The 60948-nt window shown below is 46.9% G+C and overlaps 1 protein-coding gene across 1 annotated transcript; it reads right to left on the bottom strand.

Annotated features, from left to right (window-relative positions):
- Positions 1-253: 253 nt before the first annotated feature.
- CCND2 (cyclin D2) lies at positions 254-30559 on the bottom strand. The gene is made up of 5 exons (XM_047865420.1): positions 30069-30559; positions 28042-28257; positions 25227-25386; positions 15852-16000; positions 254-5778 (listed from the first exon to the last, which is right to left on the bottom strand). Exons 1-5 carry the CDS (start codon positions 30261-30263, stop codon positions 5629-5631), a joined length of 870 nt encoding a protein of 289 aa, XP_047721376.1. The 5' UTR covers positions 30264-30559; the 3' UTR covers positions 254-5628.
- Between the last annotated feature and the right edge of the window lie 30389 nt (positions 30560-60948).

The following is a 60948-nucleotide window of genomic DNA, read 5'->3' as shown; positions in this document are numbered from 1 at the left end:
TAAGCCCAGTCGTGATAGCAGGGACCTACCCACCTTAGGAGAGAAAGGTGGGCTGAGGCTTCTAGTGCGTAAGATGGCTTACACGGGGGCTCCAAAAGGGAAAAAAAGATTACTTGTCTTGTGATAACACAGACACATGTAGATTTGTGTTTTATGCCACTACCAATTGTTGCCAACAGAGTTCTGACATGAGAAAAGATAAGTTCTATTCCGAGGACTGCTGGTCTAGAAATAAGTCGAAGTGGCCAGAGAATTTAGGTCAAGGTGAGTTTATTGTCCAAATAGCATAACCTAATTGCATCCAAAACCATTTGCAAATCCATCTTTAAGCTAGTCAAAATAACAGGCCATTATTTTTAAAAATCACTTAACACTGAACAGACAGGACCTCTTAAAAGGCAGCTGACTATACCATGTCACCATCATAACCAAGAAAACACTTTTGCCACACTTCCTAAAAAACCTTTTGTTTATACTGATCATGCTACTTTAGCACTTGCTAGCATCCTGACCAAATAAGCACCCACACCTCTTATAGAGTACATTGTGAGAGAATAACATTGACTCGATATGGCATCACACTCATTTTAAAGCAAAAAAAAAAAAAATTATAATAATAATAAAAGAAGTCCAAGACGAGAAACTGTAACTGAGAGAGAAAGAGATCTGAGGTACATGGTACAAGGGTAATGAACATAATGGAAAAAATCCAATGGCCCAGTGATTTGCTGGGGATTTAAGAGTTGGCCAACGGTAAGAACAAAACCCAATTAAAAGAAACAAAAACAAAACAAAACAAAACAAAACTTTTTTTTTTTAAAGGACAGGCACCTGTCAAAATACATTGGATGCTGTAATGTCTACAGTCAGTAAGGCACTTTTTTCCCCAAAGTAGGCTGCAGGCAGAGGAAGGCATGCTGCAGCTACAGTGTGCACGGATACAGTTGCTGATGGCTTCTTGAAACCTGAGCCAAGAATCGGGTCTGATAGTCCAGCCAAGTCTAAAAGCAGAGACACACAAATGTCTGGCTGAAAGGACTGTTCTGGGCTGTTTAGAATCCAGAACCATGAAAAGCCACGTGGTATGAGAAAGTCATAAACCTCCTCCTGAATCTTCCTGCCCTATTTTGTACGAACGGACGACAGCACGAGTAGCTCTTAAAAACTGCTCCGAGCCCACACCACTAGAAGCCTGCGCTCACTCGTTCTATAGCTACAGTTTGTTGGCTTAAGGGGACTTTACCGTCTCAGCACTAATTTCCCTTTTAAAGCTATACTCAGGGTTGGACTGTCTCAAAGATAAACAAAGAGGAATCCTTTTGGCTTAGAAGCCAACTGGCTTACTCAGACTTCCTCCCCATTCCTCCCTCCCATTCCCACACTACCAATATTATCTTCTTGAACTAGAAAATCATTATTTACATGATATAAGGTGCAAGTCTATTTCTTCTCCCAGCCCTGCCCCCTATGGCCCATGGAGAGAAAATTCCCCCCACCTTCTTTGAGAAAGTCATCCAATCCTGCCTAATGCTCTTTAACCTCATCCCCAGAGCCCCTCGGGTAGTGTAGAAGGCCCCAAGGGTGCCAGACCGCAGGAAAGCGACAGTTCCCCATGAAGAGGAGCCCATCCTGCTGGCGAAGGGACGACAGCATGAGGGTTGCTTTACCTGACCCACCTCTTGTACAGAGCACATAGACCAAAGGGGATCTGGCTTTAAGACATGGTGAACTCTTCAGTGGGGTCCTGGGGCAGTTCCAGAATAAAGCCTCCCCTAAGATAAGCTCCTTGCTCTGAGGAGCCCTCCTCTCAACACGGGAAGACATTCTACTGAGGGACCTGTCCCCAGCTTCCACCCTGCAGGGCTTCTTGGCTGTTACAAACCTGCATGGAATTGAATTATGCTTAGCATATATTTTTGGCATACTAGGATTTCTCCCCCGCCCCCGGGATTTGGCCAAACTAGGGGAGGGAATAAAATTTGGCAGGCTAGGGGAACAACTTAGCCCCCACTGATGGAGAAAAACAGTAATAGCAATGACCAAAAAAAAACAAAAAAACAAAAAAAAAAAAAACAAAAAAAACCCAAAAAAAACCCAAAAACTGAAACAGAGAGGAGGAAGAACAGATAGAAAGACAACAAAGTAGAAAAAGACCAATAGGTTTGGAACCCCATTTGTGGGAGGTGAGAAAGAGGAAAAAAAAATCTGTGGGGGAGAGCTGAACTCCGTCACATAAAAACTCCTACCAAGGAAACCAAGATCTAAGGAGAGGGCATCAGCTACTTTAACAAATCCAGGCTTCCTTCTTTTATTTAAGGGGGGAGCAGGCAGAAAAGCCAAACAAACTAGCACCTTCCCCATCAGCCACACCACACCTCCCATCACACCAGGCCCCGAGGGCAAGAAGGAGAAAAAGATCACCCCAGTGGCACCCAGGAAGTTACAGACTGCAGGGAGAGTCTGCAGGCCTGTTCCCTTCCTTATTCATCAGGTTCTCTCATTTGCTGCTTCTGTTTGAGCCAGGGACAGTCACTGTTAAGTGACTTCATACCTCGCTTTCTTTAGGCTCCAATACTCCCAAGGACTTTAGGGACCACGTATCCTTCCATCCCGTGTTACTCCTCACGGCCCCAAAGAGTATCCTGTGCAAAGTGAGTTCTTGACAAAACACTGGCTGCTCAGCTTTCCTCTCCAAAACTTCAGAATTCACAACCCACCGCCCTACCAGAAACTCCCTAGAATTTTAGGGTCATGCTAACTCACCAAATCCTGAACCCTTCCAAACATACTTCAAGAGAGACTGACTCCTCTGGAATGGCATCTCTGTAGAGACACAGCCTCTCCACCTCCCTTCCACTACCAATCCAATACTTATCTGACCTATTTTCCCAATCTTGCCAACTCAATGCAATTTAAAACCTGAAGTCCATGTAGTGCCACCCAGCAGAGGGGCTGGCTGTGCATAGTGCCAGCCTGCTGCAGTCAGACAGGTAGGGGAGAAGGAACCCCCAAAATACCACATGCTGCAGATTTACATGCCCACAGATTCAGATCTAGAAGAGCCTCTGAGATTATCCTACACTGGGGATGCCCATGTCAGGGAAGGGGAAAGCTAGAGGGGAAGCTTTCAAGATGAAAGGACCCTAAGCAGATGAAAGCCCTGTTTTATGAAAGGGCCACAAGATGAGGGTCTCCAAATAGCCTGCTGGAATTCTTTTCAATCTGTCTCCAGATACCTGGTACCTAAGTGCAAATTATGACTTCCTAGTTCACTGCATAAAGGTTTTGCTGAATGTCTGCCTTGGGGGGGAAGGGGAAAGGGAAATCCCTTGGTTCAATTGTATTTTTTCCATCATGATGAGGATACCGGAGTCAAAATGGAAGCCTGATGACCTTCATGACTGAAAAGGTCCCTGGGTGTGAGACCCAGGACCCAAAACCACCCTACCCTCCACTGAGAGGGGCTTGAAGCCTCCTCCCCGACTTCTTTCCCCACACTAATGGCTCCCAAGCAGAAACTATGCGGCTGTGAGGTATTATGAAAACAAAAATGTGAATCATTTTCTTTTGTAGCTATTGATTTTGTCCAGTAAACCTGAGGTAAAGAATGTTCTGTCTTTGAAGAATGTGATCAGAGAGAGAGAGAGGGAAAAAAAAAAAAAAACCCAAATGGAAAAAAAAAAAAACAAACCAACAACAACAAAAAAAACCAACCATGAATACGCTACCAGAAGAAAATAAACTATGGAAGGGCTTTTCCAGTACGAAGAACTCCTATCTCAACCATCTACTTCAGGACTTGGGATTTAAGCAGTAAAATAATATATTATAAAAATGTTTATAAAATAGCAGCACACTCTGTGAAACATTACAGCTAGGTACTGTTAATGTGAATAAGGATGAATGATCTTAGCTTCTTAGCAGCGCAAAAAAAAAAAATAATAATAAAAAACTGAACACAATAAAATGAAAAATAAGAGACCCTTAGATTTTTCTCCATCTTCAACCCTCATACTACGAAACAAGGCAGAATCTGTGTATAAAATAATTCTTCAAAGCAGCCCTGTTCTGATTTTTCTTTTTTACTCAAAAAGGCAAATATTTTAATAGCTTCATTACCTGTCAATTATAATTGTGCAAAAAAAAAAAAAAAAAAGTTGTTGCTCCAACCTCTTTGCTAACTGAATGCCTCCAAGAAGTGGAGAGGAAAAAAAAATTCAAGTACGCTGAATACAACTTTGCAATGAAATTAACAAAAAACGGAAAAGGGAACACAATGCCACACTCTGATATTCATATTCAGCTGTCTATCTGCACCAGCAATAACTTTTCTTTCCATGTCCAAAGGAGAAGTATATAGGTGGGAATTCAGATCCTTCTGTGCCATCAAAATGTAACAGCTTTTTGTTTGTAGGCTTTATGGAGGAATGTTGTGACAGGGATGTTGGTGGAAAGGGGTGTCTCTTGAGTCCTGGTAGGGATACCAGAACTGTGTACCAAAGAATGTCAGATACCAGAAGTGAATAGTCACCTGACTGAGGGCTGGAGGGGGAGGGGCACAGGACAAGGGAGGAGTCTATCCAGCATGATTTGCATAAACCATCCCATCTATTCCTCAGGAACAATTTTTCAAAGTGCTTTTCGAATGGAATGGTTTATAACAATGCTAAACTGTGGACCAGACATGCCAATCAGCACCAAAAATCAGTTGTTTTTTTTTTAATAAAGGATGCCAAGGTCACATTACCCTCTTCAATACATTAAGAGAAAAGATTCCATTCCAGATCCCACCCTCGGTCTCCATCTGCCTCCATTTCATAGGAGTTTTGGTTATGGCCCAAAGCGAAATTGCCCCTTTTGATAAAAACACGGTGGTGTCTGCCACGAACCATGTTTGGAAGAAGAAGCATGATGTCAAAAAGACACATGAAACCCAGGACCCCATCACCTGCGTCCGACTGGCAAAATAAAACCTTTCTTTTAGGTAGCAGCTACTGTAGACAGCAAGAGTTCGCAACTAGAGATTCAGCTATGCTCCTGACTTAGTGACAAACAGGTGGTCGAGAGCAAAGGTGCTTCCACGTCCAAAATGGTTCGACCGCGTTAACAGATTGTTTTGTCCTCCCTCCCTCCATCATGTCCCTTATTTCTAATTCCTTCTTGAGTTCATTGCTTCGCAATCTAATGACGCCATAAATGGCACACGCAGTTCCTTGAAATTATCCTAAAAGGGGTGTGTACGTGCTAGTTCATAACATGAAAAAAAAAAAAAAGCCTCCTCTAATTTGTTCCCATATTTGCAGGCGTACATTTTTCTCTAGCTACTCTGCAGGGTCTCCTGTAAGCATTTTACTATTACTTTTAACATAATCAAACAATAACTGTTCGCATATACAAGGGATTCCCTTCTGTTGTACTTCAAATAGGCACCAAATGCTTTTAGTTATTCCATTTATATAGGACCTTTTTCTCTCACTTCTAAAAGATCTTTCAATATGATCTAGGTGGGGGCAGAATTTTTTTTTTTTTTTTTTAAGTTTCATCCTAAAACATAAAGAACAAAACACAACCAGAGAGAAGGAGAGAGCAGATGTGAACGCGTCTCTCCCATTCGGCCCGACTGCATCCTCACAGGTCAATATCCCGCACGTCTGTAGGGGTGCTGGCCTGGTCCAGTTCATCCTCCGACTTGGACCCATCCCCCTGGTCCTGACGGAACTGCTGCAGGCTGTTGAGCAGCACCACCTCAATCTGCTCCTGGCAGGCTTTGAGGCAGTCCTAAAAGGAGAACGGGTCAGACCAGAGCTGTTAGCAAGATCAACAACGTGCAGAGCGTTTCTGAAGAAAATGTACACAATGTAAGCCTTGCATATTGCATGCTAGTTTCCCAGTGGTAAGAAACTTGAAGTAAAGGAGATGTGTCCCTGTGGTGCCCTGGGACCACACTGACTCATGGGGCGTCCCCAGCCGGCCACGTCAGTACCACCTGGGAGCTTGTTGCAAATGCAGAATCGCAGCCCACTCCTGATCAACCTATAACAGAATCCATATTTTAGCAGAAGGCCAGGAGAGTTGAATGCACATGAGAACCTGGCTAAGGTGACGAGCCACTTATGGACACGCAGCACCTGGTAATCAAGGTGCCAACTGGATGCTTTCTGCTTGTGGACACTGGGAGGTGATGGAGAGAGAGGAAAGGCCACCACCACAGACAGCTACAGAACTAGGCAAGGGTAGCACTGGAAGAATGGATACAAAGAGAATGGATTGAACTGTACTCACACAAACCAGGTCTAAGTTCTTAAAAAAAACATTTTTCTGCTTACTTACCACCCTCAATTCTCATAAAAATGCAACACAGAAAGAATGTTTACAAAACTCCGGACACTTGAACCGTCCAATTTGGAAATAAGTAAGAATTTGCAGCATTGTTTGATATTATAGTCTATATTTGGTAGGGAAAACTCAGAGTGGGTTTGCCCCAGGCAGATGCTTCTGTTAGCCGGGTGCCTTGGAAGGCCAAGGCGACTCCTGGCTGTCACTAGGGAGGGGCTGGTTCCTCCAGCAAGTGGGGTGGGTGTGAGCTAAAGAAATCATTCTTACCAGACATCTTCCCCCCTTCCTTTGCAAGGCTGCTTTTCTGCACTCAAGCAGCATATACATATGGAAAATACGTTAACTGGATTCTGCTTGGGTCTTTCCACAGCTTAATCTATGCTTCCCTTCTGTTTGTTTCACTGAGCAAGTTTCACTGCCCAGAAGTTACTGTTTGCCAAGCACAAAAGCATTATCTTTATTTTCCGAAGATCTAAAATAGAGTTGGAACTAACTACTCAGGGACACGGTTTCCATACCCCCCAAATTTTCCATTCGTATCTTGTCCATCCCACATTTCAAACTACAGCTTTTTACGAAAATGAAGGTTAGGAACAACAGCTATCACCCAGAATGTAATAAAAATGAAAAGAGGGACGGTAATATTTGTGACCACACACCGCACTTGTAGGCAGCGGCTACGTTTTGTCCGCTTGTAAAGTAAGGATCAAAAATGCTCACAGGGTAAAGGTCAACTGAGATCACATATATAAGTTGTTAAATTCAGTAAATGATGACAATTTATTATGGAATGAAGATAATTCCAGGCCTGGAGTCGGGAAGAATTCTTTAGATTTCTTTAAGATGTGGTACAGAGAAGCATGTGCTTCAGACTGGTAAAGGGAGCACCATGCGTCTGCCACAGGAGGTGGACCGTGCCACAAGACACACAGAACCTGGCCGCAGAGGTCTGCGTGCCACCCCAAACAAGCTGAGGACTCAGGGACTGGCAACCAAGCGCCCAGCAACCTCTCTCAAACTTCTGTGGCATGGTCACATCCCCCACTCTGTCTGACCCTCTCTACCTTCCCTTTGTTCCTCCTCCAAGACCCAGCCTCCAGGGACTGTGCTCCCAGGTCACCTACCACTTGTCCAACATGCTTGGGGGTGAAGGCCAAAGGCATAATGTTTCTTAATTTTTTTTAATGTTTATTTATTTTTGTGAGAGAGAAAAAGAGAGAGAGAGAGAGAGAGAGAGAGAGAGAGAGAGACAGAGACAGAGCGTGAGTGGAGGAAGGGCAGAGGGAGAGGGAGATACAGAATCCGAAGCAGGCTCCTGGCTCTGAGCTGTCAGCACAGAGCCCAATGAGGGGGCTCCAACACACGAACTGTGAGATCATGACCTGAGCCAAAGTCAGATGCTTAACCGACCGAGCCACCCAGGTGCCCCTAAAGGCATAATGTTTCTAAAGGCACTTATGTTTCAGTGAGGGTTTCTGAACACTGTAAAGGCACACAATCTAAAGAAAACTGATCATAAATAAAGTCAAAGCTAGTGTGGGGATAAACACGGCAAACAAGTGACCATCAGCAAACCATGGTCGACTGTCCCTTGGGAAGGTTCTGTGTCAGAGATGGAGAGCAGGGCCCACTCTGCCAGTCTTCCTTCCGAAGTTGGAATTAGGTTGCTCTGTTCTCCATTTGAGCACCATCTGAGGGAGACGACTTGTTCTTAAAGGCCGTGTTGGCATAACACCATCTTCACACACCCCGTCTCACATCTCCCGCTCCGTCAGCCCCCTCCTCATTCAGAAATGCGGGGCGGCAGAATTTAAATGAATATTAATTTCCTCTTTCTTTTTCCTTGCAGAGAATAAGAAGTTGAATCTAGCCAGTTCTTATGGGACGCCCCTCCACTACAGAGGTCCTTCAGGAGCTGTTGAAGGTTATGTACAAAAGTTTCTTTTCTGGGTGGCTCAGTTGGCTGAATGTCCAACTTTTGATTTCGGCTCAGGTCATGATCCCAGGGCCATGGGATCAAGACCTACATCGGGCTCCACACTGAGCATGGAGCCTGCTTGGGGTTCTCTCTCCCCCTGACCCTCTCCTCCACTCATGCTCTTTCTCTCTCTCTAAATAAAAAAAAAATAAACAAGTTTTTTTCTAGGAGGCAGGGAGAATGAGTCAGAACCCCTCCACACCATAAGGATGGTAACCATATGTTTGCCTCCATGGAAGACAAATTCCATCCAAAGCATATGTCATAAAGAGCTTTTTTTTTTTTTAATCTGAAGTATAATTAACATACCGTGTCATATTAGTTGCAGGTATAGTGTAAAACAGCCTTTGTTATCCTCACTTCTCAGCCTTTCGGCTAAGATCAAGTGAAGAGCTTTTGTTATCTAAGGAGGATGGCAGGATTCTCAGCTGATTGAGAAGGGGGAAGGGGCAGACAATAGCTCTGAGCCATTAAATTAAAAAAGAAATGCCTGTCAGGTGTCAGGAATGAGGCCTCTTTAAAAAGAGGGCTTCCCATGGCACAGCCATTTGCTGAAGATTTCCTGATGTCAAGTTTGTGTAGAAAACCTTGCCCACACCACCACCCCCTCTTCCCCTCCCCAGGAAACCTCATGCCCCCTGGCCAATCCTGTCCAGCATTCCTTCCTCAGAAGCTGTATTTGGGTGCCATGGGGAGGTAATCAGGGTCAGCACACCTTCCACCCCCAAGATACGACCATCTCAGGATTCCATGATCATCACTGCATTGGCCACACCAAGCATCCCTGAGAAAGATCGTCCTCCAAATGAGACAGAGCTCAGGAAAGCTAAAGAACCTGATTTCAGGCCGTACAGAGTCTTCCCTTGTGGGTCACCAATGTTTCTACTGTTTCTGGTATTTAGTCTTCCCCTCCAGCGGCCTGAAACCGGAAAGAAAGTTCTGGAAAAATCCTACAGGGAAGGCTGGGACATTTGGCAGTCACTTCTACTGGACAACAGAGCCAAGGGACTTCAAGATATGAAGTGTCACATTTATAGAAGTTCCAGCCAAAAACACGTGTATAGGCTTTCCCGAATAAACTGAAGGAAGTTTTCGTATAAAACACTTCTTCAACCCTGTTTTAATTTTAATCTATACTGTTACTGATGATGGCCAGCTCTTGACCTTTGATATCTCTTACTTGAAGAGTTAAGTAATGACTACAGCAGTTATCCCAGAAATGAGGGACCCTGAACCCCATTCCCTGTTCTCTTCTAGATGCACCCGGGACAGAGCAGGAAGTTAAATCTCTCTGGGGCCACTCATGTCCCCGTTCCTGGAAAGCTTTCTGGGGCCTCTGCCTAACCCTGCTCCAGGTTCCCCTTCTTCACAACTTGGCTGTTACCAGCTTGACTGTTAACTGCGGATCCTACCACCCTTATCTAGATGAAAAACTTCAGGGCAAGAGCCTCTCATAGGAACAGTGTCGAACAGTCTGTGATGGTGGGAACAGAGAAATCAGCACCCTCCTGCCCAGACACAGAACTCACTCTCTGTATTTTTAATGTTTGCCTTTAGCATATTGTTAGGAGCCCTTCTTGGGCCTGCAAAGAGCATGAGGACTTCCTGTGAGCTGATGAAGAGGAAAATGTGTGGTGGCACCACTACCTGCGCCAGACATGCCTACTTCACACATTCCTGCCCAAGGAGCCCCTGCTCTCCCGAGCAGAAGGACAGGACAGTGCATGGGCCTGGGGTGGGGGAAGTGGTGACCTGAAGGGAGGGGGTACCCTGCCACAAATCCAGCGGGGCCTGGGAAGAAAAAGGAGGCAGAGCCGGAGAGGAGCAGAACTAAGGTCATTTCCAAAGGGCAGAACTGTGGGACAACACACACAGGCGACTACGGAATCGGGGAATTTGGGGGTGTGAAGGGCTTTTGGAGCTCAGACAGCCACATGCCCTCATCTTGCGGCTAGAGAACAGAACTAAAGCCTGCTTGTCCCCCAGTTACATCTAGTTAAAAGCTAAGCCTGGCTTTAAATGGGCAAGCCTCCAGCTTCAGAACTGCTTCCCCTGACACCCTGTGCTTCTTCCCAGCTCTAAGTAAAGACATATAGGGCAGAGAATCTCCAAGAGAGGGAGTCATAGCCCAAGTGGCTGAGGCAGAGGGGGGCACGAGTGGGGGGGAACCAACAGAGCTTCCAGTGAAAAGATGCTACGTGCATGCAAAGTGCAGCGGCTCCGGGACCTCTGCTTTCCGGCAGCCTCCGAAAGCACCAGTCATTGTGTTAAGATGCCCCAAATTAAGCTGATTAAAAGGAAAGCCATAATGCTCGTCTGTCAGCCCGGACAGGTGGCACTCCACAGTGCTGGAGGTCGGGCAAACCTCCAACTTCGATGATGATAGGCCCCCTCCCTTGGCCCTGCATGCCCCCCTCCCCCCCCAGCCCCGGAGCCCTGACAGCAGTGTTTGTGATCTCCAGCTCGTTACACGGGCCTCCGACTTCCTCTGCTTGCTGGCTCGGGCTCCGCGCCCTGCACCCTCCTCGGCCTCCATGAATGGGCTGACGGAACTCCTACCATTAGCCCTCAGTGTAACTGCATCACTCCATTGTCACCACACACGCACTGCACTCAACAGGGGGACAAAGGGCTGAATGAACCCCAGACCCGCGGCCAACTCAGGCAGAGACAACTTAGGAAACTATCTCATTCTTCCTTTCTTCACAGGCTGTTTGGCTATTTCCTTGCATACCAAATGAGGCCCGCAGAAAAAATAAGGCAGGAGAGGGAAGCATCAGCCTCCACTTCTATCCCGTCCCCCTCCCCACCCCCAGCCTCCCTTCCAGCCACTCTTCACAGGGTTCCTGACCACAGGCCCTGTGGAGTCTGCAGAGCCCCAGTCCTACAGGGGTCTTTAGGAGAAGGTGCTGTGAAGGTGTCAGTGCCTCTCACTAAGCAGGACAAAGACATGATGCTGGGGACCCTGTGAAGAGCATGTAGCCAAAATCGAGACTTCTTCCACAGCAGAGCTGATGGGTTTTTAATAGCTCTCGGACAACCAAGATTCTAGTATGCCAGGATGACCCTAAGGAAGGGATGTTCTAGAATCTTCTCTGGGTGATATTTAAGAATGCGACAGAGTTTGGCTGTAACCCAGGCAGAAAAGGATGACCTTAACGATCAGGTGACTAGCGTCTAGATCTTCTTCTGTTAAAGATCTCTGGGTAGCTTCACAGCATCGTCATGGCCCGGGAGCCCAAGTTCTGCTTTTTATTAGGCGACTTGTAAAACCGTGTCACGTGAAGGTGATGTGATTTGCTCAGGACCCTGACATGTAATTAGTGCTAAGAAATCTCAGGCTTTCCAAAAGACCTGGGGGAGACCAAAGAATTAGAAACCCACTCGAAGCCCATCTGCCTGGCCTTTGTCTGCCGTTCCTTCCTTCCTGCTTCCCTCCCTCTCTTCAGCATCATTCCCAAGGCTCTGCCAGGGGCTCTGGATAAAGAGCGCAGTAAAAGTTGGGTCCTGTTCAAGAGGCTCTATAGACAAGCGAACAGAGAGATAAACGCTGGCACAAAGCAGGAGCCGAGCGCGGAGGGGACGGAAGAGGAGCCCCAAGTCTGCCTGGCGAAGCCGGGAAAGGTCCACTGGGGAACCGGGACGCTCGGTCCCTCCTCTCAAACTCACCCCTGGCAACGGAAGGCCCGGTAAAGTTTCCCCCAAAGCCAGCACTGCCTCGCTGGCTGGCGTCTGTTTTTAGCAACACTTATGACTGGAAGGAAAAAGTACTTAAAATATACCACCCTCTGAGACTTTTATTCCCTGTAAAACTGTCAGGCTTCTCACTCAGCTTTCTCTTTGGAATGAAGCGTTCCGGTTTATTTTGGCAACCAGAGGGAGCAACAAAGACCAACCTTCTCAGAGCTGCATGGGTCCCTCCTGTCAAAGCTATCTGCCTCCAGCCAGTGAGCCAGAGGAATCAGGGGGGACTGGCTGTCTCAGAGGAATCGGGGTTGTGGGGGGGATGTGCTCTCAGCAGTTTGACCCCCGACAATGCACAGACAGAAAACACATCACAAATAACAAGGTGCACTGGCGAGTGCACCACTGTGGGGACTCCAGCGTGACACGTCAGCTCTTTCTGACTCCTGTCTGTCCTATCTCACCAGAGCCCATGTGCAAAACGTGGTGCTGTGTACTTGACTTCTCCATGGGAGAGCTCAACACAAACCTGTGGGCATTTCACAGTGTGGGTCTGAGAGCACTGTGTGTGTGTGTGTGTGTGTGTGTGTGTGTGTTTTAATTGTGGCAAAATAAGTTGAACGTAACATTTACCATCTGAATCATTTTTTAGGTGTACAGTGGCATTTAGTGCATTTACTTTGCTGTGCAACCACCTCCACTCTCCATTTCCAGAACTTTCTCATCATCCCAAAGTGAAACTCCATACCCATTAAATGACTTCCTCTTCCCCCCACCGCCGGGGCCCCGGTAACCTCTATTTTACTTTCTGTCTCTGTGAACTTGACTACTCTAGGTATGGCACAGAAGTGGAATCATGTATTTTTGTCTTTTTGGGTCTGGTTTATTTCACTTAGCATGTTTTCAATGTTGTAGCCTGTGTTCGCATTACACTTCCTTTGTAAGGTTGACTAATATTCCATTGCACTCACTAAGGAGAACACATCTAAGGAGAATACATACCACATTTTGTTTCTCCATTCCAAGGACACTTTCTATCATCAAGTGGACTCTGCCAGGAGGCCTGCATTTTACAGTAGGCCTAGTAAGCTCCTTCCTCTGCATTTAGAGTATATAACACTCTAGCATTCATTTCCTTATGATCTTAATTTGCTAGGATTTTGCACATTTCACTCTCGATTTGTCTTAGGATCGCTAAGTTCCTTCAGGCCAGGAACATCAGGTCTCATCTTCCATGCACTACCCACCTGCCTCCACTTCTACCTCCAAGCCATCCAGGCCTTCCTCATAATGCAAGTCTGTGGCTAGTGAGCTGTTAGTCAACACTCCCAGGAATGAATGGACAGTCAAGTGCTTCAAACACCCCACCTCTCGACTCATGAAATAGTAAATGAGCTCAGGAAGCAAAACTTGCCTCCCTCCAAATGCTAATGCTTTCTAAAGCCACTCCTTTTATTTTCCTTCACTCTGAGCCTCAGCACTTCAGAGAGCACAGGCAGACAGATGGGAGGAGACCCAGCAGAACTCACGGAGGGCTCAAGTGGTTATCTGAAAAAGTGCTATGGATTTTACATTCTCCTCTGCTCATGCTTGGTTTTTGTTTTTTGGGGGCTTTTTTTGCTTTTAATTTTTATTTTATTTTTGAGAAAGAGAGAGACAGAGAGACAGTGCTAGTGGGTGAGGTGTGGGGGGGGGGCATGGTGGGCAGAGGATCCAAAGCAGGCTCTGCGCTGAAAGCAAAGAGTCTGATGCGGGGCTCAAACCCACAAGCTGTGAGATCATGACCTGAGCCAAAGTCAGAAGCTTGACCAACCGAGCCACCCAGGTGCCCCTCATGCTTGGTTTTTAAATATTAAGATATGTAACTGAGGGCCCACCGGTAAGCATGGGACATGTGCATGCAAGTCCAGTGCAACAGCTGGGATTTCTAAGAGCCCTCTGAGCGGGTTTGCATCCATTTAACTCAGTCTGACAGCTAACTTGGATGGACTGGCTACATAGTATCTGAAAGGGGCAAGCACTTTCTCCAGTTTGCCATGAGAAACTGGTTTGCAGTCTTGAAAAGCACCCCAAGAGACTCCCAAGAGACTCCCAAGAGACTCTTGAAAAGCACCCCAAGTGGCACCTCAGGAGTGACCTCTGTCACTCTGAAACCAGTAAGGGGTGATAAAAGGACATGTGGAGAAGGCAGGAGACCCATGGGGCAACCGGCCAATTGGAGCAGATCTATAAATATCTTAAAGAGGTTACAGTGCCTGGGGTCAAACTGTTGTCACTGACATTCTTGTCTCGGGGGGTCAAGGAAGAGCTGGTCTTAAGCTGGTTGCTGCTCGGGACTCTTTTTTGTAAGGCAGCCTTAATAGGAGATATTCAGAAAAGGAAGGAAGCTTCTCATTTCTATAAATGTTAGGTCCTGTCCACGATTTGTCTCTGGAGGATTAGAAAAGCATTCTGCACGTGAAGCTGCCTGGAGGGGTCTTTTCAATCTCTATTTTGGAAACCATGTTTTTAAAGCCTATGTTTTGGACCTAGAATTTTAAAAGCCTAAGAACTGCTTCACAGCAGGCCCCTAGGTTCCATGAGGCCCTTTAACACCTCCCTGCACTACTTCCTTGAGATGGTGATAAAGGCCAAGGCAAAATACAGATACGTAGGTGAGAAAGCCAGGAAGCTGCAGCCTCACACTCTCTGAGCTTCAGCCTTCTGCTCAGCATCCCTGTGGGGCATCAGCCACAGGCCCGCAAACCACATTCTCTCTTAACTCAATATACTCCCACAGCAGGGCATTCGGAATCTCCCTGGAACATCCAGAGGGGGCATCTTCGTGTGGACTCTCCAGGGCCTCTGAGCTGACACACCTCTCGGAGTTGGTTTGGAGCAGAGGCCCTTCCCCAAACAAAAAGCTTTGGGAGCAACCACAAGGGTGGAGCGCAGAGTTCCCAGGCGAGGAGTCTGAGCTTCCTGGGTCCAGTCCCAGCTCTCCTAGTGCCCCCCCCCCCACCCCGCCCCACCCCCAGCTGCTTCCCTCAGCCCTCCGCATGGAAAAACCCCCCACTGGAAGACGCAGGAACTGCCTCGCTGACCTCTCAGAACCCCCCCCCAGGTTCGGACCTTCTAAGGACTGTAATTTCCTACCAGCTGAATCAGAGCCTCACTTGACCCTGGTCTCTCAAGACTTTTCTTCTAAAGAGCTTCAAATTCTGGCAAGCAGAACTGCAGCCTCTGGGCAGTCCACGGGGCACAAGAATGGAAAAATCTATAGCTAATAATAGTTCTTTGAATTACTATGGCTCTCTATTCTTTTAGAAGTACTTTTTAATCCATTACCACATTAAACAAAAGGGAAGTGAGAGGCGGGTAGGGTTGAGAGGTGTGTCAAGGCCAGACACCATTCTCGTGGCGGGGCACCTCTTAGATCCCCACCGCCCCCAGTGCAGCAGAGCCAGGCTCTAGTCCCCTCTCCACGCTGTGTCTCCGCCTTAGTGGCTGTAAGCAGAGCAGCACACTGTGGGGGAGAGGCAGCCTGAGGACATGTACATAAATGGAAATGAAGCAACGATTCAGACCCATGGGGAAGCCCACACCATGAAGGAAAATTAGTAAACAGCCCTCCTCCCACCTTGTTATCTGCCTGCTAGGCTCTTTTCTCTATTTAATGGCACACAGGCTTTCAAACCCTTAAGAGGAAGCCTCATCTGTTGGATTTTGTACTACCTTGGATGTTGATCTTGGAAAACAGAAACCACCAACAAAGAAAAGTATCTCCAACACATCATCGTCAGGCCAACTGTCTCCCTCCCTGGGCGGAGAAAAGAGACATCTGGTTTTAACCAAGAAGATGGCATCCACCTACCACATCCGTGTTGGTGATCTTGGCCAGCAGATCTACCAGGGCATCACCAGTGAGCGAGCTCACGTCCTCATCCTGCTGGAGCCCACAGATGGCGGCTCCCACACTTCCAGTTGCAATCATCGATGGCGGGTACATGGCGAACTTAAAGTCTGTGAGGACAAGAGGCAGAAGGTCAAGGCACAGGAAGAATCTGGATCTGGGAGCTCCCCAGCTTGAAGATACTCAGATATAGGGTGGTGATAGGTCAGCTGCACAGGTAACCCCTTACCCCACAGACACGTTCTCTTTTCAGTCTTCCTTCACAAGATGCCCTTTATTTATTTATTTGCCATCCCTGTGGCAGGTCCAGAGCTAAAATGGGAAGACTGAGGCAGGGAAGGTAGAAAGCCTATCTGAGTGCACAGTGAATTCTCAGAGGATTCAGGTCCCCCAATCCCTCAGTCCACAATCCTGTGAGGGGTTAGCATGTGCAAGGGGCAAGAAACATAGTCTCCTCTGCCTATTCCATGGCAGGAATAGAGGAGGGAGGTCTGAGACGAGTCCAGACAAGGTAACCTGTGTGCCACAGAAGTGAGACAGACCAGGGGATCTAGACGGTGGAAGGCAGGAAAAGTTAAGTTGGTAAAATTTTATAAACAATAATCCTGATGTGATCTTGCCATATTCTGTGGCAAGTCAACAGGGACTGATATGGCCCATAACAAAACAACAGATGATTTCATTAAAAAAAGAAAAAAGGGAAGTGAGAAAAGCAGTAATGCAGGAGACAGTGCTGAGGGCCAAGTTTTGCACAATCCTCAACTTCTAACCCAGTGCCAAGGGCCCTCAGAATATTAGCAGAGAAAGCAGGCACCCAGTATTAACCAGCACATCACACGGATGACTTGGTTTAGATTTTATGGTTCTTGGGCCCTAAGATCGCATTTTCTTGCTGGAGAAAAAGAGCGGTTTGCTAATGAGACGTACACCAAGATCGATCGGAGGAGCTCAAACCCTCATCCACTTCCAGTTCTCCACAAGCAAAGAGAGGGGAGGCTCCTGTGAGGCCTCAGCATGGGAGACCAAACGCCTCAGTTTCCTCTGAGCACTCCCACAAGCTCTCAGGCTGGGGGATCGAGATCAGCCACTGCCCAGCCATCAAGGAGGAGACAAGGACACCCACACCTTACTCCCGTTGCTGCTGCTACTAACTGCTAACTACCCACACGTGTACAGTCCCTTCCGGGCTATGTCCCAGTTAATCCACACATCCACCACATAAGGTGGGCACGAATGCCCTAACGTTGCGGATAAAAAAGGGCAGACTTCTGAGAACTTAAACTGTCTTTACCAGTGCCTTATGTTGATAGGTTAAAGAGGTTCCTTCCATCACTCACTGTAGTCAGTCCTGGAGCGGGGTAAATCCTCCAGTGTGCTACCTCTGGTTCTAGCATCACTCCAGAGAGTTTACTGTACAGAGCAGTGCAAGGAGGGGGGTGGGAGGGAGGGACAGAGGGAGGACATGGGTCACACTTCAAATTACAGCATAAACGTTAGGTCGAAACATAAAGTTCAACCTAACATTTCCCCTTTTACTGTAAATGCCCTATTACAACAGCATATTCCATAAAAGCACTTTTACAGGTGACCCCATTGTCCAGCGTCATGTTGGTGGTGTTGTCAGAAACACTGCTGGAGCACTGAACCACGCACATACCTCCCATGTTGGCCGAATCCCATGAACAGAGCGAGCCTGGCCGCCTGTCAGTCTGTCTCTATCCTTGGCTTTCTTTCCTTCGCTCGCTCACTATTTCTACTTCTTGAGGGATGTATACTACAGTGTTCTGGCCAAAGCCTGCTGTCCACTAACCCCTTCAGTTCCTTCTCTAGCCCCATGGATGGTGCCAAAGTCGGCCTCCCTGCCTCCTGCTCTGCTGTAGGTCTCTTCCACATGGGCTCACAGGAGTGTTTCTCTGCCCAATAACCTCGTTAGCTTCCTCCTGTGACATTCATAATGCAGAGGAGGCAGCCAGCCCATGGCCTTGAGCCCACAAAGGCCCTGGGTGGGAGCATCTGGCAGGGAAGGACAGGAGGATATCCCTGGCCCTCCCTTTCCTCTGTCCCAAGCCTCAGACCGGGAAGCACACCTCATACATGCCTGTCTTTTGTCACGCTGCTGCACGCAAAACTCACTTCCAATTTTAGCAAACTAATTAACTTCTAGAAGCCAGGGGATATTTACAGGGTGGTCCTGGGGTGCAGCAGGTGCCAAGGTTGCCGTAAGGACTCTACGTCCCTTCTGGTTTTGCTAGGAAAATGCTGAAGGGCATCCTCCTAGGGATACGGTCCCCTGCCTCCTGGAATTGGGGAGCACCATGGACAAGAACACAGCTGCCTCTTGGCAGCTCAGACTGGGGAGTGCTCCCGCAGCAAGGGAAGAGCTGCCGGCAGCTGGGCCAGTCACTGCTCTGCTCCTCTGCCACCCACCACGGTGGCAAACCAGGGTCTCCTACTAGATTCCTGAGCACCTGCCAGGCTCTCCTCTGGGTAAATCCAAAGGAGGTGACATTAGAACTGAAAACCAGATCCACATTGTGGGACCTTGGGTGAGTCACTTCCTCCTCCAGTCCCTGACACTCCATCTGTCTAATAAAGGGTGGGGTTGGATCGGTGTTTTTCTGACTTCCAGTGTTGCAGCTCATTGTTGGGTCATGAAACCCATTTGTGGGTTGTTTTTGTTGCTGTTTAACGGAACAGAACAAGATAGAAAGTATCAGGAAGTAATCATGTAGTAGGAGTAAATATCCTCTTGAAAAACTTTTGTATCAGTCTGATGTACATTTATGTACATCCTGAGTTATGTTATAAATGTATTTTCTTTCTTCAAGGCTTAGGTCAAAAAGTTGGGAGACAGCAGGCTGGCTCATCTCCCAGGTGCCTTCCAGCTCTACTTTGCTCTTCCTTAAGGATCTAGAAGAGCCACCCCCGAGAAAAGGACGAGCAAGAATCACTAGAACAGAGCATAGCTTCCGTCAGCCAACAAAGTCACGAGGCATCTCTCTCCACAGAGAGCAGTGCTAGTTCCTCCCGGCATCAGGGGCTGCCCCAGGACTAGGCTCAGGGACAACCCCTCTCTGCTGGTGGGGGAAAACAGCAGAGGAAGAAAACACCAGAATAAAACATCTGAAGGGTCGTGTCCTCGTACTAGCTCTAGTTACCTAACCTCCACGCTCACCCATGGAAGGTTTCACCCAGCCCATTCAGCCACTCCTGGAAACCATAAACTTTGGCTTGAAAAGTGTTCACCATATCCACTTGGGCAGGGGGGCTTGACAGAAAAATCAGACGGCATGCACGCTATGACCAAGAATACAACCTCCCAGAAACATCTAAATAAAAGTACATACATGCACATGCATGTGGTTGAAGCAGGAGGATTCACAGAAAACATTTTAAACTTTCCCGCAGTTAGATGGAAGAAATGGTAAGCAATTTTATACTACTTTCTCTTAATATTATTCTATTTCAGCAAAAAGAAAATACCAAGTAAAAATCTCTTAGAAATCTCTACATGTCTTGGTCAAAAATACCAACAGGTTGTATCTTGGTACAGAGGCATATTCAGGGGCAAGGGTCTCTCTCTAGCCTCAGTTGCCCACCTGAAAAGGTAAGAGGTGACATCCTGAGCACCCTCCTTCCTCTGCAGCAGAGTGAGAGGCAATGAATTGGCCAGTGATCCATTCTGACAAAGCACAAAGGGTTCCTCCCCGTTCCAGGCAGCTTGGATTAATCTGCCGCCCCAGTTGAAAAGCATAGTAACATAATACAGCACAGTGCCTTCTAAATGGCTAAGTACATACTACATGGGTAGCTTATAAAAAAACTTCTCAAAGAAAGGGGGTGGTCAAGGGGACAGGAGCATGAAGATACTTAGGAGGACACTCTCCGAGGGCATGAGAAGGATTTGGGCCAAGCAGCTGCAAGAACTGGAAGATGGAGAATGTGGAGGCCGATGACCCACCACCTACCAGCCGTGTGAAGATGGACAAGTTACCTGAACCCTATGAGCTTCCATTTTCTCACCAGCAAATTAGACCTACCTGGTAGGGTTGTTCTGAGGACTCAACTAAAATGATCCATGTAAAAGCACTGTGCTTGGCTCATGGTAAGCTATCAAGTGTCATCATCATCACTATTCTGACGACGGGAACCTCCAATGGAACCGTGAAGGGGAATTCTGACTGTTGGAGATTCTGTTTAGCATTGGCAGGGGAGAGGAGGAAGGTGCCCAGCATCCCTGGGCAACAGGCAGATGCTGACAGCAGGCCAAGGGCACCAAGACCTCCAAGAAGAAAGGCTCTGTGCCGCCTGGAGAATCTTTCACTGTCACTTGTGTTGTGGGTCCCAGAAATGACCTCACTGAGTCCCCGAAGCCTCATGCTGGTTTGTCAGGAGTGGGAGAAACTGAGGCCCCCATACGATGAATGGAATACAGAAGTTGGCAATGGTCTCCCCGATGTGCCCCATATCCACGTAGCTGCAGTTTGCCCAGAGCCAAGGAGCAATGCCCACATACCGGAAGCCTCTGACATGATGTTCCCCCCTCCTGGGGAGGTGGTAGAGGCAAGGGGCACACCTTGGGGGAACCCCAGCTCTACTGGTTGCTTACTCATCCATGTAGCAGTAGTGGTGAGGTATTAATAAACCGTAAAACTCATCTGTTTCAAAACACTTCCTTTCACAAGTGAATCAATGAATTCTTGAGAGGTTAGGTGACTTGTCCAATGTCCAGTGCTGGGCCTGGGGTTAAGGTCGGGACTTCTGGACTGTAGACCCAGTGCTCTTTATAACTTACCGGAATGTGAACAGCTCCTCAAGGCCACCTCCCACATCCCACTAAGGAACACAGGTTGATTTTCCTATCAAAGTGGGAGAAAAGCCCCCAAAAGCAAGCCCTAGCTCAGGAGTCAGAGAGATAGGTCCTAGCCATGGCACCAGTGATCTGTGTGGCCTGTACAACCCACTTAACCTCCCAAGACCACCAGAGGCACTCTGGGGGCCCCACTGGGCTTCTTAATCTGGGCAAGGGCAGAGAGGGCTCCATATTCATCAACTCGCTATCTGCAGGTCTTGGTAAAATTTCGCTGAAGAAAGAGTTCTGAGCTAAGCAGGTCTAAAACCACAGATTAGATGGCCCTGCATGTAAGTTTAGTGCAGATTGTTTTGGCTACGATGTGGAGGCCTTGAAGTAGAAGAGTGATGGCCTTGCTTCTGACCACCACTAGGGGGCGGGAGATACTCGGTCTGAGGCTTAAGACCAACAGGGAAGCCCCCCCGTTTCCCATTTCCCCCATCTCTCCCCCTCCTCCCACCTGCAGCAAGGTGGAAGGTTAAAAGGCCAGAATCCCAGATGCTCATTGGCCAGCAGGTGATGGCCGCAGCACACACCTCACCTACCACCCCTGGAATAGGTTCAGCACACCCTGTCCTTGTGGGGAAGGACCACGGTGACATGGAACACTAATATAACTCCAAAGGCCTAGGTGACAGGAGGAGGGGAGGGAGACAAACAGCAAGCAGCCTACTCCTCATTCATTGTCCGGCCAGAAGGGAAGTGAGATAGCCCTGCCACACTGCTGGTCCCCACGGGGTGCACTTGCAGAACTGACACCGTCGGCTGCCCACGCCACTTCCCCTCAGCTCCGCACCCTGTCAGCTGTGGGGGCAGCACAGAGACAGGAAGGTGGCTTAAATTCTTCCCACCTGGCAGCCGCCAGGGCAAACCTTTTTGGGGTAAGGGGCCAACCCACCTACCCTCTCTGGGCCCCGGCTATAATTCTATCTTATGATAGAAGGTTATGAAACGCCTTTGGGTAAAGCCAGGAAGGCTGGAAATACAGCAGTTATCATCACTGGGGCTTCACTGGGGCTTCATTGGGGTTCCAGGGCTCAGGCCTCAGGGTGGTGAGCCTTGTTGGGCGGGGCTACTCAAGTGCATGCTGCAAAGAGCTAATAAGCAAAACACCCTGAGGTGGGGCCCCAGGCAAAAAGAGGGAGATGTGGGATACCACGCATAGGTAGGGAGGTTAAGCACCTCCACCCCACCCCCACACCAAGTTCAAACTCAGTATCATTGGCGTTTCTAGACTAACTGGAATCATCTGTTGAGCGTGAGATCCCGCATCAAGAATCCCCCAGTGCCAGAGTGCGATCTTGAGTCATATTAAACGGTACTTCTTTCCCCATTTGCAGACCTGGGGGACTCTACCATCACACCTACGAACAGGGGGACACTAAGGCTCAGTCCTGCTTCCCCAGGATCAAAAGCTCCAGGAAAGGGAATGCCAGGGGCTGTCAGTTATGAAGGTCTCCCTCTCCCTCCAGTGCCTTCACTAACCATGACTGGCCCAGAGAGGGACACCAGGCAGGTGGAGGCAGTCTCTCCTGCCAGAAGCCGTTTTGAGATGAGTCGGGGGGGGGGGGGGGGGGGGGGCATCTCTCTGCCTTGCCACCATCTTACCCTCTAGCCCCTAAGGAAAACTGCAGCCTCGCTCCCCTTCTCATGGCCCCTCTCTGCTCTCCTGCTCTCTCTTCCCCTTTCACACACACACATGCACTCCCCGCACACACTGAGGAACTACTGCCAGCTCTTTCACAACCAACTTATCCCATAAACTAGCCACACAGCCTAGAGGATTGGCTACCATCTCCTCCAGACCCACTGTGAGTCTGCAAGACCCCGGCTACAGGTGCCTCTTGGGCTTCAGGGCAGAATATTCAGGACTGGGGGACAAGGACAGAGGCGCGAGGTGCAAGGAGCAGACTGGACCTTCTCGGTATCACCTACCTTTGGTTCTCAGTTACCTTGTGCCTGCCGCTTGCCAGACAGTCCTAGGCACTCAACCATTTGTCACACCCTGGCCCCAAAAGGAGGCATTTCATCTAACTGGAAGGTGTTTCCTCCAAGAAAAGTAGATCTGGGCTTTTATACCATCAGGCCATCTGGTAGAAAACTCCACAAAGTGAGGATTCTATGTAACTTGGTCATTCATACAGACTCAAGCACAGATCAAGAAAGAAAAGCCTTGGGAGACAGAGCCATCCTTCCTAGACTCAGGAAACTTCTGAGGAGCCCCCTCTGCTCTGACCAGTCCACACCTAAGGCTTAGTACATGGCTGGTGGTCTTCATTTGGTTGGAGTTATTCCCTGTATCCTTTCTTAGCCCTTGCCCAGAGCTAGCTCATGGCTCCCCAAAGGCAGTCTTCGTGACTTCCTGTGCCACTCCTTGGACCTCTGTCCTCAGTGCCTGAGTTCCAGCTCCTTATTCTGGCCCAAAAGTTGGCAGCCACCCCAAGGATCTGGGCAAGAAGGCCAGAAGTGGGGGGATGGGACCCCCAATTTTAGAGAATGGGCCTTTACAGAAGCTGGGGATCTGCCCATGCCTGGATAATTCCACCTACCATCCCTACCCCAATCAGAGACCAGAATGGGGGAATGGGTGGACAGACCCCAAAAGATCTGTCAGTCAAGAGACAAGGTCAAAGCAGAATTCTGGCTAACAGCTGGGCAATGGGGGAGCTTCGGGTCAGAGGGTCGGGGGTCCTAGGGCTAGAGAAAAAAGGACTGGTTGACCCCTCCCCCACAGTGAATCATGACAATGGAGACGAAGGGACAGCAGGGCCTGGGAGACAAAATGACAAGTCAATGAGGGATTGACCTCTAGGGCCCCAGGCCAGACAGCAAGAGAAGGGAGGAAGCAAAAGAATGGCTACTGTCTAAAAGTCAGCAAGGTATCCACGGGGGCTCTGAAGAATGGCCCCCTCAGGGCTGCAGGAAGGACAGCTTACTCTCTCATAAAGGGGCACAGGACACGTTAACATGGCCATGGGCCCAGTCTGGATCTAGAAGGGCAGGACTACAGAAAACCGGTGAGAAAAAATCTAAGCCCTAGAATCAAACGTGGGTGGCTGGGAACCCTACATTCACGCCAGGGAAGGCAGAGAGTAAGGGGTCCTGTTGAATTGGATTAAGGCAGTTGCAACAGTTAAACACGGAGATGGTGGCATTTTCACAATTAGTACCACAACACATGGTCTACACGTTCCTTGGTTCATAAAGTACCTCTTTGCACATGGTCTCTTTCTGATTTTTGTTTTCCTAACCACCCTGAAAAGGCTGTTAAGATCATGTATCAACAGGTGTGTTTTGCAGATGAAGAAGCTCAAGTTCAGAGAGGTTAAGCAGCCGTCCAAGGTCATCCAGTGTTAAGTAGCAAAGCCTGAACTTTTGACTGAGAACACAGAGCATATACACTATTGCATATTGTGTGATCCATTTGTACATACTTACAAATAGCATGTAACAAAACATTGGAAAAAGGTAACCCCGGAGTCCCATCTCTAAAATTCAACAACTCTTAGCGAACTTGGGCTGAACCCTCTGGATTCTCCCCCCCCCCCAACTCCCCTCCAACCCCCCCCTCCACCACAAAACAAAAGACCTGCCCAGTCAGTTCTTTACCTATGATGTCTTTACCTATGATTAAGGTTTCAGGGTCTCTCCCATGGCCACTACCAAGGAACAAAAATAGTAGAAACTGGCCAAGGCTCAGTTTAATGAGACAGTTGTCAAACCACTGCCTTTAGTTTATTAGGGAAATGCAAAGCAAATGGGCCAGTAAGAACTATGTATCAATTGTGGGATCAACGTGGTGGGTGGAAAGCTTTTAATATGAAAAAGCCACTTGCGCTTGCTGGTAAAGGCTGCAACCAATTCAAAACAGCAGCACTTAAAGGGAGGGCATCAGAACTTAGTGCTCAGAAGGTGAGTCCTTGATGAGAGCCAGCCAGGTTCACTCCCCCATCCACCAGTTACCCAGCAGTAAGTGCCCTACAGTAAAGAGAACTCCTTCGACCTCCCTTACTGCTTATCAGGGCAGGCAGCGTATTTATCAAGACAGTGTTCCTTTAACCTATATTTGCCCCCACCCCCCCCCAAATTTCCTCTTGGCCTTATCTCCAAGCATCCTTTTCCTCAAAAGATTAAAGATTTAAACACAACCAGAGAGCAGTATATATAATCTTCAAAGAGCACTTTAGACATCATAAAGAATATTTTAACAGGCACTTTTTTTTTCCGCTTACCACACCTGTCCTCATAAACCATTTATGAGTTTAGTAGAAAAAAAGAATACACCAGCTCAGATAAAATAAAGAACACACAGCCTGGGCATGAAAACCTTGTACTCTAGATTACTTGGGACCACCCCTCTCCTGAAACCCTAAACCCATGCCAGTTAGTACCCCCGTCAGTCTCTCCCTGACCACCCCCCCCCACAAAGGGCTCTTCAGCCTGTGTCCCCGCCCCCCCCACCTCCGGCTCCAGCCTGCTCCTACCGGTAGCACACAGAGCAATGAAGGTCTGCGCATGCTTGCGGATCAGAGACAACTTCTCGCTGGGCTGGGGCAGCTTGCGAAGGATGTGCTCGATGAAGTCATGAGGAGTGACAGCCGCCAGGTTCCACTTCAACTTCCCCAACACCACCAGCTCCCACTCCTGATGAGGGAGGGAGGGAGGGAGACAAGAGTATAAAACCCAAAGGCTGACCTGGTGTCAGGGACCAGGAGCTGGGGTCCGGACCAGTTCTAATGATGTTCAGGAGGATGCTGCTGGATCCTAAGGTGGGCCCATTTGTCCAAGCCCCCCCCACCCCCCACCTGCCCCCCAAAGCCTGGAAGTCGCTGGCATCTCTTCTTCTGCCTCAAATGTGAGGCTCCACCAAAAATAATGAGAGCCCAGGTAGCTGTTGCCAAGATTCTACTTTCTCCTAGTTCTTTTCCTCTTCGGCTCCCCCCACCCCCTCAGCCAACATGGACCTCCATGTAGTCCTGTTGCCCCCGCCCAGAAAGCTGAACTTACAAGACACTGCCAAGGTCATTGTGGCCCTTAGGTAATAATTTATTGTACAGGTCTCTATCGCTGGATTAATGGTCTTTTTAATCCTCAGGGAAAAATGATGCACACAGATAAGCTAAAAATAAGGTTCCTTGGCTCAACTCCTTGGCAACCAATTTACTTGTAATTGGTGCCAATAAGTGCCACTTTTCTCAGCTTTAAAACTTTCCCCTCAACACATAATGCAGAAGTCTTGGGGAAATGACATTTGGTCAGGAGAGTGCCCTTTCTCCTACATGTTTCATAGGCCTCTGTCACCGAGACTGGAGGACCCACCAGGATGGTCATTAGCAACCCCATGCTGCAGCTGGAGGTTGAACAGGGCAAAGTGAAGGTGCCTGGGCAAAGTCATGGAACCCCTCAGTCCAAATGCTGAGGGGGGACAATATGACCCCCTCTCTCACAGACTTCTCACCATTGGTCCACCTAGTGAAAATCCTTTTTTCTCCCTTACTGAGATACATTTGGGGAATTGTGTTCAGAGTCCAACAGGCCAGAAAGGAAACTTTAAAACTACGTGCGATCAGAGGGAAAACAGGCCTATCCATTAATCATCTTCAGAAGAGACAGGAAGAGACCACCGTGCCAGTGCATGCTATTCCCCCATTCACCCTAAGAACCCCGGCTCTCTTCCATTTGCTACACCAGCAACCAGAGCCCCAGTCCCCTCCTGTAGCACTAGGTGGCTGTGTGATCTGAGGTGACTCCCTTCCCCTCCCAGAGCCTTGGATTTCTCATAAGTAAATAGGAGGATTCCTGTACCTCCCACCTTCTGGGATCAAGAGACAGGGAAAGGGGGACAAGGCAGAGTGCTTGTGAAGCAACATGAATTGGCTTGGCCGGTCCTGGAAAAACTGGGGTGTCCCAAAGAACACCACGACCCACCATCACGTTGAAACAAATGAGCCAAATGGAAGATTCATTTTCCTGGTTTCCCGTTGAGAAAAACAAACTGGTGATGAACTCTAACGACTTTTCTTTTACATGCTTTAAAGTCCCCCTTGGCTTTTTACAGAGGATTAGGGTTTAAAAAGAGGAAAAAAAAAAAACTGGTAAAATTACTACACAACCAGTGTCTTCTAAGATGGCTTGAAATTCCAGCCCTTTCTTCTCACAGGGGAGTGTGAAATAAACCACTCGTCTTGTACTATTATTAAAGGAAGCAGATCTCCCAGAAGAAAGCACCTTTCTGGGCCTCCCGGACCAAACCAGAAGCAGCTGAAATCTGGCAGCGGTTCAAAGGTGAAGTCATTCATGCCCCTCTCTACATTCCCCGCAATTCCTCCCCCATCCTTGCACATGTCTGCCACTAGATGGCAGCACAGCCCCAGAAAGGAAGGCCTTTTCACAAAGAGCTCAGTTCTAGGAGCCAGTCCTAGCCCTGTGGACTTTGTGCAGGCCTTCCCAGTAGGAAGGGGGAGGGGCGATCAGACGGAGGTGGGGGAGGGGGCTCTTCCAAACAGTGCGGAGAAAAGGTGTGCAGACCACGGAAGGTGGGCTTGGGAACCACTCTACCATTCCACAGTGCTGCCACATGGACGCCTTGAGTGTGAAGCTGTGGGGAAAATGAGTTAGACTGGGTGGGGAAAAGGTTTGCTGTTAGAAAACCTGAGTCAAGACAGGACCCCTGTCACCATACAGAGGTCATAGCCCGCCTCCCCAAGAACCAGGCCTCAGATTCCTCCAATTAAAGGACAAATTCTGACTTGGCTCAAACGTCAGTGAGCTGGTATTTAGTGAACAGCTACTATGTGCAGGTATCTTGAAAATTTATAGATAGATACGACATTACCTTTGAACTCTGGATTCTTAGGAGACGCACCACAACACCCTTTTACCACGGGAACACATGCCTACCATGTGGGAAGTTGAGCTATTTTCTCAAAATTCAGTGGTTGAAAATTTGGAATTTAATTAAAATGTGATCACCGTGTTCCAAGTCTCCCCTACACACACCCATGCATGCACACACACGCGCACACACAAGTGCAAATGAATTCCCCCAACACAAATGTCGCGGGGATCTTATTTGTGGATGTAGCCTCAGGGCTTAGCATGGTGGCTGGCACGCAGTAGGAACACAAAAAAATTCATATTAAAAGCGGTATCTCCTAAAGTGTGAAAATTCCAACGATGTGGTAATTTGGGATCCTAAGGATTCCTTTGGGGAGCAGTGGGCAGAAGCTTATCAGGACAGGAGAGAGCAAAGAAGGAAGGAAGAGCAGAAAGAGAGAAAAGAAAGGAGGTAGGCATTACCAGCAGCTCCTGAGGCTTGATGGAGTTGTCGGTGTAAATGCACAACTTCTCTGCTGTCAGAGGGATGGTCTCTTTGAGCTTGGAGGCCAGGAACATGCAGACAGCACCCAGGAGCTGCAGATGGGTCTTAGGAGTTGGGACCCCAGCCAAGAAGCGGTCCAGGTAATTCATGGCCAAAGGGAAGACCTCTTCTTCACACTTCTGTTCCTCACAGACCTACAATGGGAGTGGGGAAGGGTTGGGGGGTTGAGGGAATAGTGTCAGGAAAAGACAAAAAAAAAAAAATGAAAGGCACAACCTATGGAAACAAGCAAAAATATTTAATTTTTGAGTGGGGAGGGGGAGGGGAGTAGGCTATGTGATAAGAATAAAGAGGAGGAAAACGGGGTAAATCTAAATAGTCCATCCGTGCTGGGGTATTCCCCAAGAAGGTAAAAAAAAAAAAAGAGGTGAATTGAAGATCCGAAGCCAGGAGGCAAACAAATGCGCAGTAGCCGCCCGGCTCGGCGACGCTCCCTTTGGCTACTGACTTCTTTGCTCACTCTAACTCGCTCACACTCTCTTTTTTGGATTTCGTCATCTTTTCAAAAAATCAATAAAAATATTCTGGAGGCTCCGGGGGTCTTCTTCTTGGTCTCATTCGGATCCCCGGACCCTGCTCTATCATTCCCGACAATTGGAAAAAATGTCCGGGGGGGTCCCTGCGGCCCAGGCGCCGCTATTGGGGGGGTGGGTGGGGAGAGGTGGGGAAGAGAGGGGGAGGGAGGAGAGGAGGAAGAGCCGCAGCCTCGGCGGCTGGACTCGGGAGCATGGGGAGACGGTTTCAAAAAATAATGAAAAATCGAGGAAATATCCTAGAAAAGCCCTTTTGGCGTGAAAACCCCAAAGAGGATCCAGGCTTCCCGAAACGGAGGTTTCGGGTGCCGGAAAGGTCTGTATCTCGACCCTTGGGGCTTTGGATCCCGAGGGGAAACTTGGAGGGGTGAGCGCCGCGGCAAGAGTGTCCGGCTGCGGCCCACAAGGGCAGAAACTGGGGATCGTGGTGACGAGCTGGGGGAAAGCCGAAGAACGGGGAGCCTCCAGAGAGAGGCACGGGGGACTCTGACCTCTCCTTTAGGGGTGCCCCGACATCTCCCCCCACACACACCTCCTCCCCCCCCCTTCCTACCCCACCCAAATCTCCGCAGCGAGGAAACTGGAAAGCCAAACTGTAAGTAACCTTCCTGAGGTGGGGGTTGGGGAAGAGGGCACTATTACAAGTGGGGTGGCCGGAATAATGGGGTGCGCGGAGGGAGCGGGCGACGTTTTCCAGCCTTTCCAACCGGAGTTTGCAAAGCAACATGGCGAAACCACGGCAGGTCCAGAGCTGTGCATACGTGGGCACACGGCTTGCTCGGCAAAGATTTGGAGCAAGGGTAAAGAAGTGGTTCTTTTGGGTTCCCCTAAAACACATGTTTCTTCAATGCGACTTCCGGGGCTCCTGAATTCTCCGGTTCTCTCCTCCTCCCTCCTCCCCCTCCCCCTTTCTCCCCCCCCCCCCTTAAGTGCCAACGCGGAGTCGCGACCACATGCGGGGACCTGAGGCTAGGACGAATTTTCTCTGGCTTCTGGGGGGCTGCTTTTTGGCTTTTTTTACGTTTGGGTCCCGATTTCACGCTCCTACTCCCTTCTCCACTGCACCGAAAGCAGTGGCGGCCTCGCAAAAGACAGGTCGGGCTGGGGGTGGGAAGAAGAGGCAGCCACATGCAGGCACACGCGCGCGGGATGCTCCCCCACCCCCGCTCCAGGACAGCCTCGTTTATCCCAGATTTTCCTCCTCCCTTCCCTATCCCCTTCCCCCTCCCCCAGTTAGCCTTGCATCCTGCAAGGAACAGAAATGAAGCCACGCGTCTCGCCAAAGGGCTCGGGGTAACCTCGCGCACAGGAGCGGGGAGGCGAGCGCGGAGCCTGCCCTCTCCAAGTTTTAGGTTCCCTGCGCTGGGGGTGGAGTGGGGGGGGGGGAGCGAGTATCCTATCTGCAGACCTACCTCCAGCATCCAGGTGGCCACCATCCTGCGCATGTAGGGCTGGATGTCCTTCTGCACGCATTTGAAGTAGGAGCACTGGGGAAGGTAGCGCTCCTCGATGGTGAGCAAGTTCTGCAAAACGCGGTCATCGTAGAGCAGGTTGGCGTCCGGCACGGCCCTGCGGACCGGGTCCACCTCGCAGCACAGCAGCTCCATGGCCAGCCGGGTGCCCGCTCGCTCCCTGCTTTCTCCGGACTGGAAAATTGGGGGGTTTTGGAGGGGGGAGGGGAGAGGGTTCCCCTTACCTCCTTCCTTTGGCTAGGTAGGGGGTTTTCGGGAGAAAAGTTATGGGGCAGAGAGAGAGAGAGGCTGAGGGAGAAGAGAGGAAAGGGATGGGCGGTGGGAGAGGAGAGCCTCGGGGGCTGCTGACTCTGCCTGCCCTCCCCTTCAAACTTGTCTCGCTCTCCCCTGCTCGCTCTTCTCTGCTCTGAGAGGCAGTGACGCAAACTGGCTGGGCAGTTAGTTCTCCTCCCTCTCGCCTCGCTCCCCTCTCCGGTTCCTCCTCCCCTTCCCTCCCCTCCCGTCCCTCCCCTCCTCCTTTCAATCTCTCCCTCCCTCCCTCCTTTCCCCTCTTGTTATTAAGGAGAACAGCAGCTGGCCCGACCTAACTTCAAACGCGGTCCCCCGCCCCCCCACCCGTCTCCTTAGCTCTCCGAGGCCCTCTCCCTCCATCCAGCCCGGCATGCCAGGGGCCCCGATAGGGGAACCCACAAAAAAACCCACACCGATTCCTCTTTAGTCCCTCTAATTTCGCACATTCTGTAAGTTGTATCATGCCAAAATACGACCAACTTGGGCTTTTTCAAAATCGATCCTTACACTCCTGCCCCTGTATGTAAGATCCGAGAATGACGGGTAGATTACTGGAAGATGGGGTAGGCTCGTGCAATTTTGAAACAGGTCCCTTAAGTGAAAAATAAGGAGAGCGATTTTAGAAAATAGCAAGCTCGGATATCCAGAGATAAAGGTTATATCCCGGACGTTTAAGTTCCTGATCACTGCAAGGCTGTTTCAAAAGTCCGATTAAAGGGACCAGAACAACGTCCCCCCCCCCCCAACCCCCACGCCCGCATTTGTGTGTGGAGAGGAAGAAGAGGAAGGGGTGGGTGTTAGGAGGGAGGGGGCAGCTTCTTCGACGTGATAGAATGTGACCCTAGAGCAGAAACCAGCCCATTCTTGGGGGCGCTACAGGCGCCTTGGGGAGCAGCGGAGAGACGCCCAGGGCTGCCGCAGGCCGGCGGGGGGCGGGGGGGCCGGTTTGCAGGGCTACCATTGGTTCCTCCGCGGCCGGCGGCCACGCAGGAAAAACCCGCTTCCTCGCCCCTGCATCTGCTGACAAGCTGCCCGAGGTGTCTGCGCCGAGCGTGGCCACACTGATACAGCTTTCTAGGAAATAGCCCGGGAGGGGGAGGGGAGGGGAGGGGGGCAAGGGAGGGATTAGGTCTGGCTCCCCCTCTCTCCCCCTGCGCAAACAACACCACCCCTTCCTTTCCTCGGAGGCCCAAGACTTCCACCCAGGGTCCTTCGCTTGCATCCTCGCCGACCCCTCGGGGTTCACGCCTCACCCGCCAGCCAGGGCTTTCTCCCCGGGAGCAGGATTGTGGTGGAGATGCTGCCAGCCTAGTCGGCTCAGACATGTGCTCAAATGCATCCCGGGGTCAACGCTGCTTTTACAGGGGATATAGTGGCGTTTCCTCACCTCCTTCCTCCCACCACCCCTGCCCCCACGACTTTCAGTGTTATTATACTTTGGGGGGATGGGGAGGGAGCCCAGAGCCCCCAGCAAGTTGGCCGAACTGGCACGTGCAGCGAGCATGGCGTGGGTCAGGGCCCTGGAAAACACCATGGTCAGCTGTGCACCTCCTTCACCGAGAAAGGGGGCCCAAACAGGGACGTGGAGAGTTAGCGGGGCGGGAGGGGGGGGGCGAGCTGGGTGAGCTGTTCACTAGATTCACTGAAAGAAGGGGCCGAAGTGGAATAGAGAAGGCCGGGAGTGAATAAACCAGAGGTGCAAGCGATTTGCTCAGGCCCTGAAGCGAGCCCCTTTAAACGAGGGTGGGGCGGAAGGGGTGGGGGGGGGACGAAGGGGGGGCATATCTCTTTAAAGTGTGAGTAAGAGTTTGGGGCGCCGTCTCCCCTCCCTCTATTTGCATAGCCAATAGCTCTGGGGCTCCTGCTACTGCGCGCTGATTGTTACCGGGCAGATTACTTTTTTTCTTTTTTTTTCTTTTTTTTTTTCTTTCTTTTTTTTTTTTTTTTTTTTTTTCTAGTAGGACGCGTTCCCCGCTACATCAAAAGGAAGCCAAGGGAGGGCGGAGGGAAAGCGGGGACTGGGGCGGGCGAGGGCTGGGGAGAGGCCGCGGTGCCTCCGACCTTATCAATAGCCGCGGGAATTAGTATCCAATCTACCTTAGGTAAAGAAAGGGGAGGGAAGGGGGCGGGCGAGGAAAATGTCTAATTGCTGTGGAAGCCATTAGCTTTCGGGAAGAAAAAAGCTCAATGAGAAACCCAAGTTGCAACTCAAAATGAAACAGCCCTGCACAGCGGATGACACTCCGGCTAAGTACAGTGTTCCTCGGAATAGAGTCGGTCCCTAACAATTACCTATTGATTTTAGTCAATTTGGACTTCCCGACTCCAGCTTGAGTCACTCCGGATAAATATATTAACTTACATTTTAAGACCCCATAAAGGAATTACTCAAACTTCACCTCAGCCACCAATGAGCGGTTCAAAGAAAGCTGCTGGGGGGGGGGGGGCAGTGGGGGTGAGAGAGGTATTTTTAAAGTATAAATCTAGCCCGACAGGCAAGGACAGAAGTCGGCGAAGGCTTCCAGCCTCTTGACATCACTTGATAACTAACCAAGCACGGTCTTCTCTCCACCTCCCTGCAGGGAAAGCATCCCCAGCCCTGGGGCTCCTGAAATGGGGAGGAGGGGGGAGGGGAAGAGGCGGGTGGTCGTCCTCCCGGCCTGGCCCACCCTGAGGGGAGGGGGGAGAGCCTGGGTGGCGACGTCTCGAGTCTCAAAAGCAAGCCGAGGGCCCCTCTAGCCCCTTCCCTCCCCCCGTACCCCTACCCCTACCCCTGTCTGTCTTCTCGGAGAAATTCCGGCGGGGCGCGGGGCTGGGGGAGCGGCGGCTGAGAGGGGAGGGGCGCAGAGGGGCGCGGGCGGATGCCCCCTCTCCCGCCGGCCTTTGCATTCACTCAGCCCCACGCGGGCGGACGCTTCCCGCGTGGCAGGCTTGCTTCTTCGAGTTCCCCCATTCACTTCCACTTCCTATTACGGACTGTTCCCGAACATTAACCTCGCTTCGAATCCGTCCCCCAGTTGGGTTTCAGTCTCCAACGCACGGGGTGGGGCGTGAGAGGGTGCGGAGGTTGGCAGGAATGTCTCCGGGAGGCTTGGACTGGAAACTGAGTTTTCCCTTTCGGTCGCCACTCCGACCATGTGTTAAAACCTTAATTTTGCTTGTTAAGAAGCACAGCACCTAGCACGCGGGAAAAGGCACGTTGCCTTCTGGGCAAATGTGCGAATTTTCTTTGAGTATAGACTCGGGTTTGGGGTTGGGGGGGGGGACCCAAGCGCCTATGCTCTGCCTTTTAAGTCAAAACTGGTCCCTGTGGAAAAAGGGGGGAGGGGAATAATGTTGGTTCTTCCTTATCCCCTTTTCACCCTCAAGGAAGAAAAAATCCTGTCCTTCATAGGATCAGTGATAAACTCTGGTGAACATAAGTTTTATTGGACTTTTATTCCCTCCCGTGCAGGCTCCCCACCCCCTGTTCCTCGCGTTTTGTAGTTTCGGTTGGAAAGTGTACAAAACCCTGTAGGTGTAGGGTGCAGCAGGGTGTTGGGTGTTTATAGGCACATTTCTGCAGGAACCTGCAAACACTAAGCACACACACTCCCAAGCTCACCTGGCAGATGCCCGCAGGCCAGGTGATCACGCCGTCGGCTCACAGCTTCCGAGCCGCGCGCTAGTTCGAGCCCCGCTGCTGCGTCGCAGGGGCGATCTAGCCGGGTGGGGGGAGGGGAGTGAGTTCAGGCTCCGGAATGGGTACCATCGCCCTCCCCCGAAGTCCCTGAAAGAGCAGGGCTGTGTCTGTGTTTCTCCATTGAAGGATGGTTAGACAATGAAAACCAAAAACCCGACGGTTACTTCAAAGTAGGTGGCAAGTGACCTAGTCTCAGTTCCCGGCTCCCGGGACACAGGAAAGAGCTAGAGAAGGGAGAGAAAGAGGAATTGGGGAGGGGGGCGGTCACAGGAAAAGAGTGAAAGCAAACTGAAAAAACGTGTGAAAGGAAAAGGACAGGTCGGGAACTGGAGGGCGCAGAGCGAGGAAGGTGGGAGGGGACGAGCCGGAGGAGGGCTTCCCAACCTGGGCCCTGGGACTCCAGGTGTGAATACGCTTCTGCGACCCTGCTGCCGCAGCCCCCAAGCCCCCTGCCCCGCCGGTCTCCTCTCTGGGGCGCCCGGGGTCCAGCGGGGGGGGGGGGGGGATGGGGGCAGCGTCGGGCCCGGCCAGTGTGTTCAGACTGCCCTTTCGGTGTTTCAGCTCGGACCGGGGCTGTGTGCCTGATGCAGCAGATGCGATAGGCGTGGGTCCCGACGGCTCGCGCCTGCCGTCTGTTCACCCACCTAGCATCTCACTCCCCTCCCTTGGAAAAAAAATAAAAAATAAAAAGACCCGAACTTCCCCCTCTTCCTGTCTGATTCAGCCGCAAGACACGCCTCGAGAGGCCGAAAATAGATCTGGAAATGCATTAGCTTTATAAAAGTGAATTTTCCAATAAGATTTGGGGCGGGGGGCGCCTGGCTCACGGCGTCGGCGGCGCCCTGCCTCTCCGGAGGAAAAGGAACCGGCCGTCTCGGTGCTTCGCTCTCCTCCCCCCTCCCCTCCCCGGCGCGCCCGGGAGGGGGCCGCTGGGCGGCGGAATCGCGCCTCCGCTCGGGGAGCCACCACGCGGCTTTTTCGCGGAATTTTGACGTCACCCACACGTGGGGGGAAGGGGCTGGGAGAGCTAGAGGAAGCGGCGGGGGAGGGGGCCCGCCGGCAGGGGAGCGGCGCGGGGTGGCTGCAGCGTGTCCGGCACAGCGCGGTGGGCGCACGAGCGGCGGGGCAGGTCCGCGGCCCCCGGCCGGCCGGCGGGGTGGGAGAGGCGGTGCGGGCCTGCCCGCGAGCCGGGGCGGCGACCCTCCTTCCGCACCCTCCCCTCCCCGCCGCCGCCTGCCACCCCCTCCGACTTTATTTTTGCACTTAGAGGTCGGGGGCAGCTCTTGGCTGCAGAAAAAGCTCATTGCTTTGGGTCGTGGTCCGGTTCCGCTCCGTATCGACACCAGACTGAATATCACGACTCCTAAGTCGCGACGCCCCGCCACTCGGCTATTTTCTACCCTCTCTCCTGTGAGGGAGACGGGACAGTGTTTTTCTGTTCTTCGGGGCATGAGTTCTGCGTTTGCTTTTACGCCAGGAGTTTTTCACGCGCGGCATATTCGTTCCTGCCCCCCGCCCCCTTCACCATTTAAACAGCAGCTGGGTTGGTCGATGCTCTGCCTCCCGAAAATGGACATGAGCGATATTAGATGAATTTTACTGCACGAGGAGCGAATCCGTCCAGAAATATGCTTGTCAAAGAGTTCCACAAATAGACCGGCAAAAGTGCAGGGCGACTCCCCTCCCACTCTCTGGGTACCCATGTGGTGTCCGTACTCATGAAGAACCTTCTAGACTGCAGGGGCTGGAAACTCCAACTGCAGGCAGAGCCCAAGCACCTTCAATTTCCCCTAAATTTGGGCAAAGCCTTTTTAATCTTTGAGTCCGGGGAGGGGGGGGTGAGATCTAAAATATGTCATTTTCTAAACCCACAGTGATAATCCTGATTTTATGCTGAAATTTACAAGGAACTGTAGTGGGATGTGTTGGGGGGGGGGCGGAAATAGTAAATGTGAACTTGCTTTTACCTCAATGAGGTAGAGACTGTTGAAAGAGCCAGATGCAGAAAGCTAGGGGCTTCTTTGAAAATGTGGATTTGAGGTGCAATTATTTGTCTCAAATGTAAAGGAAAAGCTTTCTGTCCCAATCAGATATGAAGTGTGGAAGTGTTTCTTTTTTAAGATGACAGAGTTTGGTTGTGAGTATTACTTTCTTCATTCGTTTTAATACATTCCCTCTATTTTTAACTTATTATTTATTTCTTTTTCGTTTAATGGTTGCTGATCTGACCCAAGACACTTTGTTTTGTTTCTTTTGAAAAAAAGAGAAGAGTTAAAATTAGGGATAATATCAATACTTGCTGTTGAAGTTCAGTCTGAGTGAACTGTATGTGAGAGGGCTTGCTTCTGGGTGCCTGATTTTATGGACACTTGGTTTGTTTATACAAAGGTAAAAAAATAGAATAAATTATTGGAAAAAAAAAAAAAAGGAAAGACCCAAAGGAAGTCCTTAAAAAACTTAAGAGATAACTGCCCTTTAAATTTTGCTCCTGCTTAATTTCAGACACCTAAGTTGTGGAAGGTCAAGTTAAGCACTTTGTAGATCTAAATTCTTGGTGAAATGTCAAGACTACCCCTACCAGAAATTTTTTTCGAACAATAGTGATTTTTATTTGTTTTCTAAATACTTCAGTTTTGTCCAAGTTCATTCATTCCCCTTTAAAATATCCACTTTCTGAATGTGATTGAATATTCTTTTGATTTCATGGTTTTATTCAGCTGTGCATTGGTTACAACCAATTTGGAGCAATATAAAATATTTCTAATAAATATTCCTTATTTCATATTTTATTTGGCAATCATTAAACACAAGGATTGCCAGCATCTGCTAGTACAGTGTATAACATAATTCTACAACATGCTGAATTCATATTCTCCAAATTTTTAAAAACTAATTAATAAAAACCGGAGAAATAGTTTTCTTGTTGAGGCTTTTGAGATTTATTTGTTTGTTTGTTTGTTGCTGGTGGCAAATTTCAGGGGGCAGATTAAAAATTTTTCTAAAATTATTTTCTTGGTGGTCTTTTGGTGGCATTAAAAGGAATGAGTTTTGAAATGTGAAAACAGGTTGTTTTAAAATGTTTATAATTTTCAAAATGTGCACCTCTGGAGAGATATATTCTTTCTATTTTAGGACTGACCTGAAAGCAAGCAGTTTGTATAAGTGTGCTTGACAATCCAAGCGAGGTTGGATTTAGGCTCTTAGGAGGAATGCACTTCCTCTTTGCTCAGCCTTAAGTAAGGGCATCTGCTCTTACATGAACTTGAAACAAAATCTGTGCCTGTGCATTGTGTAAACAATTTAGGAAAGCACAAATCCAAAGCAGAGGGGTTTATGTGGAAGGTGAAATTAGAGCAAAAAGTCCTAATTTATTTCTGCTGTTAGCCATCTCATATCACACTTTCATTGTGGTCCCTTTAAGTATAAACCAAATACTTCTTTCTTTGTGATGTACAGAGGTGAGTTCCTTCAAGCTCTATTTAGTGATGATGATGTTGATGATGATAAGAATTCCCCTGTCTCCTTCTTTCAATGAGTGTATGTGTGAGCCTTCACATTATTTTTCTCTAAAAATTGTCATCAAATTGTAAGAAAAAAGTTATGAATACTAAGTGAAGTTTTTGTCCTGGGAAATAACACCAAAAGCATTCAGTTTTGCACTTTTGAAAATAAAAAGTCACCAAAATTTAGTAGACCTATTGCTTAGGGAGAGAGAAAAACATACAAGATTAAAAAGGAGCAAGAAAATTCCTTTGCCTAACTTCCAAATCCTTTCCTTCATCGTGCCCACATATGTTTCCATTTTTGAGAGCAGCCAGCCAGTCCGTCAGGCAAATGCAGACCCAGGACCAAAACTTTTTCCTGGTGTCAAGGAAGATGTCCTGAAGAAAATGGTTTAGGTTAGTTTACATAAGATTTCAGATGAAATGTCTTAACATCTGGCCACCAATTATTTCAGGATCATGAAACATTATTTTAAAAAAATATTTTGAGAGAAGGGAGTCTAGACCTGTACAGGCCATTCTGTGTGGGGATCTTCCTGAAATCACTTAAACTCAGGAAATTTAGCTGTATCAAGTAACAGTGCACGAGATCGCTACTGTGTGATTCCAATAAACTGGGCTAATCGTAAGTTTTTCTGCCCCCCCCCATTTCTGAATATGTTTTTCTAGTGCTTCTCTTTTTAAATAAAGTGGTGTATCTAATTAAAAATTTCCCTAACAAAGTACTGAAGAAGGCTCAAATTTACTTGCCTTTGTACAAGAAAAGTTCATATAAATACTCTTTGTAGTGTAATTGCCAGCAATTTTTTGTCATCTAGCAGATGATGTTAAGTCAGTCAGTAATGGAACTCTGGTGAAATTGGCTACACTTGGGATGAAAATCATACTTACCCCAAGAAATCAAAATCTCACCTTCTATTTAGACACTTAAGACTCTACCTAGGCTGCCTGTATGTTTCACTGAATGGAAATCTTTCAGATTGAGGAAAGCCTTGTTCTCTACTGTAGGTTAGATGTAGTCTTGCTTAGAAACGGGAATGTACTGTAGGACCTCATGACATTTTGTCCAGTCACAGAATATGCCTCTGTGTCTAGGAGCCTGCAGTTGAAATTCTATATTGTATTCATGCTGAGCAATCACATATGTGTTAAACTGATAACATCACAGGTCTGTGCACAGATATATCAGAGCATGTCGGGGGCATGCTTCAGATTTGTGAGGTAGAATTTTAATGGTTTAAATGGAGGAGTCAAACATGCAGAAGTTTCTGTGCTTTGGAGAATGTCTTTAGCTTTTGTGACTTATTCATTCATATCTTTAAATAAAAACTGAGTCCTTACCACGTGCCAAACAGTGTGCTAGGCATTGGGAACATAGTGGGCATACAGTTAGACACTCAGTGAATGTTTTGGAAGGCAGGCAGGAGAGAAAAAAGAGTTGAAGAATACAGTCCCTAACTCTGAAAAGTACATTTTCTATTGGGTAAGCATGAGAAATGAGTGCTTTAAAAATAATAAATTATAGAGCAAAAGACATAGAATAAGATGCTGTGTTTTACCCATCTTACACAACCCACCTTAAGCCAGGGACATGGAAATTTATCTTCCCTTTAAAACTCGGTCTAATCAAGTAGTTATTACTTGAATTACATAGTGTTTTTTACAGTGTTCTTAAATTATTCTTAAATTATGTTCTTAATTTGTCTATACTCTACTGGAGCTAGTTGATTGGATGTCTGGGTTACATGTTTGGGGTCTGGTTAGTCCTTTTAAAGTTGCCAAAGATAGAGCTGCTTTCTTGGTCCATCATTCTGAGAACATTCCTTTCTTTGAGTAGCTGTATTTCCCAGAGCATCTGTTTCTCGTCTGAATGAATCCTTGTTGAATCCGACAGGGTATTGATTAGTGTTTCACTCCTTTGGTTGAGAAGTTGAGGTCAGAGTAGCTCATTTACTTGTCCCTAGTCACCCAGACGTTGATAGAGCAAAATATAGACCTCTAATTAGTAGCCTGGATGTCTCCTAAAATTGATGCATAAAATAGTGTCCTCATGGCATCACGTTGGTGAAATGGCACTAGGCTAGAATTCAGAATATTTGCATTCTGGTTCCTACTTTGCTACCAAGCAGTACTGTGACGTTCAGGTACCTTAAATATTTCTATTTTCACAGCTCCCCATCTACAAACTTACCTAGCTATAGTAAATGATCATTAAGATCCCTTTCAGCTTAAAGTTTTTGTTATGTTCCCATGGCTTTATCATCACCATCGTCGTCGTCATCATCATCATCATCATCATCAAAATAGGAATTATATCTTATAGCATCTTTTATATATTTTATGTTTTACATAACAATTCTTAAATTGTGAATTTAGGCATAGTCTCCCTCCCTAAGTATTCGTGAGATGTTAACTCATCACAGATTGGAACCTTTAAAATTCAGTTCCTCCTATAGGCAGGCACTTTGATGCATGTTGTCAGCTAATAGAGAATACCATTTTCCTAATCCTAAATTAATAGAATAGGATGGCAGTCTTCAAAAAATATATGGAATGTAAAAATATATAGAGGATGTAAAAATACATGAAACATATATCTGTTCCAGAGTGCTTAAGGAAATCCTAGCACATGGGTTAAACTAACCAAATGCTTTATTCCTACAACTCAAACACAGTCCCCATTAGAGCACATATAAACATATAGTTTTGAATGGACCCTAACTTGCAGGTCCTTCTTCAGGTAACTAAGAGATGGCTCAGAGCCTTATGGGAAACTTTAAATGAGATTTATTCTGAGCTATGCATCAGATCTCATGTGCATCAGGTGGCTTCTTTGGTGGAAAAGGAGTACAGCAAATTTCAAGAGTTGCCATCTTTACACAAGATATCCATCCCTGCTTTCTGGAATGTCCTGATAACTAAGAATGAGCAAATAAGGCTTTCTGCTGGGTCCTACTTTTCTTCCTCACTTTTCAAAGCTTTGAACATGTGAGAAACTTCATTCTTTGGGATTATTTGTACTCCAGTGAAATCTACTTAGATTTAAACTATCGGGGCGCTTGGGTAGCTCAGTCAGTTAAGCATCTGACTTTGGTTCAGGTCATGATCTCACAGTTCGTGAGTTTGAGCCCTGCGTCGGGCTCTGTCCTGACAGCTCAGAGCCTGGAGCCTGCTTTCGAGTGTGTGTGTCTCTCTCTCTGCCCCTACTCAGCTTGCACTCTGTCTCTGTCTCTCAAAAATAAATAAACATTAAAATATTGGTTAATAAAATGATTTAAATTATCTGCTTTATAAAATTATGTGTTTGTAGACATGTTTCCTTCTTAAAATGTGGCTACTGAGAAAGAGAAACTTGTAATGAATAAACAGATACACTTGGAATAGTTTCTAGACAGTGTTCTATATAATTTTTTTAATGTGTGATATGTGGGCCGGTGAAGAGAGCACTGGGCTTGGAGATGGAAGGGGTGGGTTCTGTCCCCATTGTGCCACAAACTATGTAAATTAGGGCAAGACTTATATGGGATGACAACATTTTAGGGTTGGAAGAGACCTCCATGGGTCTCCCAGTCCATACCCTATCTGTCATAGAGGAACCTCTTTAGAGTGTCCCTGAAAGGTAAAGATGATGCCTTTGCTCAAACATTTCTGCTGATGAAAACCTCGTGTCCTCTAAGGTATCTTCATTGTCTATTCTATGTTTATACAGTGCTTAATAGGTTGGACAAGACACTTCAGAGGCTAGACTCAGTAGCATTGGTGTCTACTTACTATCAGTGGGTCTTGAACTAGGTTTTTTGCCTTATAGGATCTTCCCAAGAACCATGTGCCATTATGATCCCAAAGGATAACAGGTTAAATGACTTGTTGAAGATCACAAAGCTAGTCAGGTGCCCAGAATTTTCTGCTTCCTGGCAATTTCTGCCCACAAATGGTGTCTTTGACCTCTGACACAAGGCAGATTGGCCATCTTCCTCATTTATGCTAACAGTTGGTCAGATACTTGAAAATGCCATCCCTTCTTCCATTCTCCCCTGGGCTAGGTTACTCTTTCCCTTCAGCTCTTCAGTCGGATGCTAGTCCCTTGTTAGCAGGCTGTCCTCCTCTGGATCCTGACTAGGTCACTGATATCCATCTTACAGTATGGTATATTTCTTAGCATGTGACTAATGAGAAGAGCAAAGTGTAGCAAGTCCAGAAACCAGCAGACCATTAGAGTGGTTACGATGAAACACACTAGGGCCATGAGCCACATTTGCCTTCCCTCACCCACTTTTCTGGTACCACTTTTCTGGCATCCCCAGTACTATTGAGGCATACTAGTCTAGACAGGAAATAGAAAATGCTTATCTCATCTTCTGGAGGCTGGTTTTGTAATGAAACCCACAATTGCACTCCATTTTCTCATCTATAAATTGGGTGAATTAAACTACAGATGATCTTATGTTTTGTGGCCCCAGGGAACAAAACTAGTGTCTCTGATAAAACATCAAAAGGAGGAATATTTCTGCTCATATAATGAGCTTTCCCTACAATACATTCCAACACAGCAAGGGTTACCTCCCAGGATTAATTAAAGGACCTATAGGAACTCATTAGAGTGTTACAAGAGGATTGATGAGTCATTTATTTGCTCTGAGCTTGGGTTTCCTCATCTGTAAGATGGGGATAATAACATCTACTGAGGAGACTGATTGTAAAGAGTAAAGGTTGTGTGCTTAGCACAGTGCCCTGGCATACAGTAAGTGCTGAGATCAAGCTAAGTCAAACTCTACTGCGTCATGTTCTTTTAGGATCAGTTCAGCTCTGGTAGATGGTATTATTAATGTCTTTCATCTACTCTAAGAAATCATGAACCTTTCTGTCCCAGATGTCAGCTCTGGGGTATCTCCACCCACTTTTTACCACCACCATGGGTCAGTGACTCAGTGGCTGTGCCAACATGGCTTGGTCACACATGTAATCATGTAGTCACATGTAGTCCATAGTAGACTCCAAATTACCTTGTCCTCAGAGAGACACATACTGAGAGGTAACCTTCCAAAGTGAATAGGAAGGATAGGGGAAAACCCATCCACACAATCATAGATGTGGACAGAACCTTACACATCAAACCCAGTGTTTATTAAAGTGAGGTAGTTGAGATGAATGGATAAAGAAGATGTGGTTTCGGGGGCCTGGGTGGCTCAGTCGGTTAACCGTCCAACTTCGGCTCCGGTCATGACCTCACGGTTTGTGGGTTCGAGCCCTGCATTGGGCTCTGTGCTGACAGCTCGGAGCCTGGAGCCCGCTTCAGATTCTGTATCTCCCTCTCTCTCTCTGCTCCTCCCCCACTAATGTTCTGTCTCTCTCTCTCTGTCTCAAAAATAAATAAATATTTAAAAAAATTTTTTTAAAGATGTGGTTTATATGTACAATGGAATACTACTTGCCAATGAGAAAGAATGAAATCTGGCCATTTGTAGCAACATGGATGGAACTGGAGGGTATTATACTAAGTGAAATAAGTCAGGCAGAGAAAGACAGATACTGTATATTTTCACTCATATGTGGAACCTGAGAAACTTAACAGAAGACCATGGGGGAGGGGAAGGGGAAAAAAAAGTTACAAGAGAGGGAGGGAGGCAAACCATAAGAGACTCTTAAATACTGAGAACAAACTGAGGGTTGATGGGGGGTGGGGGAGAGGAGAAAGTGGGTGATGGCCATTGAGGAGGGCACCTGTTGGGATGAGCACTGGGTGTTGTATGGAAACCAATTTGACAATAAATTATATTTAATATGTATAAAAAAACCAAAGTGAAGTAGTTGGTACATGGAGGACCATTGTGTATTTTAATGGTTTGATATTTATTTTAATGAGTATTAGAAGAAAATGTAACATATCAAACTGATGATTTGGCAAATACTATATTAGTGTTGAGAAAAGGAATCAGTTTTTTTATTATTTATTTATTTATTTATTTATGTATTTATAGTTTTAATGTTTACTTTTGAGAGAGAGAGAGAGAGAGAGAGAGAATGCAAGTGGGGGAGGGGCAGAGAGAGAGAGGGAGACATCGAATCTGAAGCAGGCTCCAGGCTCTCAGCTGTCAGAGTAGAACCCTACACCGGGCTCAAATTCATGAATGGTGAGATCATGACCTGAGCTGAAGTCGGAAGCTTAACCAACTGAGTCACCCAGGTGCCCCGTAATCAATTTTTTTAACAGTTAAACTTACAGGGGCCCCTGGGTGGCTCAGTCAGTTGAGTGTCTGACTTCAGCTCAGGTCACAATCTCATGGTTTGTGAGTTCAAGCCCTGCATCAGGCTCGCTGCTGTCAGCATAGAGCCTGCTTCATATCCTCTGCCCCCCTCTCTCTCTGCCCCTGCCCTGCTCTCACACTCTCTCAACAATGAATAAACATTAAAAAAAAACTATAAATAAAAATTAAATTGACAAAGTGGGATATAGATATGGGGAGTTTAAAATCAGGAAGGTTGTATGCAAATAAAGTTTGGGAGACAAACTCCAAACTCTGGTTCTTCCATGGAAAACTAAGGGATAGCATCTCACTTACACCCACAATCATGTGGCATGTTAGTGACAGTGCTGGGATTAAAGTAGCACCCTTCACTTTAAAAACTAAAGAGGTTAAGGGGTGCCTGGGTGGCCTAGTCTGTCAAGTGTCAGACCCTTTGTTTCAGTTCAGGTCGTGATCTCACAGTTCATGAGTTTGAGCCCCATGTCAGTCTCTGTGCTGACAGCATGGAGCCTGCTTGGGATTTCTCTTCCCCTCTCTCTCTTCCCCTCCCTGGATCACTCTCTCTCTCTGTCTCTCTCTCTCTCTCTTTCTCTCTCTCTCTCTCTCTCTCTCTCTCAAAAAAAATAAACATTAAAAAAGTAAATAAAACTAAAGTTAATACTTTGCATGGATCTTTTCATTTAAACTATATCGTTACAATTTCCCTATTCTTGTTTCTTCTGTCAGTATTTTATTGTGTTTCACAAACTTATTCTGTTCTCTGAATGGCCTTAGATACTTATTGCTCATTTTAATTTTAATGATTTTCCCGACTTTGAAGTTTTGCACTGGGTACCTGGCTTTTTACCAGATCATAACTGCCTGTGACTTTTGCCTGTCCAAGTAGGTTTTCCTTTTGTCCTGTCACCCGTCCAAACTTCTCTGCCTTTTTAAAGGCAGGGAAATGTCATTATTTGACTTATTTGGCAGTTCTCTGGAAAAGCTGCAATCTCAGGGTTTGTCATTATCTGACCTGAGTCAGAGCTTGCTTTCTGTGAACAGCCTTATCGCCAGCATGTTCGTCCAAAACAATCAATTGCAGTCGTTTAACATTCCAACCACCTGAGGTGGCAATACCCATTGGGTTTAATAAGAGGCTGGCTGAAAAAAATTAAGGAACACTGGAACATGTGCTGTCCACAGGGGCTTTGAAAAGCTCTGATATGTTCTTGGGAATCTAAAAGGCTACATTCATGTGCATGGCTTTGCATGTGCCCAGGAAAGACCTGAGAAAGCCCTAATTACTTGCCACCAGCTGATCTTGAGCATCTGTGCAAACAGAAAGTGATAGCTAAGGTAGAGTGTTAAACTGCCTACCAGATTGTTGAAGGTATGCCCACACATACACTAGAGTCCCTTGGCAAAGGCTAAGAGACATATTGGTTCAAGGCATTTAAGGAAGTCTCCGTCCAATCATTATTTGACCATGAAGCAAGCTAAACAGACTTCCATGGTTGGGCATGACCAAGAATACAGATTTTACAGAATTAGTCAGGAAAGTCACTAGGCAAACAAACAGCAACAAAAGCAATAAACCTGGTACCATGTGTATGTGAGTGGTGGTGGGAAGATCTGATTTGCAGAGTTGCTACCTTATATTATTTCAGATGTCTAGTTTTCAATAAAAAGTTATAAGACACACAGAAAAACAGGACAATACGACCAATACACAGGATAAAAAACAATCCATAGAAGCCATTCCCAAGACATCCCGGGTATTGCATTTATTAGACAAAGATATTAAATCAGTTATTTAAAGTATAAATAGGTTCAAAGCACTAAACTATCTCTAAAGAATTAGAGTATAAAAATAGAAAATATCAATAAAGATAAAAATTATTAAAAATATCCAAATATGAATTCTGAAGTTGAAAACTATAACTAAATGAAAAATTAACTAAGTGGCTTCAACAACATATTTGAACTAACAGAAGAAAGAGTCAGCTAACTTGAAGATAAGTCAATTGAGATTACCCAGGCTGAGAAACAGAAAGAGGGATGAAGAAAAATGAGCATCTCAAAGACCTGTGGGGTATCACTAAGTATACAAACATACACATAGTGGGAGTTCCAGAAAGAGAAGAGAAAAAGGGGCAGAAAAAATATTTGAAGAAATAATAGCTGAACACTTCCCAAATTTATTTTAAAACATTAACCTATGCATTCAAGAAGCTCAAAAAACTCTAAATAGACTAAACTTAAGGGCAGTCACACCTACACACTTCGTCGTCAAGTTTTCAAAAGACAAAGAAGGAATTTTGAAAACAGCAAGAAAAAAGTAACTCATTCTATACAAAGGATCCTCAATAAATTTAACAGTTGACTACTTATCAGAAACCATGAAGGCCAGAAGCAGTGGGATAACATTTTCAGATAAACAAAAACTGAGAGAGTTTGCTGCTAGCAGACCTTCTTTGCAAGAAATACTAAAGGGGCACCTGGGTATTAAGCATTTGACTCTTGGTTTTGGCTCAGGTCATGATCTCACTGTCTGTGAGTCCTCAAAAACCCTGTGGGGCTCCATGCTGACGGTACAGAGCCTGCTGGGGATTCTCTCTCTCCCTCTCACTCTGCCCCTTCCCTGCTGTGGTCTCTCATTCTCTCTCTCTCTCTCTCTCTGAAAATAAATAAACTTAAAAAAATACTAAAGGGAGTTCCTATGGTTTATTTTATGTATGTATGTATTTATAGAGAGAATGAGCAGGGGAGTGGAGTAAAGGGAGAGAGAGAGAGAGAGAGAGAGAGAGAGAGAGAGAATCATAAGCAGGCTCTGCACTCAGTGTGGAGCTCCATATGGGACTCGATCCCACAAACCTTGGACCATAACCTGAGCAAAAATCAACAGTTGGACACTCAACCAACTGAGCCACGAGGCACCCCTAAAAGGAGTTCTTGTGGTTTAAATGAAAGGACACTAGATAGTAACTCAAATCCACCCAAATAAATAAAAAACACTGGTAAATGTAAACACAAAGGTAAATACAGAGATAATACAGATGTCACTTTTTTTCTTTTTGATAATAATTTTCTTCTACCTAATTGAAAAACCAATTGCATAAAGCAATAATTATAAAACTGTGCTAATAGGTTTATAATGTATAAAGATGTAATTTGTATGACAATAATAGCAAAAAGAAGTGAAAAACAACAGTACTAAAATTTTGTGTACTATTGACATTTAGTTGATATTAATCAAAACCATACTGTTTTTTTTTTTTAATTTTTTTTTTCAACGTTTATTTATTTTTGGGACAGAGAGAGACAGAGCATGAATGGGGAAGGGGCAGAGAGAGAGGGAGACACAGAATCGGAACAGGCTCCAGGCTCTGAGCCATCAGCCCAGAGCCTGACGCGGGGCTCGAACTCATGGACCGCGAGATCGTGACCTGGCTGAAGTCGGACGCTTAACCGACTGCGCCACCCAGGCGCCCCAAAACCATATTGTTTTAAGGTAAAATGTTAATTGTAATCCCCAAGACACCCACTAAGAAAAGAATTTTTTTTTAAAAGGAAATGAGGGGCACCTGGGTGGCTCAATTGGTTGAGCGTCCAACTCTTGATTTCAGCTCAGGTCATGATCTCACAGTTTCATATGTTCAAACCCCACATCGGGCTCTGCACTGACAGCATGGAGCCTGCTTGGGATTCTCCCTCTCTCTCTGCCCCTCCCCCACTCATGCTCTCTCTGTCTCTCTCAAAAAAATAAACATAAAAAAATTTTTTTTAATTTTTTTTAACATTTATTTATTTATTTTTGAGACAGAGAGAGACAGTGCATGAACGGGGGAGGGGCAGAGAGAGAGGGAGACACAGAATCGAAAGCAGGCTCCAGGCTCTGAGCCATCAGCCCAGAGCCTGACGCGGGGCTCGAACTCACGGACCGCGAGATCGTGACCTGAGCCGAAGTTGGCTGCTCAACCGACTGAGCCACCCAGGCACCCCCCAAAAAATTTTTTTTTAATAAAAAGGAGAAATGCCTGGGTGGCTCAGTTGGTTAAGTGTCTGACTTCAGCTCAGGTCAAGATCTCACAGCTCTTGAGTTTGAGCGCTGTGACCTAACAGTTATAAACATATATGCACCCAGTATAAGAGCACGCAAAATTCATAGAAAAAAAATCTGTTTTGTATTGAGCAAAACCTACCCCCATTGCTTTTACTTGTTGGTCTTATTTCTGCCATCTAGAGCCTCACACAAAGTAGATCTAATCCCTATGTGACTTGAGAGCTGTTCAGATATTTGAAGACAACTCTCATGTCTTTTCTCACTTAATTTTTTTAATATGACCCTCATCCTTCCTTCCTTCCTTCCTTCCTTCCTTCCTTCCTTCCTTCCTTTTCTTTCTTTCTTTCTTTCTTTCTTTCTTTCTTTCTTTCTTTCCTTCCAATTTGGTTATGTTCTATAATAAAGAAAGTTACTGCAGTGTTAAGAGTGGAACCTACTTTCATAGACTTGCAGAGTTGGAAGGAAACTAAAATTATTTTTTTCACAAACCTCTAATTTTATAGATGAGTAAATGGGAGCCCAAGCTGGTTAGATCCAATTGAACTGATTAATGGCAGACCAACATCCATAATCTAGACTTCCAAACTCTCTTCTAATGCTTGTTGTAACATTTTCCTTGTATGATCCTTTTCCCCACTTTGGGTACTAAGAAGGGTTTCTGGCTTTGGATGAGTGAGCAACTTTATAACTTTTTCTTTCTCCCACTTTCTTCAGTAGAATTTGGCATCCTTCATCTCAAATTTGCCATAGAAGAAAAAAAGCTAAAAGTAATGGAAGGAACTACACTGAGCACTAAGAAACATAGGTGCTCATGTTTTTTTGGTCACTAACCAACTTCTGAGATCTTGGTTAAGTCACTTCAAAAGTAATAAGGATTATTATCTGGGTGCCTGGGTGGCTCAGTCTGTTGGTCATCTGACTCTTGATTTCAGCTCAGGTCATGATCTCACTGTTGGTGGGATCAAGCCCCCTGTCAGACTCTACACTGACACAGCCCCAATCCTGCTTGAGATTCTCTCTCTCCCTCCCTCTCTTCCCCTACCCTGCTGGCACACAGGCTTTTTCTCCCTCTCTCTCAAAAATAAATAAATAAACATTAAAAAAAATTCTTATCTATTCAGTAACTACTGTTTACCAGGCACTGTGTTAGAAACTTTACCCACAAGCCTCTATATTTGTGTTCAAATGTGTCTCTTTTCTTGTCTATAAAATAAACAGGATGTATTACATGTTGCCCACTGACTCATCCAGTTCCAGAATTGAGTGATTGTGAGGGGCTATCTTTATTAGGATATTCTTATAGTTCCTGAGGCTCCACCTTATTTCCCTCGTTCCTATTTCTTAGCTGGCAGTGTGAGCTTGCTGTTGAATAATTGCTCCAGACATATCACTATAGTGAGTCCGTGGGCTGTGGCTTCTCACCCTCTACCTTCCCAAAGGGCTTTCCATTTTCTGTAGGAATTGACGTTACTCTTACTGGCCCATTTCAGCGTTTCCAGGGTTGTATTCTCTGCCCTTTTCTCTCTTTAGATTATCCTCATAGGCCTTTGTTTCACTCTGATGACTTCTTACTTCACCTGAGGGCTCAGAGAAGTCAACTTGGAAAAGGTCACTCAACTTATATCAAAGTCGCTGACTTGGCAGCTGCTGACATCATTGCCTTTGTTATTTCTATGATTCCTGTCTCTAAAAGTCTACTTGTTCTAAGTTTTTCACACTTGTTTAAGACCTACCTCAAGCCCTGTCTTTTCTATCATCACCTCACTCTGGCCAAGTGCTCTTCCCTCTCAATTTACCCTGCATGTGTTGTCTGCACTACCCACACAGCAGGTGCCGCCTTGGGACTTCTGCCTTGGGAGCCTCTATGGTCTAGTGGTTATGAATGTGGGGTCTGGAGTCAGTGAGCCAAAGGATGAATCTCAGCGCTACTACCTATTAGCTGTAAAACCTTGGGAAAATGACTTAATCTCTCTGGGCCTCAGTTTCCTCAAATGCAAACTGGAGATGCTAATAGCACATACCTCATAGGGTTTTTGTGAGGATATATGTGTAAAAACAAGTAGAGTGGTGCCTAACCCAGGAGAGAAGTACCCAATAAATTGATTCCATCTCCAGATCTGGGGATGAACCCTCATTGGCTTAAGCTGATCAACAGAATCCCATCTGTCTTGCCAAAGTGATTGAGTTAGGGATGGGTACATGAACTTGACTGATCCAGAGGAACTTTCAGGACTGTAGTTTGATGATGTGGTCTCAAAATTGAGAGCAGAACAGCTGGAGCCATTTTTTTTCTGCTAGCAGGAAGCCAGCCCAAGAACAAAGCTGACACCTATAATACGGCAGAGCTAAGAAAGCCAAAGAGAACTGGAACCACAGTTCTGATCTCCTGAGGTGCCTCAACCTCTTGAATTTTCCATTGCTCCAGGCAATTAAAAAAGTTACTATTCAGGGGCGCCTAGGTGGCTCAGTCGGTTGAGTGTCCGACTTTGGTTCAGATCATGATCTCGCCCTTTGTGGGTTTGAGCCCCACATCAAGTTCTGTGCTGACAGCTCAGAGCCTGGAGCTTGCTTCAGATTCTGTGTCTCCCCCTCTCTCTGCCCCTCCCCTGCTTGTCCTCTCTCTCTCTCAAAAATAAAATAAACATTAAAAAATTTAGTATTCAAGATACTTTATTAGTTTCTTTAAAAAATCATTTGCAACTAAAAATATCTTAATTGATCATATTATTATTATTACCTTCCCATGTGTATTCAACCCTTTGTCATGAGATTATAATGTCATTTGGAACAGAAACTAACTTACTAAGCACCATGTTGCCGTGCCACTGGGCATGGTGCTGTCACATCACAGGTTCTCATTCACTTAGGATTTATGCCATGATATTTGCTCCCCCTGGTATTTCTGGACTTTGAGCATCTATGAGGCAGAAAGAGACAGTGGCCAGAGTCCCCAGCAGAATGATTCCCTGTTGCTTCTTCATCTTCTTACTGCACCATAATAATAAGAAAGTAAAATCCTTCATAGATTAGCTAAAGCTAATCTTACTACACTCTAGGCATTATATACACAGAATGATCTTTTTTCCTCTCAGTCACCCATGGCTGCTTTTACTGATGCTTGGTGAGGTTATTTAAGCATGTAGTTCACACATTTTCTACATATCATCATTTGGGATCCTGCATTCAAATGACTGTATCCACGTCTTTAAGTTCCCATTCCACCTCACAGAAAACAAAACTGGAAATCAGAGACAATACATAATGGGTGTGGCTTACACGTGAAAAATGATGTAGAGCTCTGTGTCAGATGCACGCTGAAAAATGCTTACGACTGGGGCACCTGGCTGGCTCAGTCAGTAGAGCATGCAACTCTTGATCTCAAGGTTGGGAATTCAAGCCGCCTGCTGGGCGTGGAGCCTACTTCAAAAAAACATGAGCTTAGGGTGCCTGGGTGGCTCAGTCAGTTAAGCATCCGACTTTGGCTCAGGTCATGATCTTACTGTTTGTGAGTTTGAGCCCTGTGTCGGACTCTGTGCTGACAGCTCAGAGCCTGGAGCCTGCTTTGGATTCTGTGTCTCCTCTCTCTGTCCCTCCCCCACTTGTGCTCGCGGCTCTCTCTCTCTCTCTCTCTCTCTCTCTCTCTCTCAAAAATAAATAAATGTAAAAAATATTTTTAAAAAAACATGAACTTGGGACTGATATCAAGAGATGGATAAATAAATGCACATTAACTTCAAAGAAATATCCAAGGTACATATGATTCATTTTTTAAAAATAATTTCTTCCAACATTTTCAGATAACCCATCACCTGCTCAATCACATCAGAGATCTTTACTTTTGGGTATATTTTTCTTTTGAATAAGAGTTTAAAAATCTAAATAGGACCATGCCAAACATACTATTTTGTAACTTGATTTTTTTTTTGTAATTAACAATAATCTCAGGAATCTTTCTATGCCAGTACATACAGATGTACTTCATTCATTATAAATGGTTTTCAATAGCAAGAATGTATCAGAATATAACCACTTCTTACAATTAATAAGCATTTGAGAACTCCCTCACCAATTTTTTGCTTTTATAAAAAATGTTCCATCCAGCTTCATTGTACTTTGCTTCTTTATTCGTTCAGGTATCCATGGGAGGAGAAAAATCTTGGGGTGTTGATGTTATAAATTAAGTGGTCTGAGATAGAAAATGAACATCTTGGGGTAACTGGGTGGCTCCATTGGTTCAGCACCCAACTCTTGATTTTGGCTTAGGTCATGTTCTCATGTTCCTGAGATCGATCCCCATCTGACTCTCTGCTGAGAGCTCTGAGCCTGCTTGGGATTCTCTCCTCTCCCTCTCTCTCCCTGCCCCTCCCTCTCTTGGGCTCTCTGTCACTCTCTCTCTCTGTCAAAATAAATAAATAAACATTAAAAAAAAAAAGAAAATGAACATCTTGAGGTTCCTATCTTCAGCAACCTTATAGTCTATAGGGGACCAGACACATGCATACATAATTTTCACATTAATATAAGGGAGAGGGAGATGGGGTCACCTCAATGTTATGGGAGTGCAGGAAAACAGAAAGTAAAAGGTTTGGTCAGGTGGATGAATGACAAGGCGGCATGGAGGAGGTGGCCCTGAAATCTGGGTTTGGAGGATAGGAAGGTTCTGAGGTTTGGCTTGCTTGTCTTCCTATCATCGCCTGGCAATGTGCCTGTTATTTGTCTGGACTCTTTGTTCGACCATCTGGTTGGATGAACAGTGACAGAGATGGAAGGGAAAGGTGCTCTGGAGAAAGGAGACAAAGCTCAGGAACAAAAGTGGGAACATGCATGGTGTGCTCAGAGGGCAAAGAACAGGCTGCCGTGGCTGGAGCACCTAGAGTTTCGATTGCCTCAGGGGAGTGAGGGGCTGGACAGAAGTTGGGAGTTATCAAGGGCATGGACTAAAAAGCAGCTGGGAAAGGGGCGCCTGGGTGGCTCAGTCAGCTGAGCATCAGACTTTGGCTCAGGTCATGATCTTATGGTCCGTGAGTTCAAGCCCCGCATCAGGCTCTATGCTGATAGCTCAGTTCCTGGAGCCTGCTTCAGATTCTGTGTCTCCCTCTCTGTCCCTCTGCCCCTCCCCTGCACATGTTCTGTCTCTCACTGTCTCAAAAATAAATATAAACATTAAAAAAATTATTTTTAAAAAAAGCACCCAGGAAGAACTTAGGTTTGCCTGGAAGAAATTTTTCTTCAGGGTGTGGGATGAAGGTTGGATAGAGAATTTCAGGACAGAGGAGACAGCTCTCTGATCGGGATGATAGGAGCCAGAGAGACGGATCGCTGTCATTAAAAGTAGCCCTGCAGCTCCAGGTTTTACTGAGTCTGTTACTATGACTATGCTTCACTTTTGGGGGGTTGTTTCTGCTCTGAATTTAAATGAAATAGCTATGTGGAAGAAAAACTGCAAACTTCTAGAAAAGAAAAAAACCTACCTACTTTCAGCTGCCACTGTGTCCACATCCATAAAAATCCCCTCCACTCCCCATGGATTTCAACACGCGGTTTATCTCATTCGTTCCATAAAACATCAGATGCAACGTTAATGGCCTCACCCCAAAAAGATAACTGGACAGCCCTCAAACATTCAGCAGCATTCCAAATAACCTTTTGCTGGAGCCGGCCTTCTACGGGGCCGTGTGGATGTCAGACACACACAACGTGAGTCACGCTGACATAGCTGAGATGCCTGGGTTGCGATGGCATCTCAGGGGTACCAATCACAGGCCAGAGAGAAGCCATTGGCTGGAAGAAACAATGCCAGAGTGTTCACATCAATGCAGAAGGAGAACTGGCAATAATGACTGCAGCCAGAGGAAGACGAGGACCCCGAAACAGGGTGGGCACATGTTGGGGACGCCGGCCCCACTGGGCAGATGCATTCCAGAGGCTCAGGCCATGGTCACACGCCCTCCTTATTCTGGACTTGCACCCAGAAAAACGAAGAAGGCACAGATTTTCCCCCAAACGACTTCCTGAACAGAATGCCCTCCCGTCTTCTGGGGTTCAAAAATCCAGGGTTGATACCAATAGCCCAAATCTAGTAAGCCCTTACATCTATCAGGCACGGTGTTAAGGCATCTGGCAGGTAACCCATTTAATTAACTCACAACTCCGGAGTGAGATGATTTTCACAACTCCCGTTTTATGAAGGAGGGAACCGAGGCTAAGAAGGATTAAAAATTTACCCAAATCCCACAGTCAGTCTCTGGCAGAGGCGCCACTCGAACCACAGTCTTTCAAAAGCCAAGGCCTGGGCTTCTGACCGCTGCGCTCGCAGCCACGTGGCCAGTGCGTGGCATCTGCACCACCCACAGCAGCTGCCCTCCCAGATGGCGGAGCTCTGAGCATTGGGCAAGCAAGACAAATTCTAAGAGGGATTCTTTTTACACTCCTGGTCTCCTGGGGGTCCAGCAGGCACGTTTAAGGGTGCCGTTCACTCTGCACTGCTTTATTTTAGTGCCGAGCTGTTCGAGTCGCCAGGGGAGGCACGGTGGGAGCAGGGGGAGGGGGTGAGGGCGTGCCGGGTGCACCTGGATATGGCAGCTTTCAGGAGGGGCTGCAGACTGCAGACAGTGTGGCCGGCTCCCGGATTTGCAAGGCCAACTTGCGAGATTCTTCCGTCTCCAGCAAGTTTGCTCATTACTTTTCTGGCCTGGGTCTGTCTTCATTTGTTTTCCTTCTTTTTTTTGTTTTCTTAATTTTTTTGATGTTTTTATTTATTTTTGAAATAAAAATGGGAAAGCACGAACCAGGGAGGGGCAGAGAGAGGGAGACAGGGGCTCTGTGCTAACAGCAGAGAGCCCAATTTGGGGCTCGAACTCACAAACTGTGAGATCCTGACCTGAGCTGAAGTCAGATGCTTAGCCAACTGAGCCACCCAGACGCCCTGTTTTCTTTCTTTCTTTAAAGATTTTTTTCCCTTTATGGTGTAAACCTTTTTCTGGCATTATGTATGCCAAGTACTGGTGCTAAATCATTCACATTAAACCCTCCGTAGGCAGCGTCTCGTTTGGTCCTGTAACAGTAGAATGAAGTAGGTACTGTCATTATTCCCATTTTCAAATGATGAAGAAACTGACCCTCAGAGAGGTTAAGTGATATCTCCAATGCCTGCCTGATTCCATGCCCTGCACCCTTAACCTTGATGACGATGTGCTGACGATGAGTTGTGCCCTCACACCGTACAAGGCACCGTTTCAAGTACTTGTCTCGTGGTAACTCATTCAGCCCTCACATCACTGTGACAGGGACCACTATCATCTCTGTCCAATAAATGGGGAAACTGGGCACAGAAATTTGCCTACCCTCACCCAGCCTAGAAGTGGCAGAGCTGGCTGGCATTCTATTTGACTGCTTATATTCTGTGATACAATAGGAAGACATCCCCTGGTTTTTGTTTGGCTTTCCACTTGAAGTCTCTGGTGATAGCTTGGACGGGGAAGCCAAGGTGCTGAGAACAGAGTCTCAGGCTGGACTGGAAGAGGGTGCCAGTGACGCTGCAGCCCCGGGATGGGGGCGGCAGAGACAGCAGCCACAAGCTGGGGGCCCTGCCAGGAAAGGCCACAAAGCCCACTGGTGGGCTGGCACCCCTGTGCTGGGTGGTGCACAGGGACGAGTTGTGGCTTCTAGAAGGCCAGCAGAACATGGTCTTTGGGAGAGGAGAGAACCCAAGGGAAGGGTTGGCGTGACCTCAGCATTCAGATCTGAGAAGGGCTGCCCTGTGGGATAGGGGATGTAGGTAGCAGCCCTCCCAAGAGCCAGGCGAGAAGAAGTAGGTTTCTGTTTAGACAACAGTGAAGACGTTTCGGGAAGAAAGCAGGATACATCCCCAACGGGCCACGGAGCCTGTGCCCAGAGGAGGGGCTTATAAGAGAGAGGAGATGGTCCACCCTGAAGCTAATCTCTTCATTATCTCTGCCCCTAACCTTCTGAAACCCTATCCATTTTTGGAGTTTTGACTCCACTGTCATTTCCTCCACAAAGCCCACCCTGACCACTCCCCACACACTTGTAGAACTCAGTTTCATTCAGGGGACAGAAAGGCTAAGTATTCTGAGGTCTAGGCTAGTCCACGTTCATTCAGAGCAGGGGTCCCTCCCCAGTGGGCTGGGACCAGTCATTCAGGTGACTGATGCCTCAGACACTCTGGAATCCAGCCCAGTCAGTCCTGGGACCTCTTCTCCCAATAAGCCCATTCTCACGGCAAATATGCCCTCTCTGCTGTTCATTTGGACTTGGACGTTGGATGCCTGTCACCTCTCTGGGATGGTGTCTCCTGGTGTTAGCAGCTTCTTGCATACATATGTGCATTTCTCAGGTGCTCCTGCCACACTTATTGAGCACGTACCATATGCTGAGCACTATTGTAATGGCTTTCCAGGGGTTATCTCATTTAACCCTCCCAACAACCCTGGGAGTTGATGTTATGATCACAGCAAGTCACAGAGAAGGAGATAGACACCCAAATCCTCAGCAACTAAGGAGCAAGCCCTGGCCCAAACACAACGTCAAAACCTTGGGCATCAACATCTGGGATTTGTTTCTGACTTGTCCTCAGTAAAAAGAAGTCAGAGACCTTCTTTGTATCTCTCCTAGCAAGTGTCTTTGCATAGCAGTTGTTCCATAAGTGTTAGCTTATTGACTGTGCAAAGACATTTATCATCTGCTTTTTCCATGTTCGGTGAGTGAAAGTGCTTTTGAGAGGGCAAGAGAGTGTCGAATCCTTGCTAGACAAACTCAGGTACTTCTTGAAGAAGTGAGAGATTTATAGGCAGTGTCCTAGAAAATTGTGTTCGAAGTCATTATAGGAGCTGTGATATAATATAAAATTGATATTTGGTTTTTGTCCCTGGATCCTGACACAGAGTTCCTAACTCCCTTGGAATTTCCTCGGTGAGGGGAGTGATTGGAGCATTCTTTGTTCTAGGAAGACCACTCTTGGTGGCCCCTACATAGCTTCAGGATGGAGGCCTGTCACCAAAAAGACGCAGGCATGATTAGAATGTTGGAACTTTGAGCTCCTTCCCCCAGCCTCCTGAGAAGGGAGAGGGGCTGGAGATTCAGTCAGCCACCAACGGCCAGTGATTTAATCAGTCATGCCTAGGAGTGGGGAACACCCCGACTCCCTGGAGACACAAGCTCCCGTGCTCTGGATTCTTCCAGACCTCACCCTATGTACCTCATCATCTGGCTGTTTATTTGTGTCCTTTATAGTACCCTTTATAATCAACTGGTAATAGTAAGTCAACTGTTCTTGAGTTCTGTGAGCCATTCTAGCAAATGATCAAGCCCGGGGAAAGGTCTTATGGGAACCCCTGAATTTATAGCTGGTCAGTCAGTAGTGTAGTTGGCAACCTGGAACTTGTGACTGGCGTTGGACATAGGGCAGTCCTGCGGGGCTGAGCCCTTAAACCATGGGGTCTGTGCTAACTCTGGGGAGTTAGCATCAGAACTGAATGAATCCTAGGGCACCCAGTCAGTGGGAGAATTTGTTGGTTTTGGGGAAAAGCCCCCACATTTTGTGCCAGAAGGGTTGTGAGTAAACACAGTTCATAGAAACAAACAGAAAGGGGAAAAACAGTTGGGAATGAGGGGTACAGGGAGATGACCCCATATCAGCATAACCTTGATTAATTGACTCAGCCCATCAAAACCATTTTATTAACTGCCCTTCCCTCTCTGTCTGCCGCTTTTAGGAGAAAACTGGCTCATACCAGGATTGATGTTAAAAATGCACCTTCCAGGGGTGTCTGGGTGGTTCAGTCGGTTAAGTGTCCAACTCCTGATTTCGGCGCAGGTCATGATCTCATGGTCATGAGTTCAAGCCTCGAGTTGGGCTCTGAACTGATGGCAGGGAGCCTGCTTGGGATTCTCCATCTCCCTCTCTCTCTTCCCCTCCAACTCGCACACACACACACTCTCTCTCTCTCAAAATAAATAAAATAAACATTAAAAAGAAAGATGAAAGAAAGAAAGAAAGAAAGAAAGAAAGAAAGAAAGAAAGAAAGAAAATGCACTTTCCAGAAAATGCCAAGGCATCAGTGTAGACTTGACTTGATTTCTGCCCAGTCTGTCTACATCTCCAGTCCTGGACAGTTAAGATCTAGTGCCCAGTGGTGACATCAAGTGAGAAGAAGTCTCTGGGGCACCAGCGTGGCTCAGTCGGTTAAGTGTCCGACTTTGACTCAGGTCATGATATCACGGTTCATAAGTTTGATCCCGAAGTTGGACTCTGTGCTGACAGCTCAGAGCCTGGAGCCTGCTTCGGATTCTGTGTCTCCCTCTCTTTCTGCCCCTCCCTGTTCATGCTTTGTCTCTCTCTCTCTCTCTCTCTCTCTCTCTCTCTCAAAAGTAAATAAACATTTTAAAAAATTAAAAAGAAGAAGAAGAAGAAGAAGCCCCTGAGATCACCATGAAGGTTGCATTCATTTCTCTTGCTAAGATAGGAAAGTAGCCTCTTGGTTGTGAGACTTTTTTTTGTAAGAAGAATTGAAACATAAAAAGGGTTTTTTTTTGGTCAAGTTCACATCTAGCTCATAAAAATGATGTTTGAAGAACTTCTCCAAACTCTGTATGCTTTGGTCAATTGACCTGTTACTGTAACGAGCAAATCGGAAGCCACAAATAAATTGAGGAAGAAGGTATACTCTTCACCACAAGATTCGTTGCTTATCTAGACACTTTATCATGGTACTTCTTTGTTTCTTTTTAATTGTTTTTTAATGTTTATTTTTGAGAGAGAGAGAGACAGAGAGACAGAGTGTGACTAGGGGAGGGGCAGAGAGAGAGGGAGACACAGAATCCGAAGCAGGCTCCAGGCTCTGAGCCATCAGCACAGAGCCTGATGTGGAGCTTGAACTCACAAACCATGAGGTCATGAACTGAGCCAAAGCCGGATGCTTAATCCACTGAGCTACCAGGCACCCCTCGTGGTACTTCTTTAAATTGAGAGCACTTCTGGTACATTTTAAATGCTTTCACTCTCTTACAAGTGAGATTTATATATTCTATCCAGAAAATCTGGTGAAGTGTCCTCAATTTTGAAATCCTTAAAAATCTTACCATGTTAAAGCCAAAAGGGGCATTTGTGTCTCTCTTCCTCGCTTCAAAGATGAGGAAACAGCAGCCTGGAAAAAATTATATGGCGTGGTCACATCGAAAGGCTTTGTCTGTGACAGGCTGTCCAATTTCAAGTTTTTCTCCATTACTGTGCATCTTCCTTGTATCCAACATATATCTGTTAGTCCCTGTTTAGGATCCTCTGTTTGGTCCTCAGCTGCTGTCATAGATGCTTAATCATTCCCTGATTCCCCTTTTGTATTTTTTCCCATTTGTTATTGAAAAATTTCAAACATAAAATAGAGAATATAATATAAATAACTCCCATGTGCCCCTCACTCAGCTTCTACAATTATTAACATATGACCAATCTTCTTTTATCTGTACCTTTCCCCAGCTTCCCTTCCTGCACAGATGATTTTAAAGCAAATCTGAACAATCACATAATCTCATCTATAAATACTCCATGTGCAACTGTGTAAGAACCCTCTCATACAAATACCTATATCTGTATCTACAATACAATTATCACAACAAAAATTAACAATAATTCCCTAATAGCATCAAAATTCCACAATTGTCGTTTCACCTCTCTGTCTGCATATGTGTGTCTCTCCTTCTCTTTTGCAATTGATTTGTTAGAATCAGGCTCCAAACAAAGTTGGAAATCAGATTTCAGGTAGCAGGTGGAATGATCAGCTGACCATCCAAAGTTCTTTCATTAGAATGTTTGGAAACTAGGGGAAATAAATTGCATATTAAGAATACTTGATAATAATCATGGATCACATTTATGTATGCCTTTACACTTCATAAGCTACTTGAGCCATGGAATTTGCGTCAGATAAGGTACACAGGTATCATTTGCCTCAGAGAGAGGAAACTGAGGCCTGGGGGGTTTTACGGGACCTAATTAAAGGTCAACTGAGACCACCCAAATTTCCTGCCTCGGCTCTTCTGACTGCAACAAAATAACATTATAACCATAGAAGCTCATTAACCTTTACAGCAACCTAGGAAGTAAGTGCCTTTATTCTCATTCCACAGATGAAGAATCCCAGGCACAGAGGGGCTGAAACACTTTCTCAAGGTCACCCAGCACCAGCATTTAAACCCAGATCTTTCTGATTCCTGACCTCAAGCTTGTAACTCCTGTTATATACCAGTATTGCATTGCAAGGCAGCTGTAATCATCAGTGTTGAAAGTTACCTATTGACTTTATCTGTTTTCCCTTTCAGAATTTGGCTTTGATTATGGACTCAAATTCTGTTAAAAACAATGTGTACTTTTCAGACATTGCATAAACGTGGATGTGATTTTCCTTTATCTGAAGTTCTACATGACTCCCCGCTAAATAATTAAGAGCTGAAAATAAATCCTAGGCTTTGGACCTGTCTGCCCCAACCCCACACAGCCAATGGCTAGCGACACACAGTCCCCGCCTTGGCCTGGCTGGGCTTAGTCTGTCTTGTGCTTTCAGGAGCAATCAAAGCCCTTTTTAGAAAATATTTCCTGGGCTTCTGTGGCCTTGGGTGGACAGAGTTTTCCACTAGGCTTTTTTTTTTTTTTCCAGCCACACTGGCCCTTAAGAAGATGTTACTCAAGGCTCCACACCTACTTCAAACATTTTTAGGGGCCCTGGCTGGGGCCTCGTGCACGATTGCCAGGAACCCTCCAGAGAGGAGGAGCCCAGCGTTGGGCCTTGCCTTGGTCACAGTGTTTACTGAGAGTTCCAGAGGCCCGCTGTCAGTGTGGCGATTCTTTTTTTCTCACACTTCCCCAAACAGCATACTCTTGTTAGGCAGCTGCTGCTCCCAAGGCCGTCTTTCTGCCCCCGGTTGCTTTTCCCATGTTTGTATCCCTGGTGGGATTTTTCTCCCCTTCCTTTTTTTAAGGGCTTTCTCCCTAAGTCTCTCTGTCGCGGAACAGCTGTGCTCTGATATTAGATAGAATGTTTTC

This window comes from Prionailurus viverrinus, chromosome B4 (assembly GCF_022837055.1).
Source record: "Prionailurus viverrinus isolate Anna chromosome B4, UM_Priviv_1.0, whole genome shotgun sequence".
NCBI lineage: Eukaryota > Metazoa > Chordata > Mammalia > Carnivora > Felidae > Prionailurus > Prionailurus viverrinus.
The sequence above is the reverse complement of the archived record's forward strand: the minus strand, read 5'-3'. Positions and strand labels throughout refer to the sequence as shown.

What these genes read in the sequence shown, in the direction of transcription:
- CCND2 (XM_047865420.1), bottom strand. Translation starts at nt 30,263, where the DNA reads ATGGAGCTGCTGTGCTGCGAGGTGGACCCGGTCCGCAGGGCCGTGCCG. An exon ending in TGGCCACCTGGATGCTGGAG is followed by an intron (nt 28,258 to 30,068) that starts GTAGGTCTGCAG and finishes CTCCCATTGTAG; the next exon opens with GTCTGTGAGGAACAGAAGTG. An exon ending in TCAAGCCTCAGGAGCTGCTG is followed by an intron (nt 25,387 to 28,041) that starts GTAATGCCTACC and finishes CTCCCTCATCAG; the next exon opens with GAGTGGGAGCTGGTGGTGTT.